Source organism: Urocitellus parryii, chromosome 1 (genome assembly GCF_045843805.1).
Source record: "Urocitellus parryii isolate mUroPar1 chromosome 1, mUroPar1.hap1, whole genome shotgun sequence".
Taxonomy (NCBI): Eukaryota; Metazoa; Chordata; class Mammalia; order Rodentia; family Sciuridae; genus Urocitellus; species Urocitellus parryii.
In genome coordinates, this window is record NC_135531.1 from 256,218,259 (window position 1) to 256,290,347 (window position 72,089).

General features: G+C 39.0%; 2 protein-coding genes across 3 annotated transcripts; one reads left to right on the forward strand and one right to left on the reverse strand.

The window, feature by feature from the left end:
• Positions 1–19,168: 19,168 nt before the first annotated feature.
• On the forward strand, positions 19,169–53,777 carry Ccnyl1 (cyclin Y like 1). 2 transcript variants are annotated; one of them, XM_026394584.2, is made up of 10 exons: positions 19,169–19,590; positions 29,866–29,940; positions 31,721–31,755; positions 37,554–37,654; positions 40,190–40,225; positions 42,707–42,758; positions 44,117–44,236; positions 48,368–48,534; positions 52,336–52,498; positions 53,593–53,777. In XM_026394584.2, exons 1-10 carry the CDS (start codon positions 19,359–19,361, stop codon positions 53,707–53,709), a joined length of 1,098 nt encoding a protein of 365 aa, XP_026250369.1. In that variant the 5' UTR covers positions 19,169–19,358; the 3' UTR covers positions 53,710–53,777. The 2 variants fall into 2 exon arrangements, with proteins under 2 accessions (XP_026250369.1, XP_026250371.1); XM_026394586.2 differs by lacking the exons at positions 37,554–37,654; positions 42,707–42,758.
• Positions 53,778–63,159: 9,382 nt separating this feature from the next.
• On the reverse strand, positions 63,160–67,121 carry Fzd5 (frizzled class receptor 5). The gene is made up of 2 exons (XM_026394607.2): positions 66,489–67,121; positions 63,160–66,215 (listed from the first exon to the last, which is right to left on the reverse strand). Exon 2 carries the CDS (start codon positions 65,957–65,959, stop codon positions 64,202–64,204), a length of 1,758 nt encoding a protein of 585 aa, XP_026250392.1. The 5' UTR covers positions 65,960–66,215; positions 66,489–67,121; the 3' UTR covers positions 63,160–64,201.
• Positions 67,122–72,089: the final 4,968 nt, after the last annotated feature.

The following is a 72,089-nucleotide window of genomic DNA, read 5'->3' on the forward strand; positions in this document are numbered from 1 at the left end:
AAAAAAAAAAAAGTAGCTGTTTTGGAGAAGAGGCACAAAGTTAGGGACACCCCATTAAAGTAGGCTTCGTTTTTGCTCTGTTGAGTCTTTTTACAGGGTCAGGACTGAAAGTGTGATGAGGGAAGAAGCCCAACTCATTTCTTTCTATGGTAATGGGGCAACAATAACATGTATTTCACCAATGATGTCTCATTTGAGTGAAACTACACTTCAGTATATATCATGGGGATAATCCTGGGAAAGATGCAGAAAGAAATCTAGTTTTCTCCTTGTGATTATGAAGCACAATGTTTGCTTTTTAATAATTGATATTTAATGTTTGAGGGTTAAGGGTGTCTTCAGAGGGTGCCTAAGAGGATCCCGAATACAGTGCAGCCTAACTTCTTAGGTTTGGTGCCCATCTCAACACATGCAAAAGATGACATCCTGAGATAATTTCGGCAGAATAAAGAATTGGTGTCATATAGGAAGAGCCAGAATTTATTTGAAAAGGTAAAAATTTTGAAAATGTAGATGCTCCGTTGTTAATGACTAATCTCTTGTGGAATCCCTCAAAATGGATAGTTCCACCAGCTGGAGTCTGAGATGCTCTTGTCTAAAACATTGCTTGAGTTCAGATAAGGCAACCCTTTCCACTCCCAAATTCAGGGGTCCCCTAGAATTCCGCCCACTGCAAACAACAAAATTTCTGGATCAAATACAACAACATTAAAAACACACCCCCACACACACACACACACAAAGCCTTTAAAAAAGAAATGTCTAGGCACCAAAACAAAAGATAAAACTCAAAAGTAGAGCAATATGTATATGAGATGATACTAAAGAAGCCCTGGGGGTAACCTTCTCAAACAGGTCCTGATGGCCTCCGCTAGCATTTTAGCATTCCTTCAAGGATGAAGGTCAGTCACTGAGGGCTCACCACTGAGTTAGGGAGCTGGAATCAGGACCTCTGCTTAGGTGCTGGTCACTGTGTGAAAAGAGCACTAGATGCACCACACCCGTGGCCTAAAGGAAACGTGTGCCCTTTGTGGAGGGAGCTCAAAGAAATGGAGCTCAAGTGAAGGTAGAAGGTCTGAATTTTGCCAAGGTGGTGGCGCAAGCCTGTAATCCCAGCAGCTCTGGAGGCTGAGCCATGAGTATCCCGAGTTCAAAGCGAGCCTCAGCAAAAGTGAGGTGCTAAGCAACTCAATGAGACCCTGCCTCTAAATAAAATATAAAAAGGGGATAGGGATGGGGATCAGTGTTAAAGTGCCCCTGAGTTCAATTCCTAGTACAAAAAAAAAAAAAAAAAATCTGAATTTATACTGCTCACATGGTATGAGAACACAAGCCTAAAAATCAACATAAAAATGGGTCCTGGGTGGCATGGAATCCACGAGAGCTCCAGTAAGATGTAAACAAAAAATTTTTGGAAACCCTTATAACTCAAGGTAGATGGACCTTCTAAAGATATGCTTACAATTGAAAATTACAGAGGAAGTGATACTTTGAGGAAGTTAGGAGAGAGGGAGGGAGAGAATTAGCACCCCGAAGAACTTAAGATAATTGATAATAAACAAAGACAATCACATAAATGAACACAAAGAGGAAAAGATCAAATGAATATGAGGTATAGTTAAAAAAAATAAGTGTTCAAATATGACATAACTATACATATTCCTATAGGGTCACTGATGGATAGAGGGGTCAAATTGAAACTAGAAAACTGAAGGTAGGCTTCAAATTTTTTTGATTGGTTAGACTTTAGAGTTAATTACCTACAGGAATTATGGAAACTTAATTATGTGACTCTCACTGGAGAGTCACATTTTGTATTGAAAGCCACCAATGGATTTAGATTGGAAATTCATAAACTTTTCATTGTTTGAGCTGCTATCTGAATAAAGTTTCCCTAAGAAATGTTTTTTATAATTTTTATTTTTTTCAATTATCAAAATAATAATCTTTATTATTCAAAACAAATACTAAAACATGGAAAAGAGGCAAGGAAAAAACCATATTCTCAATATCCAAAAACACTATTAATGTTTTAACATATTTCTTTCCAATACCTTTTCCTGTGCCACGTTTCCTTAGAAGCTAAATTTTCAAAAAAAATGTAATTCAGTATATCCTTTAATTTTATAAACTTTGTATCATGTGTATTTTCTTATGTCTTTATAACTTATTATAATTATAATTTAAATAATCGCACAATATTTCCTCATGGATACAGCATTTATTTCATAATTCTCATTATTATATATTTAGTTTGCCTCCATTTTGTTCACTGTTATAACTGCAATAAATACTTGTGGGTTGAATTATGTTCTTAGACTATATATTATGATTTTTTTTAAAGTCAAGAGACATGTTTTGACTTATGTATTCAAAAGTATTTTTTCAATTGAGCTAAATTTACTGAGTATATCCTATATGTAAGCCAATTTTTTCTATACAATTATTATTGTGGTTTTCTTTTTTCTTTAATTATCAAAGTCATCACATGCACTGTAGAAAATTTGGGGTGTGTGTGTGTGTATGTGTGTGTGCATTTGCACATTTATTAAAAAAGAGAAAAAGTATAAAAGAACATCAAAGAATTCAGCTTCCTTTTATGTTCGGCTTATATGTTCTAAGACAGCAAAAACCCTAATTTGAAGAAATTTGATGGGCACTTAAAGATTTCACAAAGTTAGTGTACTGGTTAGGAGCAAAGGTGATGGAGTGTTGGTTTGTTTTCATTTGATCTCTAGAATATGTCTGCACTAAACCAGTAAGGAAAATCAAATTATCACTATCCAAAACTTGCTCCCAAATGATAATTCTGGATTTGATGGCAACTTTGGTAACTACCTTTGAAAACTATATTTGCTTTCCAAAATGTCTGCTCAAGTGGAACATACACTTAACAGGGCATCTTTACAAACACCAGCTCTTTATATATTTTCAACTAAGAAAACACCACCAACCCTGTGATCAAATAAAACCAATGTACTCTATAGCAAAAATTTTCCTGGCAACTCAAATATTAAAACATTAAATTAAGTTGAACCTGTTTCAAGATCAACATGATTTCTCATTTGTCTTGTGCACATACATAGATGCATAGTTTCTCTGTTTAGGTTCTGCTCAGAGAAAATAAAGTCATGGTGCAAAGAAATAAGGCAGATGGTTGTAGATAGAGAAGGGGTGGGGGGAAGAATCAAAAGGACAGTAGTTTCCGTTATTAAATTCTTTCCTCCAGTGCTCAGTTCCTGCGCAGAGCTCTAACTGCAGGGCCACTGCCTGTGGTTGTGTGTTTGTGCACTGACTAACCCTAGGGGGCGTCATTCATAGTGAGCCCTGATTGTGGACTCAAGTAGTGTAATTCAATAATGGAACAGACTGAGATGACTTTAGAATACAGAAATGACAACAGCTTACTGTGTAATAGGACTCATTTCTGAGGAAAGAAAGAAAAGTGGTAACATGTATACCATTCAGAAAAATGAAACACCATTTTACAGGAGAAATGTTTTGCACAGTGAACTAGGTTAGGCTGGAACCCTCTTCACATTTTTGAAAGCTCTCTGCCAAAAGCTTAGGCTATGAATGAATGTCAAAAGTTGCTTTAAGAAGATAGAAACCACTGCAACTTAATACCAAAGTAATTTCTTAAACAACATTCAATGGTAAGGAAGAGGAAATTCAAAATGAATAACAGGAAAAACTACAAACTGATTTCCACATCACAAGAATAGATTTTTTTTTTGAGCTTCCACCATTTGCCTGTCATTTGAGTCTTTTTGAACCTTTAGTCTAAACAAATAACTAACAAATACAAGAAACCATGGGGATAGATTCCAACCCCTTATCTTCCAGCCTGGACAAGCCCATGAAGAGTTGGATTTCCTACAACTGAAACTGAAGGATGCCTTCCAGGGCTGGTTTCCTGACGATGGCAATTTACCCTGCTCTTCCTTAGACTCCTTTATGAGACCATCACAGGTGTGTCTAGTCCTGGATTTAATGTGTGCACACCGTTTGCTGGTTTCTCCTATTTCATGACCTAAGTGGATTCTCACAGTATTTATTCTTTTCCCATAGAGTTAGTCTTCTGCACCATAGAAGCCATATCAACTTTTCCTGGACAATAAGGTGGAAAGAGTATGAGCTCGGGATTTATGCAAGAGCTGGTTTTAAATTCCAGCTCTAAACCCTGAGCACGCAACACTTAAACTGACAAAGCAAGTTTACCGGTTAGGTGCAAAGGTGATGGAGTATTGGTTTACTTCATTTGATCTTTTGGATATGTTTATACTAAGTCAGTAAGGGTTTCTTTCATCTTAAGAATTGTGAGAACAATGAGCTCCTCGTGGAGAAATAATTCACACAGGGTTATGGTTTGGATCTGGGAGGTGCCCCAAAGGCTCTTTTGTGTTGAAGGCTTGATCCTCAATGCAATGTTCAGAGTTGGAACTTTTAGGAGGAAGTGATTAGACCATAAGGGCAATAAAATCCAATAATTAATTCATGATGGAATGGACTAGAAGGAGGTGGTGGGAACTGTAGGAGGTGGGACCTAGTTGAAGGAAGTGGGTCCTTGGGGGTGTGTCCTTGGGGACTATGTCTAATCCCTGGCCCCTTCCTTTCCCCTGCTCTCTGCTTTCTTGCCACCATGAGCTGGGCAGCTTTCCTCCACCTGCACCCCCTTGCCATGATGTTCTGCCTCTTCACAGGCCCGTGGCAATGGGGCCAGCCAACCATGGACTGAAACCTCTGAAACTACTAGCCAAAATAAATCTTTCCTCCTCTAAGTTATTTTTCTCAGGTATTTTGTCCCAGAGACAGAAAGCTGGTTAACATATACAACATGAGGATCATCTTATACAGTGCCTGTACACAAAGGTCTCAAAGACAATGTGGCTAGTGTTGAGCAACTATTTAGCAAGGAAGGGATTGAGCTGAGAGCCAAACTGCCCAAGTTTGAGTGTGTTGGCTCTGTCACTTAACAGCTATGTGACCTTGGGCAGGCCACATCAACTCTGTACCACGTTTCTTTATCCCTAAAATAGGAATAATGAAAGCACTGCTTTGTAAAAAATTATGAGGGATGAAGGAAATAATAATACATATACAGCACTAAGAATAGCAGTTGGCACCCAGTAAGCTCTCAATAAAAACCTTAGCCATATCATCACTAGGACATTAATTAACAAATTGTTTTACTATCTCATAAAGTTGTTGAGAAGTTTATATATGCCAATCATAAAGTGTTCAGCAAAGCTTCTAGCTCCTATCAAAGAGAGACATAACTTTCATGGTTATTCTTACATGATTATCAGTATTTCAGTATGCTGAATAGGGGCTGGGATGTAGCTCAGTGATAGAAAATATACTTAGCATGCATGAAGCCCTGGGTTCAATCTACAGGACTATAAAAAAAAAAGTCAAATTCTACCTAATAGTTGTGTAGTATATGATGGATTTCTACATTTCTCATAATGATTTAGTTTTTGTAATGAACTAGATGTTACCATGAATTGGTAAAAAAAAAAAAAAAAGAGCATTTTCACATATGGCTAATTAACTTGTGAATTAAAAAGTTACAATAACATAATTAAAGAAAACAAAATTTATGAGCCTTTTTTGGAAATTCTTACTTTACTGTTTTTTCTTTGGAATGTAGATTTTTATGAGTTTTCACTACTTTGTTATATGAGTTAAAGACATATTTATTTCCTTTAAAGTAGTTTGAGTCAGTCTCCTGGTATTCAGCTAAATTGAACGCTGGTATTTTGGAACAGTATCTGTTGACATGAATATATTTGGCATCACTGGGGAATTTAAAACTACATACAGACGGGGTCAGGATCCCTCAGACTCTAGATGACAGTATTACTACGGAAGAGAAGCGTTGAGAGATTTTATGCTGTCCTTTCTATGCTGACCACGTGGGCATGTTAGTTTCTGATTAGTAACGGCAGCTACAAAGATTCAACTATAGTCCTGCAAACATTCCTAATAAGGTAGACTGGAATTGCATAGGAAAATAAGTTTGAGAATCTAGTAACATATGCAGCAAGAACACACAAATTTCTTACTCACTTTCTGATTTTGAGATGATTCTGTGGGATAAACATCCCTTTCATTGCTCACCTCACTCCAGAGGCCCATTTGACTCATGCCCAACTGGGAAGATATGGGTTCACATTTGAGATTTTTGGTTCATTTTTGATCAGATATTTCTAGTCTAGAAAATTTCCTAATGTCTAAATTAAGCTAAGCATTGAAGGATTCAGAAGCTGACTGGCCTGGGAAGAACATTTGTGCCTCTGGGTCTTTTGCAGCAACATTTTCTTTTCCTAAGAAGTAACACGAGGAGGCCCTTAGTGCTGAATGACCAGTCTTTGTCACCCTGCCTTGGTTTCAGATTTTCGTAGGACCTTTCAGAGGTCAAGAGAGGTACTGGCCACTTCTGTACTAAACAAAATCCCCAAAGGAGAAAGATATGCTGAAAACAAGCTATGAAACTTGCTGGCTATTTTAGATCTCAATATGTAACATGTAAACAATTCCAACACACATTCAGTTCAATGTAAATTATGTCATTCCTGAAGTGATAAGGGAGTTATAAGGGGATTTATTAAGAAATTGGCTCATGGAGCATGACAGAAGCCTGTAAGGAGATAGTTGACTGTTTACGTCTTCCTTCTTCAAACCAACCAGGGCTTCTCTGTAGCTGTAAGGATGACCATGGGGCACTGAGGCCCTTTGCAGCATTCAGGCCTCAGGCCTAAGGCCTTGGTGGGGTTGTCCTTCTTATCTTAGGGCATTTGCACTTAGACTGTCCAGCTCATATAGAGAAGTACCACTGCCTGTCTTTTTAATGTCAACTTTCTTCTGTGGTCATAAATCCAGGAGCCTGAGTTGACCTGACATACTTACTAATGTCATCCATTTTATTTATTTTTTCCACTGTGCCCTGGGTTTGATCCTGTTTTCAATGGATAAAGTAAAAATCAGCCCAGAGCAAAAGGACAAGAGTATCTTGATAGAGTTACTAGGTCTTGTATGGGTAGGTGGTGTTGGAGGACTTTGAGGAGAAGGAAGAAAAAATACCCTTAAAAAAAGATACTGCTGAGGGTTCTGTCCATAAGAAGATCCATCAGTAGCATAAGAATGGTTGGGAGAATAACAAAGTCTTCCAAGGGAAGCATGTTGGTCAGAGTTGGGTCCAACCCTGGGCTGTGTTATTTCCTATATGGCCATGACCTCTGATTTGATAGCAGTTTCCAAGAAGGGCAGAGCGCTCATGATTTTGTTCCCCAACTTAACTGGTGGAGATTGTCTGTTTCCCTGAAATTTGGTTTGTAGTTATCAGAGAAGGCTTACATTTCTGCATTGCCCCAGAGGAAGACAGGAATGAGGAGTGGGGGAGGAGAGGGTGCAAGTGAGCACTGGAATCTTGGCAGATGGCAGTTGGTGCCAGTTAGCAGAAAGGTCTGAGGACTGGGAGCCTGGGTATAAGACCCAGGGAGATGGAATGGATGTAAGGGAAAGGAAAGGACATTATCCAGCTGGCCTTTAAATAGGGGAAGAGAGGTTCTACTGAATAAATTTATGGAGAAGGACTCAAGGAAGGGTCTAATCCTGGTTTAAAATGATGGCTTATCCAGTTTATTAGGGTGGTTAAGTGGATGGATGGTGGGGTTATAAAGATGCCTTAGAGGGACTGGGGATGTGGCTCAAGGTAGCGTGCTTGCCTGGCATGCCTGCGGCCCGGGTTCGATCCTCAGTACCACATACCAACAAAGATGTTGAGTCCGCCGAGAACTAAAACATAAATATTAAAAAGAAGTTCTCTCTCTCTCAAAGATGCCTTAGAGCTTGGGGCCAGTGTTCCAGAAGCCTCTCCCCCCACTTCTCAACCCAAACCTTTAAAAGAAACTGATAGATAATTTAATTGACTAATAAAGTTTTAATCTGGACCCCACACAAATATCTCCGTAAAATACGCCATGGCCAATAGCTGCCCAGCAGCTTCCTCTTCCCTACCCCCTGACATCTTTCTGAAGGCCTGGGAGACTTAAGGACTTGGTGAAATCTGCTTCTCATTCTGACCCCATCTCCTTTATCCTCCCAGACAAATGGCCTCTTGACAAACTACTAAGCCTTGTTTTCCGTCTGTTCCCCAGAACCCACATGGCTCACACCCTCTCATATCAATTGGGTCTCTTTCTCCAACCCTTATTAATCTGCTCAGGCAGCCAAAACAGAGGTACCACAGTCTGAATGGCTTAAACAACAGAAAGGTATGACCTCACAATTCTGGAGACTGAAAGTTTATCATTAAGATCCTGGCAGGATTCGTTTCTTCTGAGATCCATGAAGGAAGGATCCACTCCAGCCTCTCTCCTTGGCTTATAGATACAGTCTTCCCTTTTTGTCTCTGTATCTCCTCAGGGTCTTTTATGTGTCTGTATCCAAACTGCCTCTTACAAGGACACCACTCTTGTTGGACTGCAACCTGCCCTAAGGATCTCGTTAACTATTACCTCCATAAAGATCCTCATTCAAATACAGTCACATTCTTAGGTACTGGGGGTTAAGACTTCAGTATCCAAATCTTATTGGGGGAGGGATACAATATAGCCCATAACAGCCTCTTACCAGGGGAGACTCCTAGACCATTCCATATAAAATAGTGCCCCTGTTAACTGGCACATTTATTCATCTATTATTTATATTACTTTTTAAAGCTCTCCCTCTACTTAAATATCAACCCCAAAGGGCCAGTTTCTTTATTTTGTGAACTGACATATCTTCAGAGCCTAACTCAATGCCTGGAGACAAGCAGGCCCTTAATAAATATTCATGAGTAGATGAATGCATACTGTGCAGTCATTATACATTACTCTGCAAAAAGGCAATGACAGAGAAAAATGTTCAAGGCACATTGTTAAGCAAAGAAAACAAATTACAAAAACCATATGGGTAGCATTGTTTCATTTTAAAATCACAATTTATTTTTATTAAAGTTTAGAGAAATATACAACAAAATACTAATAGCAGGTGGCTCTTGGGGTAGGATTTTGATTTATTTTTATCTCTTTGGTTCATATGTATTTTGCAATTTCTCTACAATGGCTATATAGTACTTCTCTAAGAGGAAAAGGATAAAGTTACTAAAAGTTGAAAGAAAAAACTGCATTATTTTTCTTTTTCAATGGGGAGTGGTGGGAAACAGAAGTAGGCAATCTCTCAGAGCCCTGTGGCTGAGAGCATGACCTCTGCAGTCTACCCAGTCTGGGTTCAAGTTCTCTTTGCCACTTTTTAGATGAGTAGTGTCAGCCAGTTACTTGCCCTGAGTCCTGGTTTTTCACCTGTAAAATGGGGTAATAAGGATATCCTTAGCACATGGGGCTGTTCCCAGTCTCTGGCCAGACCAAATATGATTTCTTAGATCTCCATGATTTGGAAATGTCAGGGCACCAAGGGTCAGAGATGAGTTCGAGTTCAATTATCTCTTTATTTACTTTTGAGCACAGACCAAAACAATATTCACATACCACTCACATTGCTCCAGGCACAGAGCCCAGACTAGAGTGAGATAGTGAGGCACTTGCCACAGTCACCAAAGTTAAGAAGCACCACAAAAACTCAGCAATCAAATAATAGTTTAGAGCACTATCCTAAAAAATAAAAAGTTATATAAAAATCTGCAATAAACAAGAAGCCAACAATTTCAATAAATATAGGACAAGTATTACTGATTTTTCTTTTGCTTCATGCTCCATTAGGGCTCAGAAAAGCACTGCTTCCAGCCCACAGCCTGAAGGTAGGGGATCATCAATTGTCCAGATCATTATTAGTACTGCTTTATTTCAATTGATGATGGAATTATTCTGAGCCTAAGAATTAGCATTGTTTACTCCATGATTATTTGGCTTTCAGTGAAAACCCTGTTAGGTTGCCAGTGAGGGAATATATACGTTTCTGATCCTGTTCATTCCTTTTCCCTCATCACAATTGCTCCTTAATCATAGGTCTCCCATGTCATTGAAGACCGAGGGGCAGGTTTCTCTCTGTTCTTTTATAGAAACATAAAATGCCAGCAGAGCATGATTTCTACCCAAAAGAGTACTAAGCAGAGTTTGCAGATGTTGCAGACTCCTCCCCTGATACTTTTGGAGAAGGGCACGTAGACCTTGACACATCTTGCCATGAAAGCAGGCAACCTCATCCCCCCAAACCAAAGACTGAATGTCTCTCTGAAATGCGGCTGCTAACACACAATAAGCATGGCAGGGAGGAAAGAAGAGAAGTTCATTGGATTAGACAAAGAGGAAGGAGGGAGGATGGATATAGGAAAGACAGTAGAATGAATAAGATATAACTTTCCTATGTTCATACATGATCACACCACCAGTGTCACTCCACATCACGTACAACCGTGAGAATGGGAAATTATACTCCATTTATGTATAATATGTCAAAATACACTCTGCTGTCATGTCTATCTAAAAAACACAAATAAATTTTAAAAAATTAAAATAAAAATTAAAAAAAAAAAGGAAAGAGAGAAAGTAGGCAACAGAGAATAGTACATTTATTCCACCAACTTCCCTGGAGAAGTTGTGATGGAGTCAAGCCGGTATTTGGTCCCAGAGGAAGGCTTCCCTGAGGGACTTTCATATTACCACATCATGGGATTTTTGTAGGTATTAGTTTATCAACAATTAAAGAAGACTGCATTTGGGTAAAGGAAAAGTGGCGCACACCTGTAATCCCAGCACTCAAGAGGCTGAGGCAGGAGGAGCACAAGTTCTGAACCAGCCTGTGCAACTTAGCAAGATGGTGTCTCAAAATTTTATAAATAAAAAATAAAAAAAACTGGGGAGTAGCTCAGAAGTTGGATATCCCTGAGTGTAATCCCTAGTACTCTATACCCCCCCAAACAACAATAATCATTTTAAATCATGTTTTATGTAATAATTTCATTTTACATAAGACAAACTTGTTGTAACCATACATTCTAAGTTGTACTATAAAAATAATCACTAGGAAATGTGATATATAATGTGTACATTTTAATAATTCTTCTCTGTGTTCTCAGTTAACATGTAGGGCATCACAAAATAGACTTAACCTATGGCAAGTGTTTTGGAGAGCACCTGCAGAAATATATGTTCTTTCTAGCTACTAAAAAGCCCAAGGACCAGTAGGGAAAAGGGTTACTTGGATACCAGATAGTATATAAGACTTAAATTTGGAACTCATCTCTGACCCTTGGTATCCTGACATTTCCAAATCATGGAGATCTAAGAAATCAAATTTGGTCTGGCCAGAGACTGGGAACAGCCCCATGTGCTAAGGATATCCTTATTACCCCATTTTACAGGTGAAAAACCAGGACTCAGGGCAAGTAACTGGCTGACATTACACATCTAAAAAATGGCAAAGAGAACTTGAACCCAGACTGGGTAGACTGCAGAGGTCATGCTCTCAGCCACAGGGCTCTGAGAGATTGCCTATTCCTGTTTCCCACCACTCCCCATTGAAAAAGAAAAATAATGCATTTTTCTTTCTTAATAGCCCATTAAAAGTGATGACAAATCTAAGACTTAGCAAACCAATTGCATGACATGCAGGGAAGAAGTCACCGTAGACTTTCCCCCTCAGAGATTGACAAGGAAAAAAACAGAGGAACCTAGGTACAGCCAGTACTGGCACTTCAGAAATATGGACCCTGCTCAACCATCTCAGCCATATCCAGTTGCTATATCAATCCAATCCAGTTGAGGCTCCAGACATCCGGGAATAGGGACAAACAGTCCCCACCATGCGTAGGCTGATTCTGACTCCAAGTCACGAACATTATGAAGTGGAGGTTGTTTTAAAAAATGCTACAGGAGGGCCTGTGTGGTGGCAAATGCCTGTAGTACCAGCAACTTGGGAGGCTGAAGCAGCAGGATCTCAAGGCCAGCCTTAGCAACTTAGTGAAATCATGCCTTAAAATAAAAGTTTAAAGGGTGGGGTATGTAGCTCAGCAGTAGAGTACCCCAGGGTTCAATCCCCAGTATGGCAGGGGGAGAGGAAATGAGGGGAAGAATTTGACACATTTTAAAAATACTAAGATCTCATGTAATAAAACAACTGGAAAAGGTGAAACATTTAAATTCTGGGTGTGGAGTAGGGGGGAACATTGGCAGGACTGGAGAGGGGAAAAAAATCGAGATATTCAATATATTTATTTATTTATATTCTCTTTGTTCCAAAGTAGATTTTGCAGTAAGCTTATTTCCTGGCCAAATGTAGAAGGTAGCTCTTTTAGGAAATTAGTTGCTGCAGACCACGAACCATTAGAGTCTTTGACACTGAGCGTAGAGCTGGCATCTGCTTTAGAATAGAAGCCTGAACACCACTCTTCTATCCTGCCTAAACACCACTCTTCTATCCTCATTTGGGTGATCTGAGGAAGCACTGGCAAGGTTTTAGATTTTCTGTAGCACCTAGACAAAAGAAACCAGAAGCAAAAAAACTTTATAAGATGAAAAAGAGTAAAGGGTTCAGGAGAGAAAAAGGAAGTTCTTAGTGTCTCTTAAAACGGCAAGTGCTTCTCATAAAATGCCCTGGTGTTAAGAATTAGAATCACATCCAACATCTGGGGCCAGAACTAACTTAACCAATGGCCATTATATGTACTGGTGGGATGACAAACTGACACTCTTTTTGATTTTTTTTTTCAGAGCATCATTTCAGGTAAATTAGCATTCTCATCTCAACTGACTCATTTTGACAGGAATAAACCCACATACTATTCATAGAAAGAAAGGTGGGAGGATAGTTGAGAAGGAGTGTAAAGAGACAGGTGGAAAAGGCCCTGAAAGTGACTAAAATGTGAGTACCAGCACCACTGAATGTCCAATTTACTAAAACAACAACAACAAACCGATTATAATTTTTTCAGAGTTGAGAATGAGAGAAATCAAGTTGTCACACATCATATCAGATATGATAATAATTCTCAGCATTTTTGTTTACAGACTACTTTAAGAATATGGTAACTATAGGCTGCCCAGAAAAGAAATATACATATAATTTACCCACAGAATTCCATTTATGAAAATAGTTACGGCCCTCAAGATGGAAACCAGTTACAACACACAGATGATACATATCCCTGATCATTTGACTGCCATAAAAATCTTTCTTGCATCTGACCTAATTTCATTCTATAGTTTAAGCTTCCCTCTCTTCAGTGTTTCTATCCTCTAAGCTTAAGAGAAGATCATTACAAAACATCTTGTATAGGTTTTCATATGTGCTTGCAAAAGGCTATACAAATTTATCATGATCGTTCTTGATTTAGGCAGAAATTTTCCTAATGTTTCCTTACAGATTATGGCATAGACAGCTAGTTGCCTTCCAATATCTAGTTGTCCCTTGTGCATTTGTCATCTAAAATATACAATTATGTTTTTTAAGCCTCCCTTGCAGCTAGGTGTGGCCAGGTCGCTAAGCTTTAAAACAATGTTATTGTAAGCCCCAGGCTATGAATGTTCTGAAAAAAAAAAAAAAATCTTCCTTCTTCTTACCTTGCCATCTTGGGCCACAGAGAGGGAGTCATAGACAGTATTGTTGATCCCCTTTGTAGAAGTTAGGTTTCATGAGAACAGGAATCTTGTTTATCTTCCTTGAAGCAACCATACCAGCACATACTGTGCTGAAGGCTCAGATATTGCATGGGTACTGAGTGAATGGATGAGCAATTGAGTTTAATCCAGATCCATAAAAATAAAGTCTCAGCAGTCTTTACAGAATCAATCTCTTTTTTTCCCTTCATACCACATTATCCTATTGCTCTCCTTTGTTTGCTCTCTGACTTGCCACTATCCTAGAAGGATAAAGATTTTTTTCTTTTAATGCTTTTCAATGTTCCCTGCAAATAAATGTTTTAAAGTATATTTTCATAATAATGCTTCCCAATATCTTTCTGTTCAGAAAGTTTTTAAGTTCTTGAATTTTCAAGATCATGCATAGCCATCTTGTGTGTGTGTGTGTGTGTGTTGTTGTTGTTGTTGTTGTTGCATGCAGGTACTATTTTGTGACTTGATCTTAGATGTCATCTCAAGTCTAAAGGAATCATCCAAAATGATATCTAATGACATTCCTAGCTCTTTGAACAATATTATCATCATGGAATGCAGTCACTAGGTCCTAAGGATTTAACTAGATATATGTTACTGAAACTGAACTTTATTGAAATATTTTCTGGTTGCACTGTGATTTTCCACATTTTGATATGTCATCTAATTTTTGTTCTCAACCTTAAATCTTTTAAACAAAATTAAATTAAAATTAAGCATCTCTGCTTCCCTGCTTTTTGAAGTGAGTTTTTCTTTCTATTAAAAGGATAACACTCCCTCTGGCTGTTTGTGTGGCCTGTTACATGGCTTAAGAGCTTGTAAATTAATATTTTTTTGCAATCTATATTTTTATAAAATGATATATATATATATATTGCATGATGAAAATGATATATATTGCATGATGAAAATGATATATATTGCAAAAAGAATTAATTGATATATATTGCAAAAATAATAAGTTCCATTTTTTTCACTTTGTTGGCATATCTCTTAGTTTTGCTCAAATTTATCTTCAATTTACCCATATTTGAAAGAAGAAATTACAACAGGCCTTCCTATCTGTGGGTTCTGCATCTGAAGATTCAATTAACTGTGGATTGAAATATTCAAAAGAAAATTACACCTATACTGAACATGTACAGACTTTTTTTCTGTTGTTATTTCATAAACAATACAGTATGGATCGATTTACATAACATGTACATTGTATTATGTAATAATAGATGTTTTAAGTACATGCAAACACCATGCCGTTTTATATAAGGGACTTGAGCGTCCTTTGATTTTGACTCCTGTTTTAGTCAATTTTTTTTTTTTTTTTTTGCTGCTGTGACCAAAAGACCTAACAAGAACAATTAGCAGAGGAAAAGTTTATTTGGAGGCTCATGATTCAAAGGTCTCTGTGCATGGATGGTTGACTTGATTGCTCTGGGCCTGTGGTGAGGCAGACTGTTATGGTGGAAGGGTATGACAGGGAAAGAAGCACAGGACACTATACCAGAAAGCAGAAAGAGAAAGAGAGAGAAAGAGAACGCTCCCCTCACCAAGAATTAGATACCCCAAAGGCATTCCCCCAATGACCCATCTTCTCCAGTTACACCCTACCTGCCTAGAGTTACCACCCAATAATTCCTATTAGAGGATTAATGCACTGGTTAGCTGAAAACTCTCAGAACCTAATCATTTCACCTCTGAACCTTCTTGCATTGTCACATATGAACTTTTGGGGACATCTTATTTCTAAACTATAATGGTATCCATGGAGGTTCCTGGAACCAATCCTATGTATACCAAGGAGCAATTATATTTGTTTTTGTTAGGTATGTCAAGCTTCTGTACTCAGAAATTTTTAACAGAACTCCTCTTTTCAAATAATGATTTTCCAAAAAGAAACCTCCTAAAGTAAAAGAAAAATAGAGGTCATCAAGTGATGACCTCAATCTTTCCTCCACTCAGAGACGTTTCTACCTCCTTGCTTTAGTATCCTAAAGCTATCCCTGTTCTGGGTTACCCCCACTTCTGCTTTCCTGGGATCTTTTTTCTATTAATTCTTTCTTTTCCTCTCATTTCAAAAGTTTGTTTTCTCCATTGGCTCTTACTCTTTAACACATTATCATACTTACCTTTTTTCCAATCCTTTTTTTTTTTTTTTTTTGTAGTTCTAGGAGTTGAATCCAAGAGTGCTCTATCACTAACCTACATGCTATCCTTTTCATTTTCTCTTTAACAATAGGGTCTTGCTTAATTGCACAGGCTGGCCTCGAACTTGTGATCCTCCTGTCTCAGCCTCCTAAGTATCTGGGATTACAGGCATATGCCATTCCACCCGACCTTTTCTGGACTTAAAAAGAGAAAACTCCCTTAACTGTACATCTCCCTTTAAATAATACCACATCTCTCTTTCCAGCCAAATGTTTGGACAGTGAAGCCCTCAGTTTCTGTCTTTACCTTACCTTCTCATCTACTGTTATGGTTTATGTATGAGGTGTCCCCCAAAAGCTCGTGTGTAAGACAATGCAAGAATGTTCAAAGACAAAATGATTAGATCACAAGAATTTTAACCTGATCAGTGGATTAATCCATTCATATGAATTAACTCAGTGGTAACTATAAGCAGGTAGCATCTGGCGAGAGGAGGTTGATCAGTGGCCTTTGGGGTTTACATTTTGTCCCTGGTGAGTGGAACTCTGCTTTCCTCTGCCATGCCCTTCCACCATGATGTTCTGTTACTCCTGGGTCCTAGAGCTATGAAGTCAGCCAACCATAGACTAAACCTCTGAAACCATAAGCCCAAATGAACTTTTCCTCCTCTACTTTGCCCTTGTCAGGTCTTTTGATTATGGTGACAGAAAAGCTAACTGAAACACCTACTATTCACTTCTCCCTGTTGTCCAACTGGCTTACACTCATCCTCAGGCATCCAGTTATTATAGAAAATGTCATTTGTAACTTTGCTGCCTCTTGGCAGCATTCAGCTTTACATGGCATTTACTGATTGCCTACTGGCTAGCCACTGTGCAAAGTGCTGCCATTACAGAAATGAGAGGCAGGTGCCATCCCCTTTTCTTTGGGACTCATGATTCCTGATGAGCCATTACTGATCCACCTTCCTTCTTTGACTTGCACTGCTCACCTTGGCAGGCTTCACTTTATGCTCCCTATTCTCCAAGTCTCCTTCCTTCCCATACCTCCCATCTCTTCTTTATTATATGTCTTTTTTTTTTTTGAGAGAGAGAGAGAGAGAGAGAGAGAGAGAATTTTTAATATTTATTTTTTAGTTTTTGGTGGATACAACATCTTTATTTTATTTTTATGTGGTGCTGAGGATTGAACCCAGTGCCCCGCACATGCCAGGTGAGCGCGTTACCGCTTGAGCCACATCCCTAGCCCAATTATTATATGTCTTCTTAAGATAACCACTTCTATACCCACCCGACTTCAATTACTGTCTATTTTCACTGATGACACTATAACTTGAGCTGTTTTAATTTAACAGTTTTATTTTACACAAGATATATCATTTGCTAAAACCATAAATTCCAAGTTGCTTCTTGGAAGTAATCACCAAAAACATTTAAAAAAAAAAGAAAGATATAGTATTCTTAGCATGTAAGTTTCAGGAAATTTCTCCACTCCTTTTGATTTAATTTAATGTGTATTATTTTTAAAAGCATAACCTGATAACTCGGGATGCCATAAAATAGACTTATCCTATAGAGGCTTATATGCAACTTTGACTTAACAGAGTCAAAAACTATCTTCTTCCCCAAACCTATTCCTCATCCTGCATTCTCTGTCTCCACTATCTATTGAGTCCCCCCCAAAAGAGGGACCACTATCTACTGGGTCCCCCAAATCAGAACCTTAGGAGTATTTTTTTTTGCCTTCTACTTCTCTCTCCCTCCACTCCCTCACAAATTACCACAAATTCTTTCTCTCCACTCAGCCACTATCACTGCTTTTAGTTTAAGACCCCTCTTCTCCTAGATGAGTATAGTATCTTAATCAGTCCTGTTGCTTCTTCCTTCAGTCTCCTTATTATCCAAGTGATTTTGCCAAAAATATACCTGATAGTAACTTCTGAAGTTCACATCATTCAATGACTCTCACGTTTTCATGACAAGATACAAATCCTTTACCCCAATATCTACTTTGGAGTCAGATAGATGGGAGCTTGTATCCCAGATTCCAGGATGGTCCATCAGTGTGACCTCTGACCATTAGACTCTCTAAGCCTTTCTTTTCCTATCTCCCTGACCTCATGGAGGGTTGGGACTGTTTCACACATACAGTGGCTGACACAGAGAAGGTACTTAATGTTGATTGAAGGGAAGGCATTTTAAAAACCATATAGAAAAACCATTCTTTTTTTTAAAAAGTTACTTTCCCCAAATTCGACTTCTATATTTTCAGATGACTATAATGACTTGTGGGGATCCAGACTATTCCTACCCACTCTGAGTGCTCCTCTGTTTTTGAGAAAATTACTTCTGTATCTCACTTTCTTCTGTATAATCTGTGAGATTTAAGATAGGAACGCTTTTGAGGATTAAATGAGTGCTTCAGATGGAACAGTACTGGACACACAGTGCTTGCTAAATGTTAACTGTTCCCTATCATTTTGGAAGCGGGATCATGGCACCCTACTTTTTGGTTCTCAATTTAGTTGAAAAAAATTAAGCTTTATGTGTTGTTAGTAAAAGAAGCAAAATCTCCTGCCGTGCAAGGGAGAGACAGAGGCGAGAAAAGGGGTTGGTGAGTCGCAGCGATTTAGAACTGGGAGGGACCAGTTTGGTGTGTGCTTTTACGAACGAGGAAGTGGGGGTTGACATGTCCTAGTGTTTCATTCAAGACATAGCCACAACTGTTCATTGAAAGTAGGGCTAGGCCTCCTGGGGTTGCTACAGTCAAATTCAATGTAAAAAGCAACACTCCTTCGAAGACGAGAGAGGAGCATTTAGTTACAAAAATGATCAATAATTCTGGTGTAACTAAGTTACTTGAGCGAATGAAAGCTGTCAGACTCCGAAAAACCCAGTTGCTGACGGAACCAGCTCTTTACTAACCGGGGCTTTCTGCAGAGTCTGTTAACCGAGACGGTCTCGAGTAACAACGCCCGCTGTTTCTCCCAAGACCGGAAAGCTCCGGGAAGCCTACGATGAATGGAAACCCGAGTGCCGGACGCCGCTCGCGAGGGGCGGGGCACTCGTGGACGGGGCGGGGCATCGTGAGTCACGTGTCTGGGTTCCAGGCGGGCGCATGGAGAGAACTCTGGGTCTGATTGGTTGCTCGTAACCAGGTGACCGCAGAACGCGTTCCGGTTGGCAGGTGCAGGCCAGGCTAGCGGCCCTCAGTCGGGAGGCGGCGGCGGAAGGAGGAGGAGCTCTGACCCGGCTCTCAGCCGGCAGTGGCTGCGCCTCTCAGCGCTGGTCGGGTCCCCACCCCTTTTAAATAAGCCGGGTTGGTCGCCGCCCTCGCAGACTAGTCGGCTCTGAGAAAGCGGCCGCGGCGTGGCGGCGGGGGTGCGGCCGAGGCCGGAGCCCTGCCCGGGGCCGGGCGGCGGGGCGGGCAGGCGAGCGGCGGGCGAGGCCGCGTCTGCATGTGCGGAGCAGCCCGGGCATAGCCCGGGGCTGCCAGCGCCGGCCGCGCCATTGTTGGGGGAGGGGGCGGCCACTGAGCGAAGCGGAGTCGGGGGCGAGTGAAGGCGCGGGCGGCGGCGGAGAGGAGCGGAGGCGCCCCATGGGGAACACGCTGACCTGTTGCGTGTCCCCCAATGCCAGCCCCAAGCTAGGCCGTCGCACGGGGCCGGCGGAGCCGGACTACGAGTCTGAGCTCTATGAGGCGGCGGCTGGGGACGCAGTGGCGGTGGCCGTAGCGCCGGCGCCCGCTGCCGTGGAGCCCGCCGAGTTAGATTTTGGAGCCGGCGAGGGCCACCACCTGCAGCACATCAGTGACCGCGAGATGCCGGAAGGTAAGGGGGCGGTGGACCCCGTCCGCTCTAGGAAGCACCTCTGGCCTCCGCCGCCCTCAGGGTCCTCGGGAGGCAGCCGTCGCCTCGAGCTCCTTCCTGCCCAGAGCCGGCTTTTCCAAGGCTGGGCACCGGGATGCTAGCTGCCTCTGCTTGGCGTCCCCACCCCTTATTCTTTCCCTTCCCCGTCTGGTCAACTTGTTTCCCTCCCTATTTTGCCGCCCAGTTCTTGCCCCCTTTCACATTCCCCAAGCTGTCCTGGGACCCTCCAGTTTTCGGCCCTTTCTGGTTTTCTTTCTATTCAGTGTCTCCTGGGATTCTGCACGACTGTTTTGGTATATTTGCTTCCTTTGCTTAGTGAAAATTCAGTTGCCCCAACTTCGGAGTATCCATCCCATCCTCCCTATCCTTATCTATCCAGATGGTACCTAAGTGAAGAAGCCAGATGAGAACCTGATTGTTTATTCCAAACACCGGTTAAGGTAGCTGATATTCGAGCAATTCAGACCCAAACGTTTGAGGATTACTTTAGACTCAAATAGAGGTTGCCATAGGAGTTTATTTGATATAAAGCAGACTGTTTTAAGTCTCCTGGATAGAACTGCTTTATTCTTTCCAACTGTAATTTGAACACAAAAGAAAAAAACCGGGGGAAGGGGGCCTTAAAATAACTCTGAAAAGTGTCGAAGGTTACTGCCAGGGCTTCGGTTTTTGCTTTTGTTTTTCACCCAAAGAACATTACCCACGGAGTTCCGATTACTTTAATTCCTACTTTGACAAATGTGTCTGAAGCCCTACTCAGTCACTTAGCGGACTTCATTTATCTCTGGAGGAGAGGAGAGGAGAGGAGAGGTGAGGTGGTCCATGAGATTGCTGGTCAAACGTTTCAAAGTAGTCAAAACAAATTTAGGCTTTAATTAGTAATGTAATGGTTTTGGAAATTAAAATGCCAGACCCTGCCGGCGCTAGTTTGTTTCCATGGCTTCCCCTCCTTCCCTCCCCCCCTCCCATCACTAGAATCCTGTTCAGCACTTAGAATGTTTAAGTGAAAGGAAAGCTTTTCATGCTCTAAACCGAGAGGGATGGGAGGTGAGAGAAGAGAAAGGAACCTTTGATTTTTACCATAGAATTTTGGAAATGGACGCATCTAGGTAAATATAATTCTGAGAAACTGGATGGTTCTTGAATGAAGACTTAAATCTTTTGAAATGGAAAACGTTGTATTCTACAGATGTTTGCCCTGCTGACCCATTTGTTTCATTTAAATGGCAGAGATTATTTCATTACTATAGAGCCAGATGTCTTATAGTTCTATGTAAATTTTAGTTGGACTCTTGGTTTCTTTTGCTTGTTTGTGTCTCTTCTTTCCCTCTCTGTCTTCACAGTGCTAGGTTTCAGGCATGTTAGGCAAAGACCATCACTGAGCTTACCTCCCCAGCCTGGCACTTCTTTTCTTTTTTCTTTAGAATAATTAAGGCTCATGATGGACATGCCTTTGTAACTTTTCAGAATATTCAAAAATTGTGAAAGACTATGCATTAATTGTACCTTTAAAAATAATGCATGTAAGTACATGTGAAAGCTGTTCTGCTTGGGTGGTGAAAGGTAAGTTTGATTTTACAAACCAATTAGTAGATTGGGGTAGCTTGGATATATTTCAAGTAAAACTTTTATTTAAATCTTTAGTATTCACAACATTTTCATGTGTGGTCTCATTTGACCCTTCCAAATACAAAGGAAGCATATGTGTATTATACCTGCATTTATGAAGAAGAAAGGAAGATAGGAACTGGCTATGTCTGATTAGAGGTAGCAGATATGCCAAATTCAGCTCCTAAGAAAAAACTTTTCAAAAATGCATTTATAAAGTAGACCCGTCTCTTACAATTTACTCCCATCTTTTAAAAATATTTTTAGTTGTATAAACAATACATTTATTTATTTATGTATGTATGTATGTATTCAATGTGGTGTTAAGGATTGAACATTTGGCTATTATTCTTAAGTTTCCTTAGAAACAAGTTAGAGCACCAAATATAAAGTATAAGTACATTGAAAGTTTGCTGTTAATATCTTTATTTCAGACAACTTTACATGGTTTCCCTGGAAACTAAGAAATACCTTAGATATAAAACATTTTACCTCTTCTACAATGAAGAATTGTTTTGATTTTTTTTTAGATTAAACCGTACAGTATGATGATGTACTTTTTACTCTTCGAAACATTTCAGAACAGTATTTCTTAAGATTATTTCAGAGCTGTTCTTAAGAACCAAATATGGATTTCAAATAGACTCAAGTCTGGCCTTTATTTGACAGTGTATCTAATATAACTGATGGTAATATCAGTATCACAAAATGAAGTAGTAAGATCTTATTATCCAATTTTCTTACTCAACTTTTCATATAGCCTTTTATGCTCCAATCTTAGGAGCTTTGATAATTTGCAGGCTAAGAGTGCTCTTTCAGGTGACCCCTTTGAAGGGGGTAGGATAGGGAATAAATTGGCAATATGATGTGAAAAAAGTCCTGGGCAGCCAGGTGTGGTGGCACGGACTATAATCCCAGTGAATAATTTAGCAAGGCTCTGAGCAACTCAGCAAGACCCCGTCTCTAAAATACAAAAAGGGTTGGGGATGTGACTTGGTGTCCCTGGGTTCAATCCCCAGTACCAAAAACAAACCAAAACAAACAACAGCAACCCTGGGCAACAGATCTGTCTTCTTTCTAGTAGATGATTTACTACCCTTTCCCCACCGCCATATTTAAAAAATAAAAAATTGTAGATGGACACAATACCTTTATTTTATTTATGTGGTGCTGAGGATCAAGCCCATTGCCCCATGCATGTGAAGCAAACACTTTACTACTGAGCCACAACCCCAGTTCCCCATTTTAATTACATTATCAAGTGTATTTGATGTAAAAGATTCAGTAAAAACAGAAAAATCTTTCATTCACACCAAGGCTAACTTTGGTGTTGATTATTCTGACCCTTTTATATGCATATAATTATAACGTTCTGTTTATTTTATAAAAATGAAATCACTCTATGTGCTGCATTTTAACTTTTTTAAAACAATGAAATAAGACACAAAGTCCCTGGGACAGTGCTTGATATATGCAGAGTGCTCCAGGATGTCTTTCCATGCCAGTGCTTACTGCTTTTTTTTTTTTTTTTTTTAATAACTGCTAGTGTATTGTTGAGTAGTTAGAGCATCATTTATTTCCCTAACCTTTATCATTGGGCATCTTTTATAGTAAAATCAAACAGGACCATTAAATGTTTGATTCTGGGGACACAGATAAAAACACATTTTGATGACCTTTCTACTATAGAATTCAGATGGCATATTTTCCCTTGTGACACAATTTAAGTCCTTAGGATGAGTCATTTTGCAGTTAAGGTATTTTTAGTATTAAATGTTCTTATGCGAAATTAGTTATAATTGACTTTTTGCTGGACATTAGAACTCTGTTTCTCAGTACTTGGTAGTTTATTTCATGTTTTAAATTCTGAATAGCTACCACTCTAAGAGATCTGCAAATAATGCTGATTTTAGGTGTCAAATAAGAAACAGCATTAAAAGAAATCTTAGATGATAATGGGCAAACAGGAACAATTTAACTGATTTTGAGTACACTAACATTTATTGAGTACCTTTGAATGATCAGGCAATTTTCCAGATCTAGGGCCAACAGTGGTATATAAGAGCGCTCTTCCTAACCCTGATCCTTACATGCTAGAATGGAGATGGTAGGAAGCACATAAAAAATCAAAAATATCAGGTAGTGAGGTGATGAGAAGAAAGCAACCAGCTAATGATTGGGTAGGAGAACAGTTTTACATGCCTTTATGTGGGGTGGTGAAAGATGTCTGTTCTCCTTTAGTGATGTGTAAGCTGTCCTAAAAATGAGAGGGAACTGTGTGTGGTGGGAGGAACCTTCCTTGCAGAGGGATAACTCCTTTTGGATTTCTTCTGGTGGGAAAGGACAGTACACAAGGCTGACTGTAGCAGAGTGAAAGGGATGCCAGAAGGAACGTGATGTTCTAAGTAAGGCTTTGTATGCCCAGCAGATCTTGATAAAGAACCTGGACTTCAGTAGTATTGGGAAACCATTGGAGGATTAGAGATAAGGGAATATTTTAAAAACAAACAACAACAACAAAAACAAATAGATTAGCTGTTCTGTGAGAATGCATTGTGATGCAGCAAGGGTGGAAGCAGGGAGACCTACCTGCAGGTACAGGGGAGAGCCAATAGTGATCTGGACAAAAAAGCAAAAAAGCAATATTAATAAGGGCCTAAAATGGCTAATTTAAAGAAATTGAGGCCGGCATGGTGGCGCATGCCTATAATCCCAGCATCTCTGGAGGTTAAGGCAGGAGGATTGTGAGTTCAGAGCCAGCCTTAGCAAAGGCAAGGTGCTAAGCAACTCAGTAAGACAGATCCTGTCTCTAAATAAAATGTAAAATGGGGCTGGAGATGTGGCTCAGTGGTTGAGTACCCCTGAATTGGTACCCTGGTACAAAAAAGAAAGAAATTGAGTGAATCTAAATGTTAACAAAGATGAATAGACAAGTCACAGAAAAAGGAATTCAAGTGATCCTTAAACATACCTTCACACATAAGAAAAATGCACATGAAAACTGTGGCAATTTCTCTTTGAGGAGAAAAATCCTAAAACTTGACAATACAATCTTGGGGGTGAGGCCATGAAGGTGGTTAAATTCATGTATTGTTTATGGAAATACAAAATGTTTTGACTCCATCAATAAGCATTTGGCATAATCTCACAACACTGCAGATACATTTAATCCAGAAGTCCTGTTTAAAGGAATTTTTTCTAAAGGTACATCACCACAAATATGGAACAACACATGTACAAAGTTTGTTGTATCATTTTCAATAGCAAAATGTTGACAATAATTCAAATGTCTTGTAAGGGACTGGTAAAAGAAACTGGGACATCCATATAGTGAATGTAAATACTATGTAAGTATCTTGTATCTCTTTAGAGCTGTAAAAAAGAATGCTTATGGAATGATCTCCAAAGTATACATTTTAAAAAAGTACAGTAATCTACATTAAAACAAGGAAAATAATATGCATTTGCATATTTAAAACTCTAAACACTGGGAGGAATTCTTGATGATCTTGTGTGTACCTTTTCCTTTAGTGGGTAGCAAAAATGTGTTTGCTCAATGTATTTTGGGATGTTATTTTTGGTATGAGTTTTCCAGTGAAATGCTAAATGTTTGTTTATTTTTGAGTTTGGAAAGCTTTGTTTTGTGATTGTAATATACACTATAAAGACTCATCTTGCATTTCATTTGATTCTCAGTGTTTTAGGTTAGACAATATAGCGATTAAAACTGTTTTACACATGAGAAGATGGCCTCTGAAAAGTATAAATTAAATTTTCCAAGGTTTTGAAAAATAAAACTTGGTAGTTCAAGAATGTAAATTCCAGATATGTGGCATATAGGAAAATAATTTGTAGACTGACTCATAGGCTTCTTTGGATGCTACCTTCCCTGCCCCCCAGAATATTAAAATAATTAAGTCTTACTGTTTAAACAGTAGCATTGGATAATATACAATGAAATGGAAGGTAGTATCTTGTAACCTAGGAATGTTCTTAGAACTCTAAGAAATTGAGTAAAGTGCTCTTAAGAAAAATATAATGGAGGAAAGGTATATTACCGTGTCTGAAATGTCACATTTCAGTCATTTTCACTAAAACATAGATGGAAAATTAAAACAGGGCAAGACTGAGAACTGATGGATATGCTGGTCCAGAAATGAATTGGAAGCCAGAATTAGTACCATCAGAGGCTAGAAAAGAGAAACCAGATAGGAGCCAGCACTAACAGCATGCAGGAGCTCTGCTGTTGCCCTCTGCTGAGGCAGGCCAGCTCAAGGATGCCAGGTGAAGAATTATGATGGTAGAAAATGTGGACTCAGAGATAAAATCATTAAGTTTGCATGGTGATTGTGGCACTTGAAACATTTGTGTATTCTTATAATGTACAGTAAGGGAAAATCGAACAGGTCAGTAAATGGATTGAGCCTTTCAATAAATAGATGCCCAGAAGTTGGCCCCGAAACTGCTGACATCTGTTTAATTAGGATATATTGAAATCAATGTTAAAATCAGTATATTTCTGAAATATACTGTGATGCAGCAAGGTCCAATAGTTTCTTGGTCACTACCCTCTCCCTTGAATATTTTGACAAGGAAATAATTTTTTTTTGTTTTTTTGATACTGGGGATTGAACTCAGGGGCACTTGACCACTAAGCCACATCCCAAGCCCTATTTTTGTGGTTTATTAGAGACAGGGTCTCACTGAGTTGCTTAGTGCCTCACAGTTAACTGAGGCTGGCTTTGAACCTCTATATTCTCTTGTTTCAGCCTCCCAAGCCGCTGGGATTACAGGCATGTGCCACCACACCTGGCTAAGAAATAATTTCATGACAGTTTATGGTTACTTAACTTCAACTTTTCAGCCTTTAGTAATGTATTTCAGTTAGTCGCATATCTTTCACATTTTTAAATATCTGTGCAGTCAGAGTGGGTCATAACAACTGATAGACAAGAGAAAAGCAGTTTTTTAAAAATATTTATTTTTTTAGTTTTCGGTGGACACAACATCTTTATTTTTATGTGGTGCTGAGGATCGAATCCAGCGCCCTGTGCATGCCAGGTGAGTGTGCCACCGCTTGAGCCACATCCCCAGCCCGAAAAAGCAGTTTTTGATATCAAAGATGTTTACATTAAGACTGGAGTTTAATTTTTTTAAGTTGTGCTTTTCCAATGTCAGCCTATCATACTGTCCAATTAAATTACAATTTAAATTGATAACAGAAAGTCTGTCTTACAATTTTAATCACAGCACCCCTAATCATTGAGATAAAAGAATATTTTTCTTAATTTAAAATATTTTTACTGGTTTCTTAAATGATTTTAAAGGGATTCACATCATAAGATGCATGGTAATTAATGTATTTTTACTTCCTGACATCTCTAAATTTATGTATGCTGTGTGCATGTTTGTGGGACCTGATGCCTTGCTTCATAGTGGAAAGTTTTACCTTTGTGATAGTGGAAATAGTGTAGTGTGATTTATCAGAGTCTCCTTAGGCTCTTGGCAGTAGATTTAATGGAGATTGCAGAAATAATAGTATGTATATGAGTTTACTATCTAATGGCTTAAATTTCCATTCTATACATGTAATACCAACATCTGGTACTTAGCATTATCAGAAATGCAAGTTATATAGAAAACTATGATGGGCTAAAGACAAAAATCAGTATTTTCTGAAAATCTTGTGTAAATTGACAACCCTAAGGCCCTAGTGGATACAATGCCTACAGTATATATAAATATATGAAACTCACCAAAATGGAAATACCACTGTTAACCACTGGAGAATAGTCAATTAGAGTTGCGGTAATGTACCTCATTAACATAACAGGACTTTTTTCTTTTTTAGGTATCCAAAACTGGGGTAGTAATTAAAATTGTTTATTGTTATAATTGTTAGCTTGTGCTCTTCTTTTAGAAAGCAGTTTTAGCACTGTACATATTGAGCCATGAAAATGATCCAAGCTTTTCTAGTCATCCCACTTTTATAAGTCTTTCCAAGGAAATAAAAAGAATAATTTAAAAACTATGCTCTTGAAGGTTTTCTTCATAATATTAGAATAGAATGTTGTAAGTGCCTAAATTCCCCCAGAATAGATTAAGTATAGGAATGACATTTGGCTGCATCATTATGTATGTATGCATTAAATAGTGAATATACTGTAAGGGGGGTAGAAGTCATTTTCATGTAACAAGACATAAATGGTATACTGATAAGAGGATTTTCTGTCTTTTTGTTGTTCATTTGTTTTTAGTGCCCAGGGCCTCAGACATGCTAGACAAATACTTTACCACTGAGCTATATCCCAGCCCGGGAGCTGTCCCTACCATTCTGGGGATTGAACCCCAAGGTCCTCTATCACTGAGCCACAACCCCAAGAGCAGTTTTTTAAACATAATAAGAAAATAATAATAATTATTATTTTAAAAAAATAATAAGAAAAGCAACTAAAAGTAATGGTTATAAGAGTATTAATAATTTTTAAATTTGGCTTTTGCAAATTTCTGTTTAATAAGATTCATTAAATGAGCAAGTGATAATTTAATCCATCGCCACCTTTGGTATGTTCATTAGTACTGATGATTAAGCAGGTCTTTTACATTTGCAAGTTAAAATCTATATCTAAATAGACTTGTATAACAAGGATTTCAGAGATTAGGTACAACCTGACTCGGGAATTACATGATCTCAGAACCTATCTCAGTTCTTCCCCCGCTGTTCATCTTGCCTGAAAAGGCTTTATTTCTCACGATTGCAAAGTTAGCCAGCAACAGCTGCTGACTAGGCTAGTTAATGGTCCTAGAGAGCAGCTTTGCTGTTTTCCTCTAGAACTTGGTAAGTCTCAAGTGAGCTCTAATTAATTGCCTAGCCCAGGGTCTTGCACCCACCTTAAAACCTAGGGTGGGAGGTAGAGAGTTGTCAGCTTGTCACTTGGGCTAATTTTGCTTTTTGTCTGCGGGTTGTAATTTCTTTTATACCTCTCTCTGAATGTTGTTTAATATTCTTAGTAGCATATTTTGATTTTAGGGTGTGTGTGTGTGTGTGTTTTAAGCCTGCTCCTCTGTAATTGTGATACTTAATTTCCCTAGACTTCCATTGAACATTTTGAATTAAGTTTTATCATTACATTGTTAATATATAATATGGCTATTTCTGCAAACTTTTAAGATACTTTAATAATTCTGCAAATTATGTTTTAAATTCAAATTGTAATATATTTGCTTTATTTGGGGGAGGAAGTAGTCCCAAATCCCTTCAGAAGCTTTAGGGAGATAACTATGAAAATCTTTTTGTCATTCTGTGCTCACATGATTTTATTTTTCCACATAGCTAACATTGTCTCATCATCCTTTCATCATGTGAAAAAAACTGTTTTGTGGGTCTTTTACATAAGAATAGTTTTCTTCAAAAGCAGTTTAATAAACTTATGTGAATAAATTTCCATGAAGGACAGAGTGGTTGGCTTAAATAGGTAAGTTTCTGATGATCTGACAGTACCATTAAAATGGATGAATTGGATTTCCATTAAATCAGGAAGTCCCAAATTATGTTCATGCAAGATTCTAACAATATTACTTGGAGCGGGAGAAAGTATTTTAAGTAGACAAATTTGTGAAATATACTGAGTAATATATCAGTATACATTTTGATTTTGTAAGAGCCTTGGATGGTAGTGTTTTGTGATTTGGACATTGAATCCTTCTATTTCTTTTTTTTTTTCTTTTAAAGTAGGACAATTACTAAAATATGGTTTGGGAAATAATTGCCTTACTGTTACTCTGTTTAGATCTTGGTCCATCTTAAATGGCTTGAGAGTGGACATTGCTGAGGAGTGTTGTAGGTTCCCACATTCTGACAACTTTTGCTGTCCCATGATGGCAAAGTATAAACAAAATTTATGAATCTGTTTTATAGTCTTGACCAAATAGATTGTCACGTCTTGTTCCCAATGTGGACTGTAGGGATTAAGAATGAAGAGAGAAGAGTGTTGTCTTGGAAATTAAGGACAGAAGTTTCTGTTTTTGTTTTTTAATCAGTTTTTTTCATGGAAGTGTTTTTGTAGGTTAGAACATTGAATTTTTATGCAGTCCTCTTATATCTGCCATGATGAATAGCCCACAAATAAGCCAAAGCTAACTAGATTACTTGTTGAAAGAAGTTAGAATTAGCCTTGTGATTGTCTGAAAAACATTTGTCAAAACAATCTTGTTTTGGCATATTTGATATATTGAGCCAGTGTTTGACAGTAATTGGCCAGGGCATCACTTGTTGAGACTGTTCCTGAAATGTGCTGGTAATATCAGCACAGAGAAGAGTGCTTGCATTTCTGGAGGACAAGAAGAGGTGGTCTTGTAAACGGTTTATCTAAAAGTTGCAATCAATTATTTTTTTAAAAAGAGGTCTAAGACCCAGCCTAGCCTGGTTTTGCTCCACATGTGCGGAGAGAATCTAGGATTTTACAGTTATCCTGTAGTGTTTTTATATTGTTGCTTGTTTCCTACATGTTCATAACTAAAATTTTTTCTAAGACTATTGAAAGTGATTAAACATGATATGTATCTATTTAAAAACCATCTACTCTTTTATTGAACTAAATTATCACATCTCTTTCTTTTTCGCTATAGATTTAGCTTTGGAATCAAACCCTTCTGACCATCCAAGGGCAAGCACAATTTTCCTGAGCAAATCTCAGACAGATGGTAAGACAATATTTTTCCCTATGGTAAGACAATATTTTTCCCTACCAAAGAAAGGACTATTTTATATGGCATATCATAGAAAATATTTAGAAGAACTCCTACATTGCTTTAAAATTTTAAATGTTACATATATTCTACATGACTTTTTAATATGTGATGATATATACTCTCCTTTAATTAATACAGGTAGACTTTGTGTTTATACACTTTGTTACCTCTTAATAAAGACAGTTGCCACACAATTTAGAAGTGGTCATTGATTTATACCTAGTATTCCATATTTTTTTTAACCTTCCCCCTTGATCCTCAGAGCATGTTTTAAAGATAAATAATATGATTTAGGTTTTAATTAGGTTTTCATATGAACAAATTTTAAAAAATCAGTTGTTTACATATGGGGATTGAATCTGATTTTGAGCTCATTTTACAGTCCTCTAAATAAATGAGCCTGTCTCACATCTTGATTTATCCTACTCAGAACTTTTAAGCCATTCAAAGCTTTTTCATCCTAATGTATTAAAAACTGGAACAAACATGAATTATGGTGTTTCCCAAGAGGTTAGCCAGTGTGTGAAACTAGTGTAAATTTCATGTGTCCTGATTGTTTTAGGATGAACCATTAAAACTGTAGGATTTTTCTTCATTTGTGTTGTTTTTCTTAATGTTTGGTCAAATCCTTTTTTTGCTAAAAAGCAAAAATGAGGGGCTGGAGTTGTGGCTCAGTGGTAGAGCACTTGCCTAGCACGTGTAAGGCACTGGGTTTTATCATAGCATCACATAAAAATAAATAAAGGCATTGTGTCCATGTACAAGTAAAAAAGCAAAAAATTTAAAGGCAAAACTGATTTAGTTTATTACAACAAGAAAAATATAAAAAGTGGGGGGTTCTGTATTACATTTGGGGTAATGTAGCACAGTAAAAATTAGTGGTTGCTATGTGTGTACTTTTCCTATCTTCAGCTGGCCATTTCTGACTAGCATTGCTATGTCTCAGTTTCTTTAAGAACTGTATTCTAGAGTGTGAGGAAGTAAAAAACTATCCCTGCTGCTCTTTTTAGTAGGAAGGAATGTGTGACTATAGTGCCTTCTAGCGTTAAAGGAGGAGGCAGTATGGGAAACAAAAGTGTGGCCCAAGTCACTCTTAGGAGCATATACTTTTCTGGCCTTAATTAGAGCATAATGAAATCAGTGTGCTATAGATAATCATGTTCAATTAGGTTAGCACACTCATTTAAAAATTTATATTTAAGATAGGCTACTTTCCAATTGTATAAAGGCCCATTAATTTTTTTATTTTGGTAGATTATCAATAGGTGGTTCAGGATGTTTCTAGGATTCAGATGCATCTAGAAATGGCTGCCTAGCCAAAAACAGTTTCCTAGAGCTATCACCTCTTAGATCCTTGTAATTAAAGTAAGCGGTAAGGAAATGTAGAACTAGAAAATACTATTTAATGATTCAGGTATGCAGTATGTGTACTATCTTATTAGCTATATTTCCTACCTAGCTCAATTCGTTTTACCCCTTTTGTATATGGAGAATCTCTCATTTATATGTAATAGATTATCTGCTAGTAAAATAGTAGATCTAAGTTTTTAGATTTTTATTATGAAATTTATCTTGCCAGAAAATTCAGATTATTAATTTTGTTGGAAATTATTTTTAAAAAGAATTAACTTTGTCATTTTGTATATTGGTAATTCATCAGATAATTAGCTACTTTTTATTTTTCTATGACATTTGTACCAGAATTGATCAGTTAATTTTTTTTTATTCTTAGTGCGTGAAAAGAGGAAGAGCAACCATTTAAACCATGTAAGTAAACAGTTAAACTTATAGTGAATTAAAAGTATGTCTACTGTGATTTTTTAAAAAATATATATAATGGTGATTCATTAATGTTAGCAGGGTCCACTTTTTGTGGATTTTCTAAATCTCTCCAATTTCTTAAGTATTAAATTTACTCAGGGAAATCTTTGACTTAGTAATGTCAGTTTTTAGAGGTTTCTGACAGTTAAATTTCAGTAACGTGGTTGTGATATTAAGATATGCCTGAAATATTTTGCCTTAATTTTTTGGTCTTTTTTTTTTAATTAAAGTAACAAACTATTAAGTCAGTTTTTAGCATTAGCTGTTGATTTCCTGTAATTTATAGCAGGTGAAAATTTAGCTTCCTCATTCCACTGTGACCTTATTCCCCTGCTGTATTTCCTTGACATGTATCACATTTTATTATTAAATCACTGATCGATATTTACATTGACTTGCAAATATTTTTCACTGCTGTCATATTGTACTTTGTGCCACCTCCTGTTCACCCTTAATTTTCCTCTTAAAAAGATATTTCTGAAGTCTGAGCACTTCTGTATTCCTCCTGCAATAATCCGCCATTTCCTAATGAACATTAACTCACACAGCCACATGTAGTAAGTGGCCCCCTCACTGGCCTCTTTGCTTTCATATTCTTCAATTTTTTTGTGGAATTTCCTATTTTCACTTGTCTGTTCCCCCCCAAATGTTTTAACATTTGTCACATGCCTATAAAAAAAATTTTCCTTTACTAAATCACATCTATTTAGTCTTTTTTCCTGGAGGCAACCCTTCTCAGTCTTCTATCATTTTATTCTAAAACAGACTGTTTTTTTGTTAAGCAGTTCTCTGCCTATTTTTCCTGGGGTATCTTTCTGAAGTTATCTGGGATCTCAAATAACTGCTCTCTTGTATTGGATCCTGTAATTTTTGTGTTTCCCTCTGTCTTATACCTCTTGTACATTTTCCTGGGAAAGGGCACATAAATGTGCTCCTCCTATTTGGTAAAAGTATAAGTAGGATTCTAGGTTGAAACGAATTATTCCAGTGGTGAAGATACTTCTTTTTTTTATTTTTTATTTTTTAGCTGCACATGGACACAATATCTTTATTTATTCATTTATTTTTTTACGTGATGCTGAGGATTGCACCTAGTGCCTCACATGTATGAGGCAAGTGCTCTACCTCTGAGCCACGGCCCCAGTCCTGATATTTCTTTATTGTCTCCTCATTTATAAATTTTTGTCATTGTATTTTACATTATATATAACCAACTTTAGTAATTTTCCCCTATACCTTCTCTGAAAGCTTTAGTATCTTCTCTATCTGGGGGATTCTGAAGTTGAATGATATGGCTTGTTAATGAACCTTTTTAATTTTTGGTACCAGGGATTGAACTCAGGGGCACTCAACCACTCAGCCACATCCCCAGCCCTATTTTGCATTTTATTTAGAGACAGGATCTCACTAAGTTGCTTAATGAGTCACTTTTGCTGAGGCTGGCTTTGAACTCACAATCCTCTTGCCTCACCCTCCTGGGCCACTGGGATTACAGGCTTGTGCCACCAGGCCTGGCTGTTAGGAACCTTTTCATTTTAATTGGGGTCATTAGTTTGCAGATTAGCTCTTTGTAGAAAATTTTTTTGTAATTTCATTGATATTTTCTTTTTTTTTTGCCCCCTTGTATTCTTGTCATTCAGATGTTGGGCCTCTTTGACAGTATTCCTACACCAGTGTCCAATTTCTATTCCCTCCCCAATTTCTGGTTGTCTTTTTGTCCTAGTTAGAGATTCTTCAGCCCTTCTCTTGAATTTTTTGTCTTGAGTTTTCACTTACTCTTAAATTTCAAGCACTCCCATGAATTCCTTTTCTAAATCCTTCGTTCGAGGCTTGCCTCAAATGTGTGGTAGACCCTGACTTTGTCTGATTTGAAGCACTATGTATGAGAAGGACTTGTTAACTGATGGATTTCACTCCAAGGATTTGGAGGCCATGCCCAGCTTTTCATTTGTTGGGACCTCAGTATTTTTATTATGTGGGGCGCCCTGTCTCTGGATAGTTCAGTTTCTTCAGAGAAGGATCTTCCACTTTTCTACCTAGGGAGTACAAGCATGGCTGCTTATTTTTCAGAAGTTGGGTAAGGGAGGTGTGGAGTATGTAGTTTTTTCCTCTTATTTTCCAGGTTTTACCCATAGTGTCTCTGAGAATGGTAACTCTAAGCCCAGAAACTGTCAGGTTTAATATATCTGGAGAATTAATATCTAGATCCCTATAAAATGGAGGACAGATGGACTTTGGGTTCTAACTACAAATTTCCAATTGACCTCCTTTATCTTTGTTTTATGTTTCATTCCAAGGTGCTTTGTAAAAGCCTCTGAAATCTGAGTCTCTATGGGTTCTGCAAGATAAACTGGCTTGCTTATTCCTGCCACTGATTCTTCATGGCCACCAGAGTTGTATTTCTACTCTTCTGTCATGTTACTATTCTTTTATCTACTTTAATATTTCAAACAATAAAAATCATCTCTCTGTCCTGTCTCCTAGTCTTAGCTATAAACCTGTATTTTATACCTTTAATGAGATTTCAGGAGGAAAGGGGTATATATGTGTGGTCAATCTTCAATGTTTAATAAATGAATTTAGAACCTGTATTTAAAGTATATATCTAAGCACAAAATCAATATGCTTAATGATATTGGTCCAAACTTTTAAAAGTTTTACCTGTAATTAGCATATATAAGGCCATGTTTTAGAATTCTTTCAAACACACATCCTGCTGTATTGTCTTGTTACTGTGCAACAAAAGTTGGAATAGTTTTCATGAATGCATAAAGTGTTAGAAAATTTGAGGTTGATTAAATGTTATTGATTCTTAAAAACACATCCCAGGGGCTGGGGATGTGGCTCAAGTGGTAGTATGCTCGCCTAGCATGCATGAGGCACTGGGTTCGATTCTCAGCACCACATAGAAATGAAATAAAGATATTGTGTTCACCTAAAACTAAAAAATAAATATTAAAAAAAGAAACATATCCCAAATATGTATTATGGGGGTGGATTTCAGGTTTTTGTTTTTGTTTTTTAATAGATAAGCGGCTATAGGCACAATGGGAAAAGTCAATGGGTGGGGACAGGATTTCAACAAATTCTTGACCTTTGATGGTAAGGTTCTGGTTATGATTTACCAGATTAGTAGGTATTATTTTCTAGTCTTTGCCATTTGACCTTAAGTCTACTTAAGTACTCCCTTTCCTGTAAGAATTACAAAATTTTGTACTTTATCATTTGTTCTGATTGGAAGAAGAAAGATGCTATTGTTTGTGTTTCTTTTAGTAACCATCTGTCAGAAATGTTTTCTATTTTTTTTTTTTTTTTTTTTTTTAGTATTTGTATTTTATATCCTTATGTTTGTCAGTGTAGTTTTTTTGTGGTTATGAGCCAGCAGTGGTAACGTTTTAACAATAAAGGGCAAGTTGTCCTAATTTTTCATGCAAGCTGAGGGGAAAGTTACTTGTTGACAGCTATATTCTAGGCTTTGCTTAGAGGCTTCGTTCTGCCACCCTCTAGTCATCAAGACTGAAATGTTGGAATAGCTGGAAGTGATGGTATGTCGTTTGCTATATATTGGCAACAGAGAGTTTTTGCATTCAGCTTTTCTAGTCACCTTGAAATTTGGGAATGGCCTGATTACAGTGGGAGAGAAGGTAACAGAAATGACTCTTCCTACAAAATGAATGATTCCTCTGTCTTTATCAGTTTAGAGTAAGCCTGGACTAAAGGGAAGTGATGAATGTTTTTTGGTTGGATCTAGCCAGTAAGTTGCTGATTCATTAATGGAGCTTTCATAGTTTGTAAGACCACATCTAATTAAAAATTTTTGAATGACTTGGCATTAATGTTTTTGAAGACAAGCCAGTATACATACATTCATGATACAAAAAAAATTATAAATAGAGAAAATGGAAGAAAATATCACCTGAAGTTCTACCAACTAGTCTACATTTTGATTCATTTTCGCCCCTCTTTTTATTCCAGTGTAGTGATTTTTTTCAACAGTATACATATTAACTGAATAGCTTAAGAAACATATCCAAACTTAGATATAGTTAAAACATTTTTAGTTAAAAGGAGAATTTATTCCTCCAAAATAGTTATACTTTTCAAAAATATAACTTCTGACACTTTTTGTTAATAAGGAAAAAAAGTGACTTTGCCATAAAAACATCTAAAACAAGCAAAATGCAATTTTATGTACCTTATGGATATTTCTGACTGTGGACTACTGGTGACTTTTAAGTGCTCTGTACTTTCAGCTAGGTCTTCTCCCTGTCCCATCTTTCATTTATTTGTAGGGGTTGCTGATGGGAGAAAGTAAAAGCATGATGAAAACCATTATATTGATAGGAGGAAGGAAGGCTTATCTGAATTAGCTTTTTTTTTTAATTTTAAAAAAACATTAAAATTGTTGATAATCTGTGGTTTTTAAAGAATGCTGCTGTTAATCTTCAACTATTCAGTGATGAGATTCGGTATTGGCTTTTTAAGGATGAGAATTGTTTTAATGTAGTTTAGGCTGTTTCAGTATTTGACTGTTGCTCTATATCCTTGCACTCTTTACCCTTTGCAATTAAATGGATACTTCTAAAGTGTTTTAATGATAGTTTACTTAGAGGCCTCAAAAAGTTCATTGTCACCTCTTTAGTATCACTTCAGGTAAATTTTCACTAATTTGTATCTGTAGCAAGATTTGTCTTCCAACATGTAATTGATTATTAATTAATAATTTGTCAGACAGTTGTTGAACTCCCTAACTTGTCCCCAATTTTATGCTCAGCAGCTGGAGATAGGAGCAGTAAGAGTCCTCCTTTTTTGGAGCAGCTTAGTTTCTTATGTGGGAGATAACCTCCCTGCAAGTATTGAATTGGAGGATGAATTTTGTGATGTGGCTGTTGGCAAAGGTATCCCAGAAGGTAGAAGGAGTCAAGCTTCTGGGACAAGGAAGAAAAAGACTTTGGGCTGAGAGTAACACTAATGAAGCAGGGAGGTGTTGTGATGTGGATCAAATAAGAGAATAAACTAAATAAAATCTTGAATGAATGGCTGAGGTTTTCTTATAAGTAATGTAATGGCAATCTACTTAAAAGTGAAGTGAAAGCTAAATTCCCAAAGTTGTTTTTATCATCTAATTTTGGATGTGAAAGAATCTTAAGGCAATAATTTTACCCTCTACATATGAGAATAGACTCAGACCTATGGTCCCAAGCCTTGTTAGTGATTAAATAGCCCTGGCACATAGCCTCTGATTCCAAAACATTTGTGTAATTACACTTAGACACTTAGTACTAGCAAATCAGTAAATTTGGTATTAGGCTTTCATTTAGTGCAGCACAATGCTTTTGTGCTGGTATTATTTAAGGCATTACATTGTATTGTAGTTACTAAATAGTAGAAACAGAACCTTCTCAACTGCTTTTTATTGCTTAAGAGGAAAACACTGAAATCTTATTTTAAACTTTTTCCAGTATTTATTAAGGGAATTAATTCATAATAGATGCTTGCCAGGTTTGATTATAGGTACCATACCAAGGGCAGCATTTTATAATCCATTCCTCAAACATCATCTGTGAAGTTAAGAACCTCCAATGGGTTTCCTGTAGAGCCACACATGATATCACACTCAGGCAATTCACAGAGTATAAGAAATATCTTAATGCTTTATCGTTTGACATTTTAACCAAGGAAAATAAACACATTTTATAGATTTAACTTACTGTGACATTTTCTTCTATTTCCCTCCCCTTCAGGTATCTCCAGGGCAGCTTACTAAAAAGTATAGCTCATGCTCAACAATATTTCTAGATGACAGCACAGTCAGCCAGCCTAATCTTAGAACCACAATAAAATGGTGAGTACAACTAGGTTGCCAAGGGCTGAGTGACAGACCCCTTTCTGCTAAAAGCATCCCAGCCATACTTGGTAATTTCAGCTATTGACTGTCCTTTTTAGTGCTCAGTTTACAAAATTGGGGTCAAGTATACATTGATTTTTAAGGACCTAAATGTGAGTTTTCAATTTCCATTTTAATCTCAGACTTTGGTGAAAGGGAAAGCCAGTTAGCAAATAAGGAATCTCAGGAAAAGTGTACCTCTTTATTTGATGCATTTATGTTGTTAAGACACTATTGAACATAAGAAGAGGTGCTTTTTATCAGATGTTTCTGGAAAAAAATAGTTATGAGTTTCATATCTAAAATACTTTGGAAACTACTGTAGGAGGAAGGACTATCTAGTCCACTCCTGGCACCAAAGCATATTGGCATTTGAAATAAAAGATGCACTTTCAAAACACTCCAAGATGAACCTTTTAAACTTATTAAAATGACATCAACAAAAACCGGGTAGAGAGCTTCCCCCATGATGTTGGGGTTGTCCAGGGAACATTATTAATGACTTCTTGGGATGTGAGCATTGATTTTTTAGAACATAGTTTGGAAAGTGCTTTTTTAGAATGTTAATATTCTTATCCCTAATTTTACTTTTTAGTCTAAAAAGCCTGATTAGCCTTATTTTATTTCTAATATACCAGCTTTTTAATTTCTTAGCTAATTAAATTATCAGTAACTTCTACTTCAGTTGAAAACTGCAAGTTCACACTTACAGTAGTGTAACTTTTCTCTCACACACATAACAGTAGTTGAGATTGACTTGTGTTTCAGCAAAAACTAAGCCCTTTCTGAGATTTGGCATCTATTAAGTAATCACTGAATGTTTTCAGCCCTAAATAGCCATGATTAAAAAACCACTCTACATTGGCTAGAACCCTCAGCTTCTTTTGAATTCAAAAGATTCTGATGTTTCAGTGTATAATTCAGAATATAATTTTAAAGAATAACCTTGCTAACACATGTAGGTTTCATGCTTTTTGATCTCTTAACTGAGTTTGTTGTTTAGAAGTCTTGTGTTTGGAAGTACAGTAAGTTTTAGTTTCTTTCATTAAATTCTAAAAATAATCATTCAGTACATTCACTATTGGTGAAAGAAAGATTTATTGAGAGAATTAATAGGGCAAATTGACTTTTAGGAAAATTCTGAAAAATGTTTTTCATGGATTTAGTGCATTGTTCTTAAGGGAATGTTCTTAAGGGAATTCTAAGCCTTCTTAGAATCACCTATGCGATTTTTTTTTCAGAATACATTTCTACAAACATGCATTTTCCCACCTTCCTTTTCCCCTTCATCCATAGACACAAGCCTTTTAGGAAACTGGTGGTGGATATAAAGTGCACAAAACATTCAGGTGATTCTGATCTCAACCCTATGTCAATCTCAAATTTTGCTGCACATTGCACTTACCTAGGGAACTTTAAAATCATTCTTAATGCCCAATTAATTGGAATGTCTCAAGAGGTCAGGTCTGTTTAAACCTCCTCAGGCAATTCCAATGTGCAGCGAAGTTTGGGAGCCACTGCTTATTAAAGAGTATAGAAAACTGTTTCTGATTGTTCGGTGGGACCTTGGGCAAATCATATTTAAGCCTTCATCCCCTTTATTTGTACAATGTGTTGTTGGATGAAAATGCCATATAAGGTTTAGTGGTCCTTTTTCAGCATATAACATCAAATTCTGTGATTTTAAAATCAATTTTGGAAATAAAACTGTTTGAAGCACTATAGAAGTATCCATCTTTGATGCCAGTAATATTGTTTTTTTTAAATTTAAAATTTAAAATAGTGTATACACCTGCTTTTAAAATTCAGATTTGCCTTCCCTCATTTTGAGCTTCATTTTAGACAGAGCAAATGGAATCAAATTTACCTAAGAGAACCCTTTTTTTCCTAATACGAAGAATCTTTGGATAACTTAGGAATACAGTAACATAATGTGTAAAGAGTTGTCTGTTTATTAATATTTCACTTATTCCAGTTTGGAAATATCTGCCATTAATATTATACTGTTCAGTATTATGCTACGTTGTCAGCACTGCTTATTCAAGATGGGCTAGACCTATTTTCATCTTTTGTGGGCACTTACTAATTTTCTACTAGTAGTGCAAAAGTAATTTTATCTGGTGTATAGCACTTTCACTTTTTTACTTTTAGGGTAATAAAAAATGGTGGGTAGATGGGTAAGGTAACTAAATCAATTGAAATGCTGGGCCTAACTTCAAGGGGAAAAAAAAAGCTATGGCTTAAACTTAAGCGTGTGGACAAATACAACTCGCATGGAATGAAAGGTTCTGTGGGTAGACGGGCAAATGACAGGGAAGATATTTAATAATTTGTATGTAATAATCAACAGAATTAAATAAAGGGTAAAATGCCCAATGGTACTGTTCTGAACTGGAGGATTTCAGGGCTGATTGGAAGGTCCCCTATACCTTTTTAAAAAAAAATGTCAGCTATAACAGATAAGTTGTTAAAATATTTTTTTTCCTTCTACAGTGTGACCTTAGCAATATATTACCACATAAAGAACAGGTGAGCTCTTTAAAAACCTGTTTTATTATTCTAGTTAATTACTTTGCATGATATATAGTTAATAGGTCATAACTATAAAACATTATAAGCTGTAGAGTGCTTTTATTACAATTTTGAGATGTATCATTTGGAGTTTTGTTCTTTTTGTTCTCAGAACTCTCTTAAAATTCCAGAGTATCTATTTCTGTGAATTATGTTGACATTTACTGTTTTAGAAATTTAAGTTGAGAATTAAATATATTTATATATACAATAATACAGGGTTTCTTAACCTTGATACTGTTGATATTTTGAGCTAGATAATTCCCTATTGTGGAGACTGTGCTGTGCATTGTAGGGTATTTAACAGCATCATTGTCTTCTGCCCACTAGATACCAGTAGCATCCCCCCCACACATTGTGACAACTAAAAATTGTCCCTGAGGGACAAAATCATCTCTGATTAAGAACCACCTTATTGGGACTGGGGCTGGGGCTCAGCCGTAGAGCAGCTTGCCTAGCATGTATGAGGTGCTGCGTTCAGTCCCCAGCACCATATAAAAATAAATTAAAAAATAAAGGTATTGTGTCCAACTGCAACTAAAATATATATATATATATATATATATATATAAAATATTAAAGAACCACCTTATTAACTTTTATCATGAAAAATAGTTATTCTCTATAATTTTAAGTTTTTCTTCACTTTTTCAGTTGAGTGAGAAGTGTGATATAATTTACACTTTGGCAAATCTCTTTAATATTTAGCCTAATAGAAGACAACTAGATTCTCACCTTTCTCTGACTTTGTTTGCAGTTTGTTTTGAAGAAACAATGAGATAACTTAGTCTCATGCAGATATTAATTTTGGAAAAAGTTGTATTTTTAAAACTTTCAGATAATTGTGGATACCCTTTAACATTACACTAAAACATTATAAAAAGTTAGTTTCTTAAATTAGTTACAGTGAAATTTTGATTTGTATCAATGAACATGTTATATTAGTAGTCATTGATGTATCTTACAGAAGGAATAAATCTTTGACCAGTGCATGATTTTATAATATCGTGGTAATCATTTGGAAAGTGTTAGTTCACATTTCTTCATAGTTTTGAAGAACTCACTTTCATTAGTATTGCCTCCAATCTTATAAAAAAGTCTCAAGGGATTGAGAAACTGTCAAGTCTATAGCAGAAGGTACAGGTTTTCAAAAATCTTGGTCTCACCTTGACAGCCCAAATTTTATCCTTGCAGTGAATACTTGTTATTTTCCTTGAAATGACAGGCCCACTCTTCTTTTTTTTTTTTTTTTTTTTTTTTTTTTTTTTGGTGGGGGGGAAGGGCTGGTAATCGGTGATTGAACCTCAGGGGCACTCAACCACTGAGCCACATCCCCAGCCCTATTTTGTATTTTATTTAGAGACAGGGTCTCACTGAGTTGCTTAGTACCCTGCTTTTGCCTAAGCTGGCTTTGAACTTGCAATCCTTCTGCCTCAGCCTCCTGAGCTGCTGGGTTTACAGGTGTGCGCCACCATGCCTGCCTCACTCTTCATTTTTGAGAATATTTTATCTTTTCAAATAAAAATAGTATTCTATGATAAGCAGTTTGTTCAGCTCACAGCTAAATCACAAGTGCTTTTTCTTAACACAATTATTACTTCAGTGTGCAGAAGCTTTAGGTGAACTTTCAACTTATTCAGAATATTAAAAAGAAGGTCAAGATTTAGTGACATTATTTTTTATTGTTTCATCTAGAACATGCTTTGTAAAGCAGGATTATTATTTTTTAACTGCAAGTGGCAGTGGAGAATAGAATGACTCTTAGTATCATTCATACTGAGAAATCAGTAGTTTTACTCACTTTTGTTTTTATAGTCATTGCAAGTGTTCAGCAGTGAAAATGCAAGTAATGTCTTAATATTCTTATAAGAACAGTTTTGACCTCACGGGCCTCCTGAAAGTACCAAGGGAATCTCCAGAGTTTCACAGACCACAGAGAACCACTAGTTTGAGCAGTGTATTGTTTAGTTTTAAAATGAAAAGACTGATGTCTTAAAATAAAAAGACAGGCAATAACTTTTAAACTCAAACTAGAAGAAACTAGAAATATATGGTAATAATATAATAGAAAACTAAAGAGGAAAAAAATCTAGAAAATCTGAATCCATTTATGTTCATTAAAGTTCTCAAGACTTGATTTCCCACCACTACTGCTTTGTAAGAGAAGTGAAAATATATTTGATTAATTGGCATTGCCTGTTTGGGAGCGTCATTGCTTATGGGCTCTACCTGGTTATTGTAGAAAAGGCTTTACAGTACTTCATTTGCTGAGTAAAAAGAGGTCCTAACACTAGAATCCAGGAAAATAATTTGTCAAACTATTTGCTTTGTTGAAGGATAAGCTGCTCCTTCCAACCCCTTCTTTATTCTTAGCAGATATTTTAGTAAGATATTAACAACTCCTGAATAAATTTTTAAATGTACATTTTTATTTTATAGAGATGCAAATAGATCCCTGGATATATTTGATGAGAGATCACATCCACTCACAGTAAGTATCACTTTTTTTTTTTTTTTAACTATTTCCTCTCAAAGGGTTGTTCATTTTGTGCTGCTTTGCTTTGAGATTAATTACTAGAAGAAAATCACTCCCTTCAGCTTGAAGTCAAAATCATCTTCCTTCCCACCTCATGCTGTATCTAATTGTCTTAGAAAAAGTGTTTTGTCAGGTCTATAATAAAGTAAGAACCGACTTGTAGCTTTGTTTAATAAGCTAAGGTGAGTAAATGTACCACCCAATAAGAGAAAATGTAGCTTTGCTAAAAGATACTTTTCAGTAGCATCAAACAATATAAATATTTGTAAATAAACCCAACAAATGTGTAAAATCTCTGAAGAGAATTAGAAAACTTAAATTAGAAAAAGTAACAAGTGGTTGAGTTTAGTAATCATGATGGTTTAAAATGATGCCACTGCATTTCTCTTTAACAAAAGAATTATTATTAAAGGTAATAGAAGAGATCCCCCTTGACACCTCAGTGCCTATAGCACATGCAGTATGCACTCATATCTACAGGGCATGCTGATGGGGGAGCAATAATAAAACCATGTGGTGCACAGAGACTGATTCAGTGCAGGTCTGAGCTATATCCTAGGCTGTATTCCGCAGATAATTCCAGTGTGTGTCATGATTGAGAATTATTGCCCTCAGTTCTCTGTTCCTTGGGCAATGGGTGTTAATCCATCCTGTTGAATTATTGTGTCTGCTCACAAAACTTAAATTAGAAAACTCAGCCACTTTTGAGTTTTCAACAGTCACTGTGACTGGTTACTATTGTTTTGGACAGTGAGACTTTGGAACCTGTGGTTACAGCAAACTAAAGTCTTTCCAAAGTTTATTACAGAGAAATATAACATAATCAATGAAACTTTTCAGACTAGAAATAGATTTTGATAGAATTCTATGGAGGGAAAGTAAAAAGGAACATCAATTTTCTGAGCTTGAATTTGTGCCCCCTTTTTTAAAAATTTAATAAATGGTGATGGGTTATTGAATAATTTGTCCAGTCATGTGTTGTTTAACAATGGGATATATTCTGAGAGAGCTTAATTTCATCATTGTATGAACATCAGAATGGATTCACACAGACTTAACTTGGCTGCAGTGTCACTAGGTTATACCTTATGGGACCTGTTAATCCCAATATGCAGTTTGTCATTGACAAAGGTGTTATACACCGTATGACTGTAAGATCCCACTGTTTATGTTTAAAAGACTAAAAGAAATGCTACTCAAAATTATTTAAGGTATACATTGGCACAATGTGAAGGCTGCTATCTTAAAAGTACTTTTCTTCAAGAGTGGTTTTCTTCAGCAGATAACTTACATTGCATCTTTTCTTCTTTCAGCGAGAAAAGGTTCCAGAGGAGTACTTTAAGCATGACCCTGAACACAAATTTATTTACAGATTTGTTCGTACTCTTTTTAGTGCTGCACAGCTAACAGCTGAATGTGCAATAGTAACGTTGGTAAGATATTTCTTATTTATTAAGCATGTTTAGAAATTGGTCTTGTAAATAGGGTAATGTCTTGTTTTACAAATAAAAGTAGGTCCCTGAAATTTATCATCAGAACTTTATTAAGAGGAACTTATCAAAGGAAAGTAAATAACACATAGTTGACTTTAGTAATCATGATGGTTTATGCATTTCTTATAACAAAAGAATTATTATTAAAGGTAATAGAAGAGATCCCCTCGACACCTCAGTGCCTACAGCACATGCAGTATGCACAATACCTACAGGGCATGCTATGGGGGAGCAATAACAAAACCATGTGGTGCACAGAGACTGATTGAGTGCAAGTCTGAGCCATATCCTAGGCTGTATTCTGCAGACAATTCCAGTGTGTGTCATGATTGAATTATTGCCCTCAGTTCTCTGATCCTTGGGTAATGGGTGTTAATCCATCCTGTTGAATTATGTGTCTGCTCACAAAGTTGTCCAGAATGGTAGTATCAGTGGTTCTTAGGCTTTGTTAGCCTGCTAAGCTATAGCTTTGTTCTTATCTTTGCTTCATCCATATAGAATTTCAAAGGTAGGACTTCATCAGTTTGAGTAACTGCTATTCAGGTGGTTGACTCCCTACAAACGCATAGTGGAAAGTCAATTATGTGACCTGACACTTCTATCATTTAGCATCCAATTAGAATTTAGAGAAGAGGGTTGTGCTGTGTGCTTCAATAGAAACTGCTCAGAAGTCTCTTCTATATGTAGAAGTAGATAATGTAGGAAGGAGAGAGATGGGGTTTTGCTGTGTGCTTCAATAGAAACTGCTCAGAGGTCTCTTCTATATGTAGAAGTAGGTAATGCAGGAAGGAGAGAGACAGGTTTGAAGAATGGTAGCTCATTTTAGATAAGTTTGATGTCCCTATGAGATAGCAGAGTGGCAATATGTAATCATTAGTAGGATATCCAGGATTGGAACATGAATCCAAATTAGAGGTAAGTAATTAAAAGTGGCTGTTCAAATGCAGAGAATGTATACAATGAAAAGTGGACAGAAAGTCCCCACAGATCTACCATCAACATTTAAGGTGCAAGTGTCCAATAGAGTGGCTATAGCAATATGAGGAAAACCAGGGGAGAGTGACAAAGAGAAGCTTTGTGGTTAAAATGAAGTTTCACATGTACTCTCTGGTATCTACTTTGTACTGTTATTCTAGTGCTGGGGCAAAGGGGAACAGATTGGACAAAGTTCTTGTCCTCATGAGCTTATATTCTGGTGAGGAAGACTTCAAGTATTTTTTCAGGTTTAGGAATATTTCCCATAGTGGCAAATGCCAAGAAGAAGAATAATTAGAGAGGTTTCTGTTTCAGGTGGAATGATTAGAAAGGGCCTCATTGGAGAGGTGATATTTGATCAGCAACCTGACTTGAAGCAAGGAAGCCAAAAAGGTCGGGGATTGCAGCAGGGCAAGTGCCAAGGCTGTGAGGCAGTAACATGTTTTATGTGCTCAAGGAATAGTAGGGCAGCGGGTGGTGAGAGTGAGTAATGAGGGGAAGAACTAGGGAGAGGAGAGATGAACTTACACTGGCAGTTTCCCAGGGCCTTCTTTATAGCTTGCTGGCTTCCAAAAGAAGTTAAAATTCAGGCTAACGGGTAACTTTGGTAGACTGAGATAGGAGAGTGAAGTGTACCTAATGCAAGAGCTTTTCCTGACTGCTTTGGGTAGAGTAGAGGTAGTTGAAGGTCAGAGAGGAACGGTAGGAGGCAGCAGAGTCATGCAGGTGAGCGATGACAAATGGCAGGTCAGGATAGAAAGCTTCTAGACCACCAGTGGAGGTAGAGACTACAGGAGTTGCTAACAGTGGAGTAAGATAACTCAAATGTAGGTTTTTGGCCCTATACTAGGCAAATGACAGTGCCTTTATCCAATATTAGGAAGACTTGGGGTGTTGAGGTTTGGGATAAAAGGCTCTGATTTGCAAGTTTGAAAGCACTGATCCTTAAGAGTAGTTTCTTAGAATGATGGCAGCAGTGGGTAGAGGAAAGTGGGAGAGAATGGGAGGTAAGGATCTGGCAAGGGCATGATGCAGTGAACAGAGAGGAAGTGTTGTGGAGAGTGGAGAGGAAACAGTGTAAACACATTTATATTGGGGGAAAACCTCTGGTAGAGACAAAGTCTTCAAAAGGTAATCATGGGAACAGTGTTCTACAGAAGTGGGATGGGGTCAACTGCACTAACAGAAGAGTTGGTTTCACTGGCAAGACAGAATTCTCTTCCACTGACACAGCAGGGCTAATGGGGTAAATGAGTGTCAGCACAGAACAGGCTGATCAATAAAGGTTGAGAGATTGCCAGTGTTGTCTCATTGCTACTTATTTCATAAGAAAGTTGTACCCTGTGAGGAGGTTCATTCTTAGGATACTTCAGAATGCCAAGTTTTGGAAAATGAGAAGAGGTCTCCTTAAGAATATTTAATGTTGAATAACCATTTGTTTTTTAAAACAGTCGAGTTAGAGAACATTGCCAAATCTGAACTGTCAGTCTTATAACCTTCAGACAGTAAACATACTCTTAAAAGGGGATTTTTTTTCCTGTTTTTAAATAGCATATAGACTGCTCTCCATATTTGTGGGCTCTGCATCTGATTTGTCAGTTTTGAATCAGAAATATTTTGGGGAAAATTGTCTTTATTTTTTGTCATTATTCCTTAAACAGGATGGTATAACAGTTATTATTTACTTAGCATTTACATTGTATTTGGTATTGTAAGTAATCCAGTGATTATTTAAAATATGTGGAAGGATGTGCAAAGGTTTTATATAAGGTGCTTGAGCATCTGCAAATTGTGGTATCTGATTAGATTTGGTCCTGGGACCAACCCTCAGCCAATACCTAGGGACAATTGTATATTTGCAGAGCACCATTTGTAGTGAAAACAGACCACTTTCCTGAATGATCTTTACTCAGCTGTTAACTTAATCCAGTTCTTTGTGGATTAGATGTTTGATATGTGTAAAATAACTCATGAAACTCTCAAACTGCCTGGGAAGGTTTAGGAGTCCCAGTGATGCAGAGACCTGCAGCTTTGAACCACCTTAAAACCAATGGAATTGAGTAAGATGCAGAATATGTGAGAGAAAATGAATTTTCATGAAATAATAGTGGAAATATGAAAAATAAGGACTATGAGAATGACCATCCTTTTGTACATGTGTTTTCTTTTTAGAAGGGGCTGAATTCAGAGAAAACTGAACTGCCATAAAGACCTGCACCTAATATGCTGCTCTCTCAGCAACCACTGGGAGGCTCTCTTGTCCACCAGTTCTTCTTTTCTTTTTCTTTTTTTTTTAAGAGAATTTTTCTTTTCAATATTTATTTTCCAGCTTTCGGCGGACACAACATCTTTGTTTTGTATGTGGTGCTGAGGATCGAACCCAGGCCACACGCACACCAGGCGAGCGTGCTACCGCTTGAGCCACATCCCCAGCCCCCCAGTTCTTATTTTCAACTAGCTCCATAAAAGGGCTAGTTCTTGTTGGGGGAAAAAAGATTAAAATGTGCTCTTATACATCTTGGGTACTTCCATATTCAAGCATGATCTGCCTGTAAAACCATTATAAAACTATCAGCTAGGTATTGTAATTGTACGTGGGGGTCACTAGGTCTTTACTGAACAACTTGAATCTGGGCCTGTGCGTGGTGGGTGCCCTTTATGCATGTGAAGGTTATAACAGTGCTGCTTTTCAGGATGTCCTTTGCCAGTCATTCCTATGACCAGAATTGGAATGGAAATTTGCATGGGCAGAGTAAACAGCAGAGGTATCTAACTTATAGCTATGCTTGGGTCTCTTGCTTTACCTAAGCGAAAGTCTCTGTAGAACTCAAAAAGAAAAGGTACTGGGCTGGGGATGTGGCTCAAGCGGTAGCGCGCTCGCCTGGCATGTGTGCGGCTCGGGTTCGAGCCTCAGCACCACATATAAACAAAGATGTTGTGTCTGCCGAAAAACTAAAAAAAAAAAAAAAGATTAAAAAATTCTGAAAAAAAAAAAGGTACTTACTTGTCAAACACAGAGGAAATTTGTCATTCACAACTTCTTAACAGAACACTTAAACTGAACTAAAATCAAAGACTAGTGCTCTACTTTTGCAGGTCTACTTAGAAAGGCTTTTAACTTATGCTGAGATCGACATTTGTCCCACCAACTGGAAAAGAATCGTTTTGGGAGCCATTCTTCTTGCCTCCAAGGTTTGGGACGATCAGGCTGTATGGAATGTGGACTACTGCCAAATCCTCAAGGACATTACAGTTGAGGACATGTGAGTTTGTAAGGTTTTGGTGAATCTTACTCAGTTTCTAGTATCTCATTTGCTCCCATGAAGTTTACATTTTAAGAAATATTTTTAGACGTTACCTTTTGAAAATACTGGAAGTAGGCATAAAAATACATAAGTTTCTATCATTAATTGGTAGGACCTTATGTGTTATTGTATTGATGTTGAAAAGTATTTTTCTAGTGGTTTTTGGCAAACATGTTATAAGTTTACTCCCAGAACAACATGGAACATTATAAAATTACATGGCTTTTTTGGGGGGTGGTATAGGGTACGGTACCGGTGATTGAACTTAGGGGCACTCAACCAGTGAGCCATATCTCCAGCCCTATTTTGTATTTTATTTAGAGACAGGGTCTCATTGAGTTGCTTAGTGCCTTGTTTTTGCTGAGGCTGGCTTTGAACTCGTGATCCTCGTGCCTCTGCCCCCACCAAGCTACTGGGATTACAGGCTTGCGCCATAGTGCCATGCTTACATGGCTTTTTAAAAACTGTCTTTCAAGTGCTTTTTTTTTTTTTAAAGAGAGAGAGAATTTTAATTTTTTTTTTTTTTTTTAGTTTTTGGCGGACACAACATCTTTGTATGTGGTGCTGAGGATCGAACCCAGGCTGCACACATGCCAGGCGAGCACGCTACCGCTTGAGCCACATCCCCAGCCTCAAGTGCTTTTTAAAGGGGTGCAAGTCTTGATTTTTGAAATAAGTAGCCTCTGGACTGTTGACAAGTTATATCTTCAACCTGAGTCACACATTATATATTTGCTTTTGTGCCCCCCCCCTTTATCTGAAAATCTGTTACAGAAACAATGAAATACAAAAATAAAGATTTTAGATCCTTGTGCTCTTGCTTCCTCCTCATTAGGAGTGTTGCATATGTTTAGATATTGGACTCATGAACCAAACTTGGTGGTGCATGCCTGTAATTCCTGTGGCTCTGGAGGCTGAGACAAGAGGATTGCGAGTTCAAAGCCAGCCTCGGCAAAAATGAGGCACTAAGCAACTCAGTGTGACCCTGTTACTAAATAAAATACAAAATAGGGCTGGGGATGTGGCTCAGTGGTTGAGTGCCCCTGAGTTCAATCCCTAGTACCAAAAAAAGAGAAAAGAATGAAATTGTTCTCATGGGCTAGGAAGCTCTAGGATTCCCATCAGGCAGTCCCAGAAAGCATTACTAGGGCATCATTCAGTGCTTATCACACTGACAGCCAGTCAGAGCCACAGTAGCAGTTTGTGAGAATGAAGTAACAGTGCAGGGAGTGTTGCTGAGTCATGGGGCTCCTCACGCATGGCACAGAAACACCAGTGAAACAAGGGCTTCTAATCTGGCCATGCTGACTGAAGGTTAGGGCCCTGTAGGTGGTAGGCAGGATGAACAATAGAGAGATTTCCAGCAGACTCTCAAAGGAAAAATGTCTTTGTGGGTGGCATTTAGGAAAATGGAAAGCAGCATCACTGGTTATATTGAGCATCATAGGAAGATCAAGATTATGGCAGGAGTTCATATTTGTTACCTTTGCCTTACCTAGACTCCCTCAAAACTACTAAACTATATATACTGCTGAGTGATGACACTTGTGACTGAGAAGGGACCAGTGGTTTTTAGGAGTGTTTGAAGTGGCTGTTGGTGAAAATACTACTTTGATAATAGTGCAAGCTGAGTAGTCCTGGTGATATTGCTGGTACTATCTTAGCAGAGGATATGACAATAAAAGAACCTGAAACAATGGGAAGTATTTTTGGAAGTTGAAGAAGCTAAAGTGCCTTTGATCACTATATTGTCATCAGTTTTCAGACTGATTCCTTGAAGGAAGCAAAATTTGTAATCATGAACAACAATCCTGCTTGAATGGCAGCTGAAATATACTCAAAACTTGTAACTAAACTGGCTGAGGCTCTGGGTCTAGTGATAAGATCAGAGAAGATGCAGGGAAATGTGTCAGTTTCCACAGATGGGGAGCCCCAGGAGCAGTGATGGCAGCAGGGGCGCTAGCTGCAACATCAGTTCTTCCAACACCTTTTCTGTGTGAACAGAGAAACACCAGGAGCCATGTTCCTGCGAGGCTGTTTTTGTTTATGATCTTTGGAAACTAGAAGGCATTACAACAAAGTATTTAATATACATTTGTCTCATCCCCCTGCTGTTGACTGTTTCTAATGGTCTCATTTTTAAGTCTGCAATGAGAAAGTTAAAAATCAGTGTCTCAAATTTTTAAAACTTTCTACCATCTATGTGTTTTGTTAAAATATACTAAAGAATAAGTTAAATTGACCAGCTGCTATTCAGAAAATTTGCTATGCCTGTAAATGGTATGCTATTCAGCCATTTAAAAAACAAAAAACCTAGAAAGATGCATAATGCTTTTCTTCAGTGATTAAAACCTCTATTAATAGACATGTTAATCCCATGAAGTACTGTATTTCTGCACAGTTAAAATGTATTAGTGGAGAAAATATAAAAGGGATAGTGAAGTGCATTTATTCCTGTAGTAAATTAAGTCCTGATTAGCTGATTATCAAAACATTATCTGATTTACATTTCTATGGACTTATTGCCATACGAACAGGAAATTAATTTTGGAAGTCGGTTCAGTTTGGTTTTAATTTCAACAATTGAGAAAATCATGTCTCTGTTCATAGTCTACCTGCTCTCCACACAGGAGAACATCACACATTTTCTGATGTGGCCAGTGAATAAAATATTAAAAATTTAAAACCAGGAAACTCAATTGTATAAATTGAACCTCTCATGTCTGTTCAAGTATTTATTATTTTATGCAATTAAAACTGTTAGAATGTAGGATTTCCTCTGTTTATGTTCAGTGATTTAAACCTTCAGCAGGGGCAGCTATATGGTCATATAGCAGAGGACTGCTCTCAACCCTTCTCCTTCCCACTGTATTAAACTTGTCCTCATGTGTGTACATTCCATTCTGGCAAGAGCTGGCAGGTGCTGAGCATCTTGGGATTTCATTCTCAAAACACAGTTTACAACTCCACTGTTCTGCCAGAGGTCATATCCTAAAGTGGGATTTGTCTACCCATGGCATCTACTTTGATCTTCGTGCCTTCCAAAGTTTTAAAATGAGTATCTTGACTATCATAGTGACTGTTTGTCACCTTAGTAATATTAAGGTGAGCAGAAATGTGCATTATGCCCTTTGACATAGCCTCATGCACTGAGGTAAGGGGGGTAGATTTCCTTTCCCATCCAATGTAGCATATTTATTTATTTATTTGAGATGAATCCTTGTTGCCTCAAGAGTTTTCCCCCCTCAGAGATAATAGCGGTGGCTCTCGATGGATCCATTTGTTGCCGTGGTGATGTGCCCACTTCTTTTGTTGGTGCTTCTCTACTTCAATAAGCCCCTTCCTGTTATCAGCTCGGTGAAAATGTCTGCAAGTTCTTCAGAGCTAATAAACAGCATACATCATTCCTTTCATCTGCTCACTATAGTGGGGCCTTGTGAGTGAGCGTGGAGTATGAATCGTACAGCTGCACTAATGGAACTCTGAAGAATGAGCCCCCGAGTCAGCAGCACGAGTGCATGAGAGGGCCGTAACCTTTTCCCCTCAGCCCAAACTCAAAGTGCTGGGATGCAGAAAGGACTACAAATAGCTGTACCTTGTTTGAACGTTAGTGTATTAATCCAGCTGAGTAGCCTTTATTTGTTTCAAAACAGAATTTAGAGCTATCCTAGAAGCTCAGAATGACATTTTTGAAGATAGTCCAGTTGACTAAAATTGTCCTGTATTGGTTTTGGTTTTGTTTTGTTCCTCCTCCTCCAGGAATGAGATGGAAAGGCATTTCTTGGAGCTACTCCAGTTTAATATTAATGTTCCTGCCAGTGTTTATGCCAAATACTACTTTGACCTTCGCTCCTTAGCCGATGACAACAACCTGAATTTTCTGTTTGCTCCTCTCAGCAAAGAAAGAGCACAAAACCTAGAGGTGAGCCTGTGTTTTCGCTAAGTGGGGCTTTCTGTCAGCCACCAAAGCCAGTATCTAGGACTAAATCATATTAAGTAGTGATTAGGAAAATGGTAAACTTTTAAATTAACACATTTTGAAGAGTATTAACTCTGGTATCATGTTTCTTGAGTCCTCCATAGTTTATGCTAGGATCCACATTACTTTTTAAAAATTAGGCATTATTTCCTCTATGACCATAATCCAGAATATTTTTAAAGAAAATCTGTTCTTTGCTTTTCCTTTTGAACCTCTTCCCTTCTACATTACCATGCACAAGTAATTCCTTGCACTTGTATAGTTGTGTCCCTGATTATATTTACATATTATGGTTCACTTGTGACTCAGTTGTCATTACTCAGTTTGCAAATTTATGTTAGTGTTTATATTAATCACAGTTCAATTCCATGAGTTTATTAGAGTTAGTGGCTCTGCTAAGAGGCCTATAGTTCGGGGAATGGGGTGTGGTGTTTCAAATACTGGATGTAGGAAGTAAATAGGATTCTAATAGAGGTGGTAACTTAAGTGGGGTGGTAACTTAAAAGTAATATTTGTTGACTTTTGGTGAGTATACACCAAAAATCATTCACCACGAAAGTGACACATAACTTTAAAATGGCACCTTTTGTGATAATTTGGGTGATATCTTAGAATTATGTTTTTCTATCATAATTAATGTGCAAGCAAAGTAGCACCTTTTCTACCCTCTATTCTGCCTCATTGTAATTTGCTTAGAATATATAATAACTAATGAAGATGTGTAGAATTTGAAAACTGAATACCGATTGTTTCACAGAGGTAACAGATGATACTGCTGTTAGGAGCCTTTCATAGCATCTTTGACATCTTTGGAAACTCAATTTTTAAATAATAATAAAGTTCTCCTGGCCCTTAAAATAATTTATAGGAAGTAGCATATCCAGAATCTTGTGCTATAAAGCCTTATAGCCAAGGTAGCTACAACTATGAAGTTATCTAAAGGAGTCTGCATGTGTGGCTTAACATCAGTTTGTGTTTTTCCTTTAAGGTTGGAATCTTTTTAAAAATTCTACTTGTGTTCTAATTGACTTTCCTAGGCCATTTCAAGATTGTGTGAAGACAAATACAAAGACTTATGTAGAGCTGCTATGAGAAGGTCTTTCAGCGCTGATAATTTCATTGGTATTCAGCGCTCTAATGCTATCCTCTCTTAAAAGGGAGAATTGAGGGGTAATAACATCATAAGCCTCTCATCTACAAAGACTGGATGAAATATCACCGCTCCTGCTCAAAAACCAGCAAAGTTTTAGTATTTTCATCAGAAGGAAAGACCTCGAATTCGAGAGACTCATGGACAATGACAGTTGCACTCCATAGGAAAGAATGGGACCTTGTCAAAGCAACAAACACACTTTTTGTCCTTTTTAATGTAAACAGAGTTAACAAAAACCACTCCAAAGCAAAAGCTCTCAACCCACATGCAGATATTTGCTTACTGTGTAGGCCAATAGCTGTGAACTATGTGAGGTTTTTTAATTAATCATTTAAATGTTTAGACTTTTAAAGACACTAACCATATAACTTTTTGTTTTTTGTTTTTCTTCCCTTTCTCCATTGCTGCATATGCCTTCAGAATTGATGCAGTATTACCATTAAAACATGGTACTCTTATTTTTTTTTTTTTTTTTGTGGTGCTGGGGCTCAAAACCAGGGCCTAGCATGTGCTAAAAATGCACTGGCCCACCCCCAGCCCACTTAACACTCATGAAACCACCTAGGAGCAACCTGTAGCATTTTTAGGTATTGAAGGTTCTTCCTTCCCACTGTATCATATTATTGAAGCTGCTAGTCATTATTGGCAATCAGTTTAAACCAAAAAGCTACTGGATAACACTTGCCATTCATGTATTTTGCAGGCACTACTTATTAGCATTTTGGCATGTTTGGGGTCATAAAGAGAACGTATCACCTATTGACTACCTACTTCTGTTGGGTCCACACTGCATTTTTTTTTTTTTTTGTGAACTATTAATGGTGCTTCTCGCTTTCTGATAATTTTCCTCTTATTAAGTAAATGTATTAAAAAGTATTTTCATAATGCGCCAACATGGTGGTCCAATGATAACTGAGCAGATAAAGACCAGGTGTCCTGAAAGTTTTATTGCAATTTTAAGTTTTGGTAACTATGTCCTCCCGTAAAAGTGTAAAAACTACAAACTCTTTCAAAACATCATTTGAAAGTTTAGTTACATTTCTTTTAAACTTAATTTCATAAATTTGGAATGTTGAGCTCTTCAATTTTTTGTTAGCGGTCCCTCTTGAAGATGGCAAACATTGACTGGAACAAAAAATTGAAAGCTCAATATTTTTGCAAAATTAAATTTAAAGGAAATGTAATTTAACTTTCAAATGATGTTCTGAAGTTTGTAGAATTTATACTTCTACAGGTGTCAAAGCTTAAAATTACACTGAAATTTGTGGAGATAAAAAAGGTCAAAAAAATTTTAAAAAGGTACCCTCCTCTTTTTTAAAGTAGTTTATTCAGGATTGTGTTGTATCTGCTTTGATCACCTAAATTTCTTTTCTATAGATTTGGTAAAGGAAGATTATGAAAGAGGAGTGTTAATTCACATGTAATAAATGAAAAGAAATTGGACCCTAATAGCAGGTGATATGAAAGTTCTTGTTCTTTTTTATTTTTAATCCTAAGTGTTAACCTGGTTGTAGGTATCTCATTTCAAGTCCTGCTATATAAGAGAGAACTTAACGAACCTTAGGAACCCTTACTTCAGGCAAGGAGTAAATATAAGAGGTTGATAACAATGTCACCTAAATTTGAAATATAAAACGATTAGTGTTCTAAACTATGTGAAATCCATTTCTCTACTTAAATGTAATCCTAGGAATCTTACACTTATGAGCCAGGAATACTCTTTCTCAATATAGCAATGCTTCACGTTATACTGAGTGCTGAAGGTTCCATCATTTTTAAAGGACAGACATAAGTGATAAATAATGGTATTTGAAATATTACAATCTACCACCTCAAGAAAAAAAAAACATTGTTTATGGAGTTCAGAGCTTGGAGATTCAAGTATTGATTGCAGTTTTATTTTGAAAAGAATGCTACAACTTATGTGGTTTTTATTTCTCATGTTTATATTAAAAGAAAAGCTAATAAAACTCTATTTTAATTAAAATATGGTCACTGTGTTTGTAACACTTCTCTATTCTCATAGTGTCACATCTTTCCAGATCTTAAATGTTTACATCTGTCCTAATAGGCTTTTAAACTGACGATTGAAACTGATATGACCTATGCCTCTGCTGAAGGTATAGCAATTCATTTATTGTGCTTAGGTTCTCTTCCACTTGAAAGCAGTTTATTATGCTTAAAAATCACTGGCCACGGTAGTTAGTGGAATAGTGCATTAGATGGCATCTTTGAATAGTTGTTATTCTCCCTGAGAGGGAAAAGCAGATTAAAAGAAAAAATTAGGGAAAACATGCCAAGAGAAAAGAAAGGTATAATGTAGATTTAGAACATAAGGTACTTTTGGTACCTAAGGTTGAGTCTTTAAATGATCACTTTGTTCTTGATACATTGCTGATTAGGATAAATGATTTGATTTAATTTAGAAGGGAAAAACACCTATCATAAACTAGTATAATTTACATCCTGTAACATCACTCACTAAGCAGAAATGCTGACACATAAGATAAAAGATTTGGGAGAGGTACAGTGGACATGAGTCTGACTTAAGAACCAACTGGCAGAATAAGTAGTTTCACTAAAAGTTGATCCTCCAATTGGCCTTACCTCTAGAAGGCAGGGCAGCCATTGTTTTGAGGCATAGAAACCAAGTTGCTAGTAAGGTGGTAACTGCAGTTTTCTTAGGATTCTATACCTAGGAAAGATAAAAGAAATATCCACCTGGATTCGACTTCATTTTCATTTGGGGTGGGGTTTTTTTGGCTTCATTTTTAAGACTGTAATATAGACCTCAAGTTTTAATTGGTGTATTGTGAACTTTCATGACAAGGAAAAAACAAATTTGAAATACATATTTAAACCCAGTGAAACTGCCATTTTGCAGGTCAAAAAATAATTGCCTGTGAGTAATTTTATGTGGTTCATCCTGACACCACAACTTGAGTCTCGGTATTTTTGGTTTAAAAAATTCACGAATCAGAGCTGTAATTGTAGCTCAGCGGTAGAGCACTTGCCCAGCATGTGTGAGGCACTGGGTTCGAGTCTCAGCACTGCATATAAATAAAGGTCTATGGGCAACTAAAAATATATTTTTAAAAAATTTTCACATATCAGATTCCATCCAAGCTTTTTATTTTCATATTTCCTATTTACCTCCCAATATGCCCATATATTATTGAAATCCAATAACATTGAATCCTGATTTTATAACAGTTTGACTTCTTGGTTTAGTTTCCTACAGCTCTAAATGCAGTATTTTTTGGTTTAAAAAAAGCAAATATCGGGCTGGGGTTGAGGCTCAGTGTGTGTGAGGCTCTGGGTTTGATCCTCAGTACCACATTAAAAAAAAACAAGGATATTGTGTCCATCTACAACTAAAAAAGGAAATCTTAAAAAAATTAACTAGAAAACAATTTAGTCTTATTGGAAACTAGTTTGCACACAAGCTAAAATCTTCTCTTTAACCATGTTTAAGATGACAGTAAATTGTTTCCTCACCCATTCTTGAGAATAGTACTACTTGGAAAAGTACTTAACAGCTGGCAGAAAAATAACCTAAGTTACCGCTTGTTTGCATGCAAAATCTGTAGATTGTACCTAGAATCTATCAAGCAGTCTATCATTAGATCATCATAATTCTTAACAGCCAGACACTTAACCTTGAAGGCCTAACACTGCCAGCAAACAATACAAAAGATCCAGGAGCTCTTCGGTAAGGCTCCTTTCCCTAGTACGAGGGGCAATACATTTGGTTTCTAAGGCAGTTTTCACTGAACTATTCTAAATGGGTTTGGCAAGTGAAAATGCATCCTTAGCCGTGAGATAAAGTTTAAGAATACCAGTTTGTGCTTTGTTCTTCCTGCGCCTCAGGAAAGTGAAATCGGAAATTAAGAGGAATCTGGAATCAAGTGGGGTAAAGAGATGGGTGGTTATTTTAACTGATTTAAGGACTAAGCAATTTCAATGAGATTAGGGAGATTTGGTGTGATAGTCCCAGACCCTAAGGTCCTTAGTAAGATATAAGTAGTATCTTCTTTAAATACCTCAAATGACACAGAAATTTGTCTTATAATCTACTGCTTCATCTTCTCAATTCAATCCTTTACCTGCAATCCCAAGATGGTGTCTCTTGTATGTAGCTCAGTGTGAGAGCTGACTCCTCTAAAGGTATTCACTCACCTGCTGCTTCAGCCCTTTGGGACCCTCCCACGAGCAGTCCATTCTAGCTTCACCCTGTGACCTTCAGCTAGCCTCCAACCTGGCAATGCTTGATATTATTTACTGTGACTTCCTAAGTATTAGCACCAGGTTCAAGAAAATAAAGCTTTTATATGGCATACATGCCCCCTAGTCTCTTTGTTCACCTGAGTCCTGTTTTCCCCAAAGCAGCTATCTCTAACTCGTTCTTAGCAATTCCCCTGAGCTGCTTACATCCTTAAGCATATATCTTTGATCTAGACTGGACTAGGTGTAGTATCTGCCACCTTCCAAAATCTGGTATTTCAACTGGCATTAGACATCTTGTTTTTAAGGGAACTAATGGAGAAGATTCCATTTCCAAAACTCCACCCCCTTCTGCTTTAAAATTGCATTCAACTCCTCAGCTAGGGGATGGGGCGAATTGATTTTGTTCAGTCCTTTCAGTGTCCCAGATCTTCTCAAGATTTGATCTGCAAACCACCTGCCTCATCAGCCGAAAGAGCCTGTGAAACATGAATCTTCAATAAATGCAGTGGTATCCTGGATTGGGTTCTGCACAGATAGGAACATTGGTAGAAAATCTGATGCCTGGAGGTCACTGTAATGTGCTAACACTGACTTCTTAGTTGTAACAAGTGTTACAACTATAACATCCTGTAAAAATATACGATGTTGATGAGTAACGTTTGCAACTTTTTAAAATCTTGGATAACTTTAGATTTGCAAAAAATTCCAAAATTAAAAGTTTTTTTGGGGGGAAGGGGGAGCTTCTTTGGTCCCAGAGCTACTAAATCTCAATTCCTGGGGCTGAGGCTTGGGAATTTACATTTTTCACAGGAACTGCAAGTGATTCTTATGCAGACTCAAATTTGAAAACATCCTCTCAACTCCCTTTCCATTCCATGCCTGAACATCTTCTGCCTCCTAGCTTTACTACCTTAACCTTGCTTTAACCTGGTTTAATCCTTTAAGTCTTCTGAACCCTAAGATATAATTGCCACTATTTCCCCCTTTTCACAGATGAGAAAAAAATACTATGAGATTAAATTCAGAATCACAACCCATTAAAGTCTCTGCTCTAGCTTGTGACTACCCCTCTCTCCCTTTTCAGTTGGCTAAAAATGAGCCAGGAGAAAGCAAGGGAGAGATGAGCCAGCTAGTCCTGTACACCTAAGTACCTGTAACTGCTTTTCTGTCAGCATCATGCCTACCTGTTATATCCCTCCCCGCAACCCCCCTGCCCTAACTTATGTACCAATCTAATAAAGTCCATAGCACTCAGTGTCCATTGACATTGAATTAAATACTCTCATGTTGTTATTCCCACCTCTAAATGGATTTATTGTCTCCCTTGACATTTTAAACCCTTAATTACCTTTGTTTTCCCACACATTTTCTCACATTGCCTCCAAACATTGCTAGAGAACACTCACATACCAGGCATTAAAATGAAGTGGTATTTGGAACATCGGTGGCTAATTTTCCTTTTTGCCAAAGCAGCAATCAGAAGATGCACTGGCGATAGTATTCAGGCTCACTAAGCATCTGTGCTTAGGTGACAGGTAAGTATGGACTCTAAATCAATTTCTATCTTCTCCAGGCTCCCTGATGAATTTAGAGCTCAATACCTAGTAGTGAATCCAATTACTGAAATGATAAGCAATTTTGGGAGTCGTCCCTTAACCAAATACACACAGTATTGCATCATCTCTCTCCAAATAGGTTCAGTGTGTAGACAGAGTGTTTATAAAACAGAACACAGGCAATATCTCTGTTTTTCCATGGAGCTCCCTTCATTTCTTCAAATGAATAATTGAACAATCACAGGATGGGCAGGAGAAACAAAGTATATTCCAGTAAAACATGCTTTAATTCATTCTGCTTCTGGTGACTGGAATTTGCTTCAATTTTTACTTATTAGACTTTGATGTTTATATTTTAAGAACATCTGAAAAACCAGATTACAAAGTTAGAATCCACTCCTCAGACCATCTTAGAAAGCAGAGAGTCTCTCCATAAATGAGAAAGAGACTTGAAGGGCATCTGTTTATTTTCTTTACCATTGCTTTAATGCATTTTAAAAGTTATCTACATTAATTGGGAACAAAGAAACAAAAATAGACATTTCTTTGTTTTCATAAATAACTAATCTCCATATTTGATAAAAATCTCAAACCATTATTTTACCTTCCCACAAATAGAATTCATACAAATTATTTTTTCTGAAATAAGGTCAGCAAGTTAAGTATCCTTGAGACTAACATAACCATGTACAATTGCTGCTCTACTTCCAGGAACAAAACAAAACCTCTTTATGATACTCTGGGTTTCTTTTTATTAGTGTTATGGATTCAGAATTATAATCATTTGTCAGTAATAATTTATAGATTAAAATTGATTGTCTACAAATAAAATATCGCTGGCTCTGATGCGAGTTCTGGATTTGACAGCGACAGTGACTATACTGCATGGGGTAGGCACTACACACTTAGGAAATCATAAAAAGTACTGAATGCCCTGGACTCCAACTACTGACTCGGTATGTGCCTCATTTGGCTCAGTAAGAAATTCACCTGCACCAAACCCGTATCAAAAAATCACTAAATCTCTCATATATATAATATATATTATGTATATACACACCCACAAGACATACATACTGTACATACAGTTTGTAAAAACATGAAGTAATATTGTCTTTAAAAGATGTGCCACAGACAGACAGACATGCTGGCTGAAATAAATCCTGTAATTGTCATCAGGCTGCTAGAAGCTTCTGAGTTTTGAGTCAGGTTAACTTACATCCTGCCTATCCTTCACCCTTCTTTAATGTCTTGGTAGTTTTTTTCTTTCAGAACCACCCTCCCCAACCCAGGCATATTTCTTCCCCAGAATCACTTGATTAGACTTTGGAGACAAAAAAGGGCATGCAGAGGGAGCAGGGATTCTTAGTCACTGTACCTCACACCTGCCTAGATTTGTGATGTGCTCCATCCTGTTTGCCACATTCGGTGTTAGAAAGCAGTTATTCAAAGCTTTGTCCCTCCTACCCCCCTTGGTCTTTCTGTAGAGCACAAAAGTGAAAGAAGCTTCTTTAGCAGGGGTAGCAGTTCATTAAAATATACAACTGCGCTTCCTAGCTCTGGGGTTCCCATTCTGTACCAGAGAGTGCAGGTCACCGATGCTGTTATTAAGGTTCGGTGTGTGATCCATGAGGTTTTCTCCTGGCAGCCCGTGTCAAGATTAGTGCAGCCCTGGCCCAGGAGGGAACTGCCTAATGAATACCAACTTTGAAACAGTGCTGTCGGCATATTATTTAAGCTTGTACGTTCACACAATTACACACAACACATACACACAGGACCTGGTCGTCGGCAATAGTCACATGGAAACTTGACAAAAGGTTTGTGTGAATAAACCAATAAGGCACCAAGAAAAATGATTTCCAGCCAATTTAGACAACTTCAAAATGCGAGGAGGGAAATAATATAAATTTTAAAAACTTCCCACAATCTGGCCACTGAGGTCCCATTAGTTCCTGGAGGCAATTTTCTACCTAGATCCTCCCCAGCTAACCTGTGAAGTGAGACACTGCTTAAAACGGGACAGTGAAAGGGACAGTCCAGAAACTGGATCTGAGATACAAACAGGGCCCCTACATCCCAACCTCACAAGGGTGGCTGTGAAGAAGTTGCTGAACTACCTACCCCATAGCCTTTCATTTTATAACTGTTTTCATGAGTATGATTTGTTTTTATAACAAAAATGCAAAACAGGGAAAAATAAGTATGTGGGTAGAAATAAGGAGTGGCTATAAATAGATGCAGTATTCTCCCTAGGTGGGTTGGCTGAGTACTAAAAGGGGGGGTATCTTTGTTTCTTTTAGTGAATGAGGGAAGAAAGGAGAGCAGGGGTGAGAATAAAAGGTGCTTCTGAAACTAGATCTCAGAAAGCATAACCTATCTTGCTTGCCTCCCTTGGCTTAGCATCTATGTTTTAACTGTCTAATTTTGCAGGTTAAATTAATTGTTTTCAGGTTTTGGGATGTTGCAACAAAAAAACCCAAAAGTGTGAATCCACTCACTTCATCCTACAACTTCTAGATTTAGTGCATCATTTCTGGATTTGAAGGAAGGGGGATAGCCCAAATCTGAAGGCAGCAGATTCTGGGAAGACATGTTAAATGAGGTATGAGGTCAAGGTGATCTCATTTGAAAAAAGGAGAGGAACTGGTGGCCAGGCAGGAGATCCATTGCAAGGTTCTAGGAAGAGGCTTCTGAATAAATAGAGGAAAAAGATATGCGCAAAGTTCTGTAGCTATGTATACACGGTTCTGTCAAATCTCCGGGATTTTTAATTTTGATTCAGAGAATGAGCTGGGCAAGAGCAGTACGATTTTATTAATGTGATCAGCTTTGGAGCTATGGTACTAGACTTCTCTCCACCAACTATTTTGATTCCCTGTGGCAACTATGTATTTGTCTACTCAACACTCATGAAGGAAAAATGATGTAGGTTTAAATTTTTCTAACTTTGGTTCAAATGAAGCTCAAATGCCTAGATTCCAATTGTTTCCCTAGGGAAGCTTTCTCAGTCTTTAATTGCTTTGGCCATTAAATTTCTTTTCCACTCGGTCCTGGTCACTGGTATTTTCTGGCTGATGCACTGTCACCCCTTTCCCAGTGGTGGCCTCACACTCTTCATGAATGAATGGTTAAACAGATTAGGAGAACATAACTTCCGAAGGCAAAGAAGTGTGTGTGTGTGTGTGTGTGTGTATTCACCAAGATATAGGCTTTCATATATGAAGGAATGGTTAAACATTAGAAAAGCAAACCTAGTAACAGCAAGTGTGTTATAGGCCTTTCTTTTTCTCAGAAAAGGAAAAGGAAAATTAAGGTGGGGTGGGAAGTGGAGTGGGGAGGGGGCTTCTTCTTGCAATGGCATTCCACTAATCATATTTAAAAGCTTATGCAAGGATGTTGTGGATCTCATTTGTTTTCAGAGACTGCAGAGAGCACTGTATTGCTGCTTTGGGGGAAAAAAAAAAAAACTAGCCCTGAGTCCAGGGACACTTGTTTTCCCTCCTTGGGGCCAATGTTTGTTCACAGGTAGCCAGCCTCCCTCCCCCAGTTCAAGCACTTCACTGGAGGGTGGGTGTGGTTTCTAATCACAGCTCTCCAGGAGAGAAGGAATAAGAAAAGCAAAAAGACTGTTTAACATGATAAAGGAGGCAGGGTGAGGGAGCAGATAAGAGAAGCTGGAAATTTACTTTAATTACTGGAAGCATATCCGTTTTAGTCCTTTAATTTAAAAGGGAGCCCTCTTTAGCAACAATCCCTAAGTATTTCCAGAAGACGAGAGTGGGTGTACTTTCACCAAAATTGTAACACAAGTTCCTTTAAAATAATAAGGGATCACAGAAGCTTATTAAGAACCACCCACCCCCTCTCTGGCACAACGCTTACCATCTCACCAGTCTAGAATTCACGCTCAACCAATCATCATCTCTTAGGCTCTTATTATTGCAAATGTTTATGGCGGACATTCTAGCTGCTACTTCTAACTTGGACAGGACACTGGTTCTGTTAGGAATGAAAATGACTGCTGCAAAGAACCCAAAGCTCAACTGACAAGGTTAAGGATGCACACAAAATCCCTAGGCACTCCCTCACCTAAACCTGTCAACTTGGAGAGGCCCTAGCACATTATGTTCCCCTCCTTGGGAGGACTTGGGGCTGTACTCTGGGACGTGCAGCAGTTCTAAAGCAGCTTGGACACTTTTAAGCAGTGGAAGGAGAAATTAGTTGAAAAAGCACACTCCACTCCTTTCCAGTCACAGCAACCCAAACTTTCACTGTTCACATTTTTTTTTTAAAGACACACGTATAGGAAATATATTTTCCCAATTTAGACCACACAGTTCAAAGAAACCTGAACCAAATGGAACCTCATTACAATGCCAACTTTAGGATTGTAAAGCCCCCAAAGCAAAGGTAAATTCTGTTGCCAAAATGCAACAGTTAAAAATTAAGAACAATACATATAAATTAAAAAGAGGGTTCCTCTAAAGGCGGCAGTTAAGAAACGCAAATCAGTCTACGCGTGAGCAGAGCCCCTTTAAGAACTGGGACAGATGCTCCCTGGAAACTGCCCCTTTCCCCTCTCTCCAATTTGTCCTGGGAGGGGGCCTCAGCACCACGAAGGTAAACGGAAGTGACCTTCTCAAGCTACGAAACAAAACAACCCCCTCCCTCAACTCCCAGCACGGGTCCCTCGGCCGAGGCCTCCTCCTATACGTGCGACAGGGACACCTGCTTGTGGTAGGCGGCAGAGGGGCCCGGAGGCCCGGTCCTGCCAGTGAGCGCCGCGCTCGCCTCGGCGTAGTCCCCGGCGGCCATAGCGCCCCCGCTCTTGTGGCCCCGCCGCGGGCGGCAGCAGCAGCGGCTGGTGAAGCGCCGCCAAGACTCCACTGTCTTGCCGGACCAGATCCAGACGCCCGACGTGATGCCCACCACCAGGCACATGAAATACTTGAGCATGAGCACCCAGTACTCGGGCTTGGCGCGCGGCTGGCCGGCGTCGGGGCCCGGGCAAGCGCAGGTGAGAGCCGCCTCCCAGCTCTCGCGATAGTGCTGCTCGTACAGGTAGCAGGCCACCACGATGCTGGCGGGCACCGTGTAGAGCAACGTGAAGATGCCAATGCGGATCATGAGCTTCTCCAGCTTGTCCGTCTTGGTGCCGCCCTGCTTAATGACGCTGCGGATGCGGAAAAGCGACACGAAGCCCGCTAGGAGGAAGAGTGTGCCCACCAGGAGGTAGAGCACCAGTGGGCCCAGGACGAAGCCGCGAAGAGAGTTCAGGTTCTGGTTGCCCACGTAGCATATGCCGGCGACCGGGTCCCCGTCCACCGAGCTCAGAGCCAGCGCCGTAATGGACTTGACGCTGGGAATAAGCCACGCTGCTAGGTGGAAGTACTGTGCATAACCCGCAATGGCCTCATTGCCCCATTTCATGCCAGCCGCCAAGAACCAGGTGAGCGACAGGATGACCCACCAGATGGAACTGGCCATGCCAAAGAAGTAGACTAGCAGGAATACGACGGTGCACAGCGCAGGGCCGGTCGTCTCATAGTGGATATGGTTGTGCTCCCGGCTGCAGGCCACACTGGCATGGCCCACCACCAGGCGCACCAGGAATCCCAGCGACACGCACAGGTAGCAGGCTGACAGAAAGATAATTGGGCGCTCCGGATAGCGGAAGCGTTCCATGTCAATGAGGAAAGTGGCCACCGTCGTGGAAGTGGAGATGAAGCAAAGCACTGACCAGAGACCAATCCAGAAGGTGGCGAACGTGCGCTCGTCTGGGCTGAAGGACGGCTGGTAGCAGGGCACCGCACAGTTGGGCACCTGTCCTGTTCGCACCTTGTTGTAGAGTGGGTGCGACTCCTTCAGGATGGGCACGAAGGGCTCGCGGCACGTGCACACAGATGGGCCCCCTGCTGTGCACTCGCTCCCGGAGGACGGCGCCCCTGGCGGGCCTGGGAGGGTGGGCTTGGCTGGGAAGGATTTGGGGGGCGTCGTGGTGGCCTCACTGCGGTTGTAATCCATGCACAGGACCTCGGCGTCGCGGCCCAGCACAGGGAGACGGTCACAGCTCATGCGCTCTGGCCAGGCGAAGCCGTACTGGCGCATGAGAGGCGAGCAGCCGGCCTTGGCGCGCTCGCACACGGAGCGGCAGGGCGGCAGCGGTTTATGGTAGTCCGGCAGGCAGATGGGCGTGTACATGGAGCACAGGAAGAAGCGCAAGTCCGGCGAGCAGTGGATCTCCACCAGTGGCCAGAACTGGTGCACCTCCAGGCCCGCCTCGTCCTGCGTGTCGTGGTTGAACTGGTTGGGCATGTGCGTCAGGTTGTAGCCGATGCCGCGGCACATGGGTACCGTGATTTCCTGGCACACCGGGGCCTTGGAGGCGGCCGCCGCCCGGCCCGCCAGCTGCGCCAGAAGCAACAGCAGGAGCGAGGGCGGCGCGCACGGGTCAGGCCGAGCCATCGCCCCCTCCCTCCCCTCTCCTCCCGCAGCCCGCGAGGGGCCAAGGCAGGCAGAGGAAACCGGGGCTGGGGCTTCCCTCTCCGGAGTCTCCCGTGTGACGCTGGCGTTGGCAACCTGTTGGTTTCTTTTTCTCTTAAAGAAATCCGTCCAAAGATAAACTGCTTCGGGAAAGCGCTGCCTCCACTGCCAGCACTCAGCTCTTCGCAGGACAGGGCTGGAGAGGGACGGTCAGGGCTCCAATTCCAGGGAAGGGACTCTTTTAAAAGAGAAGGGGCGGGGGGAGAAAAATTGCAACCTCTCCTTTTGGAGGGGCGTCCCAACGGCTCCGTACCCAAAGCAGTCTCCAATCTCTAACTTAACCACTCTCTTTTCCTCCCCTCAACCTCCTCGAACCAAAGTACTGACTCTCACCACCCTCCTTTTCCTGGCCGGGCCCTCCAGGCTGTGCCTCGGGGTCAGAGCGCTCAGCCCCCGGAAAAGGGCAGAGAAACCGGGAGAACAGGGCAAAAGGGAAGGCGCGGGCTCTCACCTCTAAGGATCTCGCCGAGAAGGGCAGATGTCTGCAGCCAGCCTGGGTCTTCTGTCCCTGGGACACTCGGCTCAAAAACGCAACTCCGAGTCGGGCCGAGGCCGGGAAAGTTTAGCGACAGGCTGGGTAACCGTGGCGGCGACACATGGTAGCAGGTGGGGGCGTCTCAGAGAGCTGGCCGCCCCCCGAACAGGGTCGGCGCAGGCCTGTCACTCGCCTTCTCTTCCTCCGGGCCCCCCGTCATGTTCTAGGCGGAGTGGGGCAGAGGCAGGCCGTGTGTTCCACCCGGGTCCGAGAGCCGGAGCAAAGGCGAGAGCGCCTGGCAGCACCTGGGAGGGAGGAAGGCGGAATGCGGTGGCCGGGAGACCCGGCCGCCTCACAGCACGGCTAGCAGCCGGCGCTGGCCCGGCCGGGACTGCATGGTGCGCGCTCGCCGCCGCGTCCCGCCCGCCGCTCGCCTCCTCCCCTGCAGGGGGCTCCGCGCTCCAGCGAACTCCTGGGGGCGGTGGCTGTGCTATCGGGAAGCAACGGGTTGTTCGGCTCCTCCCCCGCGCTCTCGCAACCTGCCGCCCACCTTCGGTGGGCACAGAGCAGCGCAGACGGCAGCGGGGACACGGCCGCGGGCTGACTGCCCTCTCCCTCCCTGCCCGGGTCACCTGCCTCTAATGCCCGGCGGGACGCCCCGCCCCGGCCCCGCCCCCTCAAGCCTGGGCTCGAGTGGTGGGCCACCCGGCCAAGCTCTCCGCACGTCCCCTCCCACTGCCCCGCGGGCTCGGCCTCTCCCTAGGCGCCCTCTGGCCCCTCCCTGGGCCGGCAGCCGAAGAAAACTGGCCAATCGTGAGTCGGCGAATGGCGGGGGTGGGGCGAATGCTAATCACGCCGCCTTGAGAACCCGGGCGGGAAACCCTGGCCAGGAGTCCCTCCGGAGTTCTCAGCGAGCGCTCGCTAGTTCGGGACTCACTTTGCTGCGATGTGGTAGATTACGAACCATCGCATTCAGGGCTCCCACCAGGTTTCTTTACAGAGTCCAGCGCTTGTATAAACAACTACTCAAAGAATCATTTTTAGCTGCAGCACCTGTCTCTCTCCTTCGAGGTATTGAATTGGGTGAAAGAAGAGCTAATACTTATTGAACCCCCAACAACTTGTTAATCGTTTGCATCTTAATGCAAGACCCGAAATCCTTACAGTTCCCTGAAGCAAGTGCTCCTTAGAGGTGAAGAAGACGAGACTTAGCAGCTTGACCTAGGCAACCGAACTCGACAATCTTGTTCGCCGCCGCATCCGAGCGTTTGGCACACAGTAGGCGCTCAAATCTCAATTCTAGGGTTGGAACCCAAGTAGTTGGGAGCGGCATTCACGATCTTTACCACTACCCCCCCAAAACACACACCCCCATATTATCGAAATCTCCCAGGCTTCGACCTTTACTTTTGCACATCGTAACAAAATCCTTCTATTGTGACAAGAATTTTTTTTTTTTTTCTGGGTTTGGGAGACTTGTTAGTCCTTATCAGTCGGGATTTATAATCCCAGGCAGGTCCGGAATCGCCCACGGCTCAAGGTTCTGCACTGGGCAGGACGCTGGGGAGTTGCCTGCTGCTGAGTTGCGCACTTGCGCACCCCGAGGGCGGCGGGGGGGGGGGGGCGCGCATCAGCCTGTTGGACTCCAGATGGGTTATTATGCTGGGAGTTTTAAATGTCCTACAAATGCCTCTTTTCTACGCGTTCTAATTAGGTTGGAAGACTGAGGTGTTTAGCATATTTAACATTCATTCACACACGTACGAAGAGGGTTTAAATTGTATCCAGCTCTCTCACCCCTTCCTTACACAGGGCGGAAGGCAAAATAGGCAGAGGGCCTGGGGACACTTGAAGGATTCAGGACTGGACTCAGTGACTGAGATTCAAATGTGAATTGTTGTCGATCATCTGTCCTGGCTCACATTTGTACAAATTAGGAGACTAAATTTCAGAATAGCCATCCCCCTCCTGCTTCTGAACAAAGCTTGATGGGAAATAATGAAGAATATGTGTGTTAATATCAGCCTCACAGTTAAAAAGGAGTAAATTGCCTCAGAGACACCATAACTGTTAATAATTGTTTACAGAGTACATTACATCGTTCATTTTCTGGAATTCTACAGGTATTCGTATTTTTATCTCTGGGTTTTTGGAACCACTTAGCCTTCGAGGTCTGCAGATGCCCGGGTTGAAAATAGTGGGAGTTGAAATGCTATGGCATAGCAGTCCAGAAGAAAGGGGCACCCTCAGTGGAAAGTATGTGCAGCCTGTGAGCATGCCAAGGGAGGCCTAGCTCATTCTGTGCCTTATATGCAACGTGCATATTATTGGGGATGAACAAGTGTTGGCTAATAATAAAAATTATTTGAAGTTGGATAATGTTAATCACTCATACTGGAATTTAGCCAGATTACTTGTGTTATATCATTTGGTTCTGACTCAAAGTATGTTGTCTACTGGTTTACAAACCTCTCTTCTTAATGAACAACACAAATTTTACTTTTGCTTGGAGAGCTCTAATAATAGGAACAATAGAAGAAAATACAGTGGAAAGAGATTTACTTTTGTATTGTATAGCTTTTCGTATCATTTTAATTTTTCTTCTTTTGCTATATTACTTCAATTTAAAGATAATTTAAAATATGATCTTTAACATATCCCAGGTAGGATCCTAAGTAATTTTACCTCATTTAATCATTGTAACAATCATATGAAGAAACTGGCACCAAAATGACTTCCTTAAAGGTATTTATTTAGTACATGGAAAGGGTAGAAATCAAAATTTGTATACACCATGATGACTACAGTTAATATGTTGCAACTGAAAATTGCTAAAATAATTTTAAGTGTTCTTACCACAGGGTGTGGGGGGGTAACTATGTGAGGCAATGCATATGCTAAATTGCTTGATTTAGCCATTCCACAGTGTATACAAACATATCAAAACATTATGTTGTACATCATTAATATAGAGAATTTTTATTAATTTAAAATTAAAGAACACACAATTTTCTCCTAGATCTTTAGTATTCAACAAGCTAGAAAACACTGCTTTTTTAAAAGATGAAATTTATTTAATTTTTTGAGTGTGTGTTGTATGGTGGTGCTGGGATGGAACCCAGGGCCTGGCACACGGTAGACAAATGCTCTGCTGCTGAACTATGTCCCCAACCCATACCATTGCAATTTTTAAGCACTTAGAGCATTGCCAAGCATCCTTATCTATCAGTTTACTCATCTATTCTTCCAACTATTTATCCAAAAAGTCACTCAACAAACATGAAATTTCTTAGTTGAATAAACTACTGTTATGTTAAACTTATTTCTATCAAACCAAACTCATGAAATTATTGTTCAAGGTATATTTATTAATTGTCAAAAGTCTATAGTATAATGCCAAATATTCAGTTTCATAAGTGTATGACATTCCATAAGTTTTGAAATATTGATTTTGGATTTTGTCATCAGAAAATAGTTATAGCATTTTTAATCTTATTCGTTTATGTTGCTTATATATCTATTATTCTGAATGCTGTATGAATGAACAGGTACCCTGTGATTACTATTTATAATCTTGATAATTGAGCGGGTTAATGGTATGCTAAATATAGATACTTTCACTAAATATGATATAAATGAATGAGTGAATGACAGACAACATTCGCTTTTTTGACTTTACAACTGGCATTGTATCCTTGAGTATTTACCGTATGAACCATATCTCTAAGGTTGCCCATACTCTGTTAAGTACAGCGTGAGTTCAGTTTTGGCTTTGCCCTTACCAGCTGTGCACCCTTGGTCAAGTCACTTAACAGCTCCAGGCCCTCCTTCCTATCTGTACAATGGAGTTAGAAATAATTATCTACCTCTTTGAACTGAAGTCAGAAGTAAATGAATTTATTTGATAAAGGGCTTAGAACTATGTCTAGCACCTCATAAGTCTATATAAATCTTGACTACTCTTATTAGTTTATACGTAGAGAGTTCATTGTTTTTCTGTTTTCCCAATTTTCTCTTGTATGTTACTTTCACAACAGAAAGGAATAGTTATATTTTTCAGATGTAGTTTATTTCTGAGCATACTCCCGGCCATCGCCAGCTATCTTTGGCACTTAGCTTTTACTAAATGTAATGCCAAAGCCGAGATCATTTCATTTATTTCATTTGCTCTGGATCAGAGTGCGTGTACCTGACATCAGCAGCCACAGGTGCACACAAGCTGGCACAGGCTAGACACCACATTCTAACCTGACTCCTTCACAGGTATTTCCAGATGAGCTCCTTCCATGTCCTACTGTGTCTCTGTTCGCCCCTCTTCCCCTTATATTAGCCAGGATTAGCACCACCAGCCATCTTTCAGGTTGATAATGAGACTTGTCTTTTTCACTTTATAAGTGGAATATTTCAACTATAATCTTTAGTCTTCTCCCCTCCCACACCATGATGGAGATTATAGAAAAGTAAAAGCAACAGCTTTCCTTTTCTCCCCAAGGTAATAGAAGTACTAATCTTTCTCACATTGATCAAGAGGTCTCAGCAGCACATTACAATCACCCGGGGAGCTTTAAGAACTTGTTAAATCAGAATTTCTGGTTGAGGGGTCTAGACCTTTTTAGGTTTCTTTGTTTTTGTTGCTGTTTTGTTTTAACTCTCCAAGTGATTCTAATTGTCATCTAGACTTGAGAACCACTGAAAAAGTGGTTTTGGTGCCTCCTCGGAACAGTCCCCAAAGTGCACTTAGCTGGGTCTTCTACAAAAAAAGGATTAATCACATCAACATATAAAATGGAATACCTCAGGAGAAAGAAGTAGAGAAGTGTGTTTGAGGCTGATTACATCTGAATGTACTTAGGCTGAAGGGAAATTAGGTAAAGCAACATAATTATGGCAGAATGTATTAACCAAGAGGATCACTATGGCGACAGTTGTTGAGGAATATGAAGTGCTTCTTGTACGTGTACCCTGTGTTAAGCATTTTACATATATAGTCTCTGACCTCCAAGAGTCCTGTGTGATTGATTTTATTATCTCCACTTTGTAGATGAAGAAATTGTGGTTCAGACAATTTGGCTGAATAACTTGCCAAAGGTTGCAAACCTTCCAACTCGGGTCTCCCTGAGTCCAAAGCTCTTGTCAATTGCAGGTCTTGCTATAGGCCTGGCAGCACACATTCATCAAGTAAGGGACCCAGCAGATGGTACATCTTGAGATAAGCAGTTTCCCTTGTTCTTTAGCATCTGTTTCCTGGGGACTAGGTAGATTCTTCAATTCTGCTGTCTAGGGTGGTTAACATGTGGAAAAGCTGACAGCTCTGGATTCATCTAGTATCCAATATAAATCCAGATGCAATTTTTCTTTGGACTTTTCAGATCAAACATAAGGTGGGATGCCCCTCAGACTAGATTTCAGAGCCTCCTGGTTCTTGATAGAGGAAGCTTCAGTTCACTAAGCATTGACTATGCACCTGCTGTGAGCCAAGCACTGGTGCTGGGAGCACAAAGAAGGCATGGACAGCAAAGTGGGGCATTTGGGGCTTCGAGGAGGCACTTAGCCTAACCTCGTGGCTCAAGAAAAACC

Excerpts from the sequence above, each read along its gene's own strand:
- Ccnyl1 (XM_026394584.2), top strand. The coding sequence starts at position 19,359 with ATGGGGAACACGCTGACCTGTTGCGTGTCCCCCAATGCCAGCCCCAAG. Across the intron at positions 29,941-31,720 it reads GAGCAAATCTCAGACAGATG|TGCGTGAAAAGAGGAAGAGC; the intron begins GTAAGACAATAT and ends TTTTATTCTTAG. Across the intron at positions 42,759-44,116 it reads AGAGATCACATCCACTCACA|CGAGAAAAGGTTCCAGAGGA; the intron begins GTAAGTATCACT and ends TTCTTCTTTCAG.
- Fzd5 (XM_026394607.2), bottom strand. The coding sequence starts at position 65,959 with ATGGCTCGGCCTGACCCGTGCGCGCCGCCCTCGCTCCTGCTGTTGCTT.